The following is a 72,089-nucleotide window of genomic DNA, read 5'->3' as shown; positions in this document are numbered from 1 at the left end:
TGTTGTTCTTTGTGTCATTGTTGTTCAGTTATTTTTTAGTCATGTCTGACTCTTTGTGACCACTTTTAGAATTTTCTTGGCAAAGTTACTGAAGTGGTTAGCCATGTCTTTCATCAGATCATTTATGGATGAGAAAACTGAGGCAAATCGAGTACATGACTAATATGAGTTCAGATTTGAATAGAGGAAGTTGAAGATGTCTCTAGGCCCAGAATATTTTGTACTCTGCCACCTAGCTGCCCATTCTTTGTATTGTTTAATTATAAGTAAGTAATATTTGTGTAGTATACTGGCACAAATCTGAGTAAATGATAATAATTTAATTTATTTAATGCATGAAAGTTTATCAAGTATTTTACAATCATCTCATTTGATCAGTATCAGTGATACAGTTATAATTATGCCCATTTTACAGATAAAATAACTATAGCCAAATCGGTTTTTGGGATTTGAACAAGTTTACACAATCAATATATTGCTGAGATGAAATTCTAACCCACATCTGGACAACAATTAAAACTCTACCCAATATACCATATTGCATCTAAATAAAATACATGGTACATTTAATAACCTGATATGATTAAATATGGAGCTATTATAAGTAATAGTGTTTATATCAAGCAGAAAAAGCACATTGGAAGAAAATATAATAGTTCTTAAGGTATATAATCATTCTTATTTCATGGAGCCTTAGGACTACAAGAGATCTTAAAGATTATCTTTTCAATCTGTATTTTGAGTCAGGGATCTGTGTTGAAATATATTTAATATCATTTGTTTTACTTTCATAAAATCACTTCAACTTTTTCAACATCAGTTTATCAATTTGTTGATTGGATTAGTACTATCTGATATATAAGTTCTCTTAAAGCTATAAATTTAAAATACTATGACTGCATCATCACTTCATCTTATGGATGAGAGAACTGAGGTTAAGAGAGGTGAAAAATTGTCTTAGTTGGGTGAATGATCACACAAGTAATTAGCAGTTGAGTTGATTTAAGGATGCAACCAGATTACTTTACTCCTCAGTCTTGTATTCTTTCCCCTACAACAGGCTGTTTTTCATTGTTTTCATTCCAGTGCTGAACATTTTTATGCAGTTGGTCTTATTTTTAATGCTGGTGTTGAGAGGCAGAACTAATAAATTCATAAGTCTACAGTAGTTTTTAGTGCATGAGCAGTTGTCTTTGGGATGCACACAATTTTATTGTGGCCTGGTCCTTTTATATATCCCCCCTCTTACTCTTACCTCTTGAAGTACACAATGAAAGAAATAAAACCAATATCCCTTATCGCTGGCCAGCCCAAATCATCTGAGGCTCCAGTTATTAGTTTTAGCAACTCCCCACCACATGGTTATTTCGTGTTTTAAACTTTTTGGGTGAAACATGCATTCTTCCTTTCCTGTGGATAAATCATCCTCCTTTTAGAGATGACATTAATGGAGATAATACTTGGGATGCAGAAGCAATGCTTGGCCTGCTGGTTTTATGAATGCCTAGAATGTTCTCTGTCTCTCTGAGGGACCCCATGTGTGAGTCCTGGGAATCAAATGGAATATTTAGATATGCCTGTATAGGCACTGAATTATTATTATTATTTTTTATTGTTTAACATATAAAAGCAATTCCATTAAATTGAAATTAAATGCATTGTCATTTCATTTAAAGTATTGCTGTGAATCCTTTAGAGATCACTGAGCTACAACCACTAGCTTTTGTCAGGAAAGCCACCTCCACCTCCAGGAATGATGCTTGCTTAGCAACTAATTAAACTGAAAAGATAGATGAGAGGTTTTTAAATTTTTTATTAAAAAGTTTCCCAATGTAATCTTTGTTAGTGCTCTTAACAAAATATACCACAGACACATTTCTTTAAGTTTTTAAAAGGAAAATTTATTGGCAGACATACTTTTGAAAATAAAGTGGTCTGCTATGGACAGTGTGGAGGGAAATATACTATTTGTTTTATTGCACAAATGTAGGCCCGGTTGTTATAGTGATTAAATAATATTTTGGTGGAATTTTTATGTTTGATGAATTATTAATTTATTCATGTCAATCATTTTACCATAAATGAGTTAGCATTTTTAAAGAGGCTTAATTTATGATCCACTTGCCAGCCATAATTAACAGACTCCCCTTCTCTCTAAGTTAACATTTTAAGTTGGATAGAATTAAAATTGCAGAGATTCTAAATCTCAGTGAGTTATTTTCTGGTGTTCTGGTTTTCATCAGTGTAGCTCAGAATTTCACTCAGACCATTGTTTCTTTTCAAAAAGAACATAATCTAAAGGCAATAGCTTGTCTACTTCCTCATAATGTGACCTTGAACTAGTTCCTTGACCTTATGGGAATTGGGTTTCATCAACTCTAACATGGGGATAATAATTCTACACTGCCTATCAGGATTGCTAGGGGGTAATAACTAATTTATGATTCCACATTCAGGATGTCTTAGGCTCTATCTGTGCAACATCAAAACATCTGGATGAAAAGTGGAAAATCTTGTCAATCATTGGGGACTTTTGTTGATCTGAAGCCAAGAAATCCAACAATGTTGAAACACAGAGGTGATTGCCTGAAGTTTTTCTTGCTTATTAATGCAAGAAGAAGAAAATGGCAAAGAATAAAATGCTTAAGAAACCACTAAGTACTGGAATTCAATTACAAAGATGCTTCTATTAGGAAAATACACACACACACACACACACACACACACACTTAGAGGCAAATAGTAAATGCCCCAAACTGTCCATCTATTAAAGTGATACAAGTTTTATATCATAAAGTTTTATATTCTAAATTAATTTCTTAATACTCAGATTGTATTCCGCTGAAAAGTAAAATCTCTGGGGTTTCCCATAGTCACATATTGAAATCTTGTTAGATTGATCTAGAGTTGACGAGTTAACTTGCCCCAGATTCTGGGACAGCCTGAACTTCTCTGAGAGCGGAAAGCTTCATTTCCTCTCTATCTGCAGCACATGAACCATTTATATTGTGAGGAGAGAATTTCTTTCAAAGCTGAAAATGTACAACAGCAAGTTAAATATTAAATGATATTTAAATTAGAACATAAATACAGTTATGCATAATTCAGCACCAAGATGAAGGCTGATATTCAGATCAGACAGAAGGTCATTGCCCCTTGGTGATAGTCCTCTCAAGTCCTGGAACTATCAATTCTTTGGAAAGAAGACAGCTCTTGTGAAGAAGCAATTTGCATTCTGGAGAGGGAAAAGGGAGACAGCCCCGATTTTTGGCTTAAGCACACTGCCATGATTTGACTCCTTCCTACATACTAGGTGATGATTAACCTTCCTGGTTGGTTACATGCATATTCAGAGGCTGGTATTTACGGGAATTTCCCTCAGCAAAGAGTTGACAAAAGTCTATCCCAGTTGACTACAATAGCATGACCCTACCCCCTACCCATTCCCACTGCCATGCCAAATGGAAATAGATGAGGAAGTTTACTTGCTCTTACTTGACCTATCAGCATTTCATTATGCCCTCTTCTTCTGGGGAGTGGAGCCTTCATCCAGTGAATCACCAGCCCTGAAGTTGGGGATGTTGACTCTGGGGAGGAAGCCAACATATGCAGGCTTTATGGCTTGGTGCACAGTTTCTTATTGCTTTTCCAAGGTTTGATTTTGATGGGTTTATCCTTCTGAGTCCCATGTCTTTCTGGTTGACAATAGTGTTTGAAATGATTGAGAAGGGTGTTGCCACTCTTTGTTACTCTAAGATGCACTTTCACTACATATAAATTCTTTTGCAAGCAGAGTGCAACTTTTGATTATTGTTGTCTTGGTGTGTGATTTCATCACTATAGCTACCATGCCTAGATACCAGAAATTTCTGACAATACAGGTGGGCAACTTCTGGTCTAAAAGAATTACTTTGGACACTGGGAGTTTAAATGGCTTACTTGTCAGATGTTAGAGTACGAGTGTGACTGAGAAGCAAGAATCGATCCAGGTCTTTCTGACTCATTATGAGTTAACCTAGGTAAAGCAATTTGTGAACTTTAGAGCTCTATATACATTTTTGAGACAGGTAAGTGGCAAAGTAAATAAAATGTTAGGCTTGAAGTCATGAACATCTATGCTCTAATATATCTTCAGACACTTTCTAGCTGTGTTACCCAGGACAATTGACTTAAACTTTACCTACCTCAGTTTCCTCAATTGCAAAATGGGGATAATAATAGCATCTACCTTACAGGGTTGTTGTGAGGATGAAATGAGATAATATTTGTAAATCACTTAGCATAGTCCCTGACACATAATAAGCATTTAATAAATGTTTGGTTCTTTCCTCTTGCCTCTTCCATACTTCATTTGAAGTGTGCTGTTAAAAAAAGCCCAAACATATTAATGCATTACAATGTTAAATATTTCTTATTGTACTTTGATCTTTCTGACAGTGGTACGAATGTCAAGGAGATAAGAAATAATGACAATAATAAGCATGATTGTCAGTTATTTGATACTTTTAAGTCTGTGAAGGAGTTCTCTCTCTATATATACATACATATATATATATATATGTATACATATATAATCACTTAAATCTTGCAACTGCCATTTTATTTTATTTTATTATTCCCATTATTAATATTCCCATTTTATAGATGGGAAAACTGAAGCTTAAAGTGGGTTGATTTAACCATGTTCATACATTTAGTAAGTATCAGAAATATACTTTCAATCAGATTCTTTCTGATTTCATATTAAGACTATATTTGCTCTGTAATCCACAAACATCTGAATGACTAGTTGGAATACCAAAAATGCAGTAATGTTCCATAATTGCTCCTAAGAGAATTTTCTCCTATATCACCACCTCCACCACCACCACCACCACCACCATCAGCATAATTTTTTGTAAGAATATCAAACGTCTTAGAGAAATGTTAAGCTTGTAAAGCTTAAACTTTTGAGACACTGTATATAAAGCTTTAAATTTTGTCCTCATGACAGTTGATTGATCTAGCTAAACAATTATTTTTATTTTACTGAGAGAGGTTAAGCAACTTCCCCAAAATCACACAGCTAATAAGTATCTAAGGCAGGATTTAAATTCAAGTCTTCCTGTTTTAAGAGCCAGTGTTTAAACATTACCCCACCTAGCTCCTTCTCTTGGCTTGCCATCCATCTCTGTGTGTTTGGAGTTTATTTTTTCTCTCTCTCTTCACCACTGCTATAACCACTGTGAATCAGTTATTCCTGAATGGTAAAGATGGGAGGTGAGTCATTCCTTCCCCTCCTCCTTTTCCCTTAGAGATGTGAGATATTTGCTAACTGCCAACTACAAAGAGGCTAGAAATTTTGGAGATCCTTTCAAACTGACAGTATATTCTTAAGAGCAAATGTATGCTCACTGATTTGCTGTCACTCTCCCTAATTGGAGAATTGATTAAAGAGGCAGGGCCAATTAAATCACTTGCTTTCCACTATAGTTTATCCAGATTTTTCAACAATGAAGTACAGGCCAAATTCCATCACAGTGGATGCCATCACAATGAAAAAAAAGGTTATCTTTATAATGAAAAAAATATTTTAAGCCCCAACACATAGCCTGCTTATTTGACTAAATACTACCATAATTTCAGAGAGAGAGAGAGAGAGAGACAGAGACAGAGACAGAGACAGAGATAGAGAAGGGAGACAGAGACAGACAGACAGACAGACAGACATAGACAGAGACAGAGAAAGGGGGAGAGAGAGAGAGAGAGAGAGAGAGAGAGAGAATGAGAATAAGAGAATATTTGCTTAAATTTATATTTTCTGGAAGGCAATTTGACTTGTAAAGCTGACTCAGAAACCAAAGATAAAACCCCTATATTTCTGTAAGAGCAATTAAGCACTTTACCAGGAGGACAACCTGCCCTTTTATTTTGGGGAGAGAAAACAATGGTGGTATGGAGAAGTAACCCTAACCCTATTATTTCTGGGAATTCTGCCTAATGACCTGAAATTATGAAAACTATCTGACTTGTGCTTTTTGCTTTTTTATTTAGTTCAATACCACTTCTACATAACTATTAATTTTCATATAGGGTAATGTCATAATTGTCTTTCAGGTAAGTACTTAAGAAGAAAAGAATTGAAATATGGTCCATGGTGGGATGGCCTGTAGAGACAAATATGAATTTATAGAAAAGCCTTGTTATCCTCCATAATCAAGATATTAAAAATAATTAGGCATAGACATCTACTCCCCTTCCCCAATAAAAATCTACAGACATTGATATCAATTCTACATTCTAGATTTCTTTAGTATTTTATTATAGATTTCTTTAATACCTTATTATAGATTTAAGAACTCATATCTTTAAAGTTCAGTTCTAATCACTTTACACTTTTACTTAAGAAGTTTCTATTGCATCTAAAAGAAAATACAAACTTCTCTGTTTAGCATTTTTAAAGTCCTTCAAAATCTGGTTCCAAACTATGTATTTGGATCTTATTCCCCATCATTCCCTCTCATTCATACTTTCCCAGCCAAACTGTTCTAATTTTTTCTTCCTTTAAATTGTTTAGAAACATGTAATCAAAAAGTAGTGTTCAGCTTTTGATTAGATTTTTTTTAAAACAGTCTAAAGTCATTTGGAGACAAATATTTTGCAAGTCTTAGAGGAAGCTGATGATTTTACAAAGTGTAGATGAATATGGGGATGTGTATATAATATAGTCTGTGCAAAGGTAAAATTGACAGAAATGAGAGCTGAAATGTATATAGGAAGCAAAAAGGACATATCATAAAGAAAGTAAAATCTAAATTGTAATTTCACAGATGCTTTGTGCCATGACAGCTTCCTTCAAACACTTGTAGTCTCCCAAGGTCATGATTTTGGAGAGAACACGATTCATTTGCATGATTGTGCTATGATATGTTTGTTTAAGAAGATTGGTCTCATTGCTTTATAAATACACCTTATCTAACAACTTCTTAATAAAGTAAAAAAAATATAGTCAGTCAATCGTCTGTTTTGTCCAGATAATGCCAAATGACCAACTTAGTTGATTCTCTCCCTTTCCCTCCTCCCTACTTTATTACTGAATGGAAATTAATTTTGAAATGTCTTGGTAAAGCCTAATAAATATCTCATTGAAGCAGGATGATTGCTTAGAGAAAGTTCAATTTAAATGCTTAGTCCATTCTACACATGGAATGAAAGTTTTTTTTAAATGGTGTACAACCCTAATCTTGAGGCATATAATAATAATGTTCACATGTTCACATATGTCTCTATAGTTGACTATCATTGGGCTCACATTTTCCCTTTGACAAAAGGTTTTTAGCATGACTGATTCATCATTGTTGACATATCATTTTACTTCAGTGACAAAGATGTAGCAAATTCTGACTAAACCAAAACATTAACTCATGTCTTTATGTTGAGCATATCCTAGGAGACCTCCTCAGATGACACATTTGCTTCCACTGGCGATATGATATTGGCATATCTCCTGACCTCTATAAATGGAATCTTTGTCATCCTAGGGTCATTACCCACCAACAGTACAAACCAAGGTTAATCGGGCTACCCTGACATTTAATATTTACCATTGTGGGAAATTCTGACTCCATCTGACCTGTGGTCTTTGCTGAAAACTGCCTGGGAGAAACCCCAACATAACAAGTCTGTCTGGTGTTGAGCATAATGGTAGCAGTGTGTTCAGTATCTAGAGCAAAGAGAAAGGCACCTTTTTTCCTTCTGTTTTTTAAGAGATTGTAATGTTTGTGTTCTCTGGCATTGCATCCTCTGGGACTGAGGGTTACGTGGTTATCAACAAACTAGGTCTTACAGAGGCGAAAGCAGCCCACAGTTTTCCCCTATTTGACTGATGAAAGCAGCTTATCTCTTACATGAGCAGGCAGCCTCCAAGGTCTAAAAAGGTATCTGCATCTGTGTTATACATTATATTGACTTAGTTACTATGACTATGCCTGCCTGATGTCATGAACTCATTCTAATGTTTAGTATCAGAGACAATATGGCAAAGCTGATCAGATGATGGACTAGGAATAGGTAAAACTAAGACTTGATCCTGATACATTCTCCCTATATGATCATGAACAAGTTACCTCAATATACTGAGCCACATTTTCACATCATTTTATCATCAAATGGGAATAAACACAACAGCAATATTAATAATAATTATAATTCTTTGCATTATCTACCACAAAGCTGGTATGAGGTTATGCTAAGGTAAAAGAAAATAATGAAGAAATTTGCTAGATTTAAAATCAAAATGTTCTAATTCAATTGCCAGTTTGTTATTGACTGCCTGTGTGATCATTTCTCTATGATCTTCAATTTATTCTTTTGAAAATAAAATAAGGTTTGACTAGATAAATGAATGTTGAGATTCCTTTCAGTGTTAACAGAACTGTAATATATGCAAGGTGCTTTGAATACATTCAAATGCTCTTTACATAGTAACTATTATTGTTATTGTAATAACTAGTAATAACAGTTATTGCTTTGCAACCAAATGTTAGATTATATCTGAACAAAATTTATAGTTCTCAACGGTAATTTCAGTTAGAATTTCCATGTGACAGAAGTGGAGGTGGGGGGAGAGGGCTGTGGAAAGTGTGTCTATTTCCCTATTTGAGTGACTGGGACAGAGAGTACTTTTAGAAGTGGGAGGAGGTATGGAATGCAGATTATCAGGGGCCAATGCCAGATGAATTTCTAGTTGTCCTCAAAATATTTTGTGGTCCTCCTGAAGCCTAATCCAACAAAATTACTTTCCCTGGCTGTTTGTGGAAATGGCTGGCATCTCCCCCCTCCCCAATTTGGCAACAACTTCAATAAGTTTCCCTGAGCTAACTTTATCAACAACTCAATGCTGATTCATGCAAAGAGTATAAATAGGCTAAATGGACAACAGCTTTTTTCTTTGGCTTCCCGATGCAGGTATGAAGGTATTTATAAATAAATTACCTCTAAGCATATCCCTAAGATCAAGCTGCTCTCCTAAAAGCCAACTTCATGAGATATCTTTGTAATGCTCCATGTTGATCCAAGGCTTTGAATATACAGTTCAGTGCTGAAAACAGAGAAACATTTCATCACCTTGAGTTGCTGTTTCTTTTCCTCCCTGTTCTGGGATGCTTCAGGATTGAGGATCTTTTTATAAGTCATATTTGGACACTGTTAACCCTCAGGCCACAGAATATTGGCAAATAGTTGATTCTACTCTTTTCCCCATTGGCAGAGATACCATTCACAGAAGCATCTCACTCTTTTTCTTTTGTTTAAATTGGCTGGTGTCATTTTTGCTTAAGGGATTTACCAGAATGCAATCATACCTGGGACTGATCTAAAATCAGGATAAAGGACTAGAAACAGGAAGCCTAAAAACTGACCACTAAGTGGTTGACATCCTTCTTTTAATCTCTTATGGAAAACATATATAATTTTTGTGATAAAAGTATAATTGATATTTACAAATGGAAACATTCAACAGAAACTCATTTTCACAGTTATCTTTCATTGGCAAAATTCCATGCTCTCATCAATCTATTTAACATAGACACTGCATGGAGATTAGGAGAGCCTTCACTAGGACTGATAAAACGTAATTAATACACATCCAGACTTGAGATCAGTCAATCTCTTTACAAGGGATGTTGGCCCTTTGTGCAAAGACTTTAGATAAAGACATGACCTTAGAGATTATCCAATTCAATTTCTTCATTTTATAGAAAAAGAAACTGAGAACAGGAGAGATTAAGTGGCCAAGGTAGGTTTTCTCCAAAGACTTTTCATTCCAAATTCAATGTTCTTTTAACTGTTGCACAATTTTTTTTTTTTTTAATACGGCAAATTCATTCCATTGGAGTCCTTATTTTGAAGATATGAATTTGAAAGCAGTAAGGTGACCTATAATTGTTTTATACTTTTAATCAATCAACAGACAAACATTGATTAAGCATTCACATGGGCCCAGTACTATGTTGACCACTGGACATATAAATTAAAAATCATAAGTCTTTGCCTTTAAACTTAACTATTTATTTAGTTGTGCTAATTTAATTGTACTAATGAAATTTAATTGTACTAATACAATGATTAAATTAAAAATATCTTAAAATTCCATGAAAAAGTCGTTGGACTTCTGAGAATCTTCATTTTTATTACATTCCAGTCATAACAATCTGCATAACTCTTGGTTATCATACAACCTAAAGAAAAATCTTTCTAAGAATTTCAACAATATTACTATGGAAAGGATTGCCTAGGAGGTAGTGCAGTCTCTTGCTGAAAGCCTTTGAAAGTTTGTGTGATAATTTATCAAGTCAGAGTGAGGATTTTTATCTAATGACTAAAGTCTGTTGTGACTCTGATTGTCTGTAACTTTTTCAGTATATGAAGGTAGTTTCCTATTTACTATCAGAGACAGTGTTATTAACTTCCAATATAGACTGAAAACAATTATAATAAATCCTAGAATGTTTTGAAATGGAAAAGTGATATAATTGATATAATAAAAAAATAAAGAATATGAGGCTTAGAAGGGACATCTAATCAAACAAGTATCTTCTAACTTTTTTTGACGTGTTTATTTAAGCTTTGCTTGAATAAATATGATGATCAGGGAGCTCCATTCCTCACAAAGCAAGCTTTTCTACTTTTGGATAACATTTACTACTAGGATCTGTTTTCTCCTTATACCCAATTGTTAAAAAATTTTCACTTCTTTGCATCTTTCCCCAGTTCTGCTCCCTGGGACCAATCAAAAAGAAACAAAAAAAATTGAATCAATGGTTCAATCATATGATATTCAATTTCAGCCATGACTAAATCTATTAACCACTTTTCCTCCCTAGTAAAAACAGAAGAGTCAGACAAACAGATTAAACTGTGTTCATTAATTTCCCCCTCTGGCTTAGGAGCTAAAACTGAGAGATATGGTGATGCTAAGCCAAATGCCATCAGAGTAGGTCTTTGGAGTTGAAATTGATTGCTATGCAAATGAAATATTTATACTGGAAGAGGAAGTTATGGAGTGTGGTGGGAGCCAGATGCACTTGGAGTCAAGAACAATCTCTCTCTAGTTTCTTATACTTGTCAAACATAGGACTTTGGTCACATCACTTAATCTCTCTAAGCCTCAGTTTCCACCTCGGTAAATGGAGATAACAATATAATCTGCCTTACAGGTCTATTGTGAGAAAAAAAAAAGTTTTGTCAAACTTAAAGAAAAGTATAAATGTACAACATTTTCTAGGTTAAGGGTTCAGTCATACTAAAAGAAAAGTATTTTCTTTAATCTTTAGCTTTGTCATCATCATGTTCTCTTCCTTTTCTTTATTCTTCCTTTCTATTTCCCCCTCTCGTTCTCCTTCTTTGTAGATATTTTATATTTAGTGACCTGTGTACATATTGTATTCCTCACCTTCCATCCCCAGCCAAACTAACCTCCTTGATACAGAGAATATTACTTTATTTTTGTCCTTATTTTAGCATAGAATTTACTTAATAAATATTTGTTAAGCTGAATTTAATTCTTCCATGTAGATATGATTATCACATACTCAGAAGAAATACAGTTGCAAACCAACTTGTGGAGTTGTTTTTTTAAAAATTTCTATTTCCCACTAAAAATAAGTTTCCATTATTTTTAATAATAGCACTTTGATGGCCAGAGGAGAGACACTTTTAGAACACTAAATTTCCCCTAAAACCAGTCAATTGATTAAATCTCTTGAATATAGCATCTTTAATACACCCAGGTAGAAAAATCAAAGGAAAACATGGATTTTAAAAAAATCTTTGGTATATGTTATAGCATACAATTGGATGAAAATTTTAAGCTGAAGAAAGAAATACTTATTTATACAAAAACAAAATTAATTTTAAAAATCAGGGCTTTTTTGACATCTGTGATGGTGAATTATTTCCTTTTGTCATAGTCAATATAGGATTTTTTGTGGGCTAAATTTTAAATCATATCTATTTATGCATCATAACTTGTTAGCTTTTTTGATACACTAGCAAAATTAATGAAGGTCCCACATTCTAGTCTAATACATATCAGTTAGTTTTTCTGTTTTATATCAAAGGTATAGACAAGTACCCTTAACTCTGTTTTCATCTGGAAAATAAGTGGAGTTAGTTACAAGAAAGCCTGGGTGAGAAAATGAGTAGGGATCAGTGAAAATCCATTATGTCTACTGGGAAATCACTAAAAGCATTTACCAAAATGGTGATAGGTCAATAGCATTATCATTGCTTATAAAGAGCAGAATCATATTTATTTCACTTCTTAGGCCTGAAAGCACTTTGAAGATAGAAAAAAAAAAAAAAAAGCAAAGCAGGAGTTATATTTAAAACAAACAAACAAACAAAAAAACCCTTAACTAGATTGGATTTGAGTTCACTGAAATATTTGTTTTTCAAATTTAAACCCGGATATTGGCAGATCCCTTTATCTGTACCACATACTTGATGGCTTCATTCCAATAAAGGGAATATATGAAATGAAACAAAAGTGCTTTGAGAACCATGTGAAGTCCATGCAAATGGGACATTGGCAACAATCTCTCTAAAGGAGGATTTCTCAAGAAAGCTGCCCAGATTCCCCCTTGCTTCTTCCTTCCTTACTGGTTTAGCTAAATAAAATATTTATGATTTAGTAATAAAATTTCCCAAATACTGAGCCCTTTCATATGTCCACAAGGTGTGGGAAGCTTCAAAGTAACAGGGGAAACCATGACTTGGCAGTCCTTTGTGTGGGACTAAACTACTCTTTAGTCCCTCCTGACATTGTTCCCAGAGTCCAATAAACCAAAACAGTTGGTGGGTGGTTATTAGTACTATCAATAGTACATTCAGTCCTTTGTTCGATTTCCCTGCTGGTCTGGTGCTTGGGTTAAATCTATATGATGAGTTTTTAAAAATCTTCTGATAGAGTGTTTGAAGGCATTAATCACAAAAATTCATTGATAATCTTGCCAGCTTGGTTAACTGCACAGAAATTAGTCATTAAAATAATTTCTAATTGACTAAGATACAATGAAAGAGTTTTGTAAAGTTATGGTTATTAATATTATCTCAAAGGAAGCTAATCAAATCACCATGATAGCAAGGCTCTACAATTTATAGAATTGTTAGACTATTGTCATTTTTCCTCTGTTCCTCCTCAAACTACCCTCTACAAGAAAAGCATAAGAAAATCATGGTACAAATGACTAGTTACCTGGTAGAGTAATTTGACTCTGTCTTGACAGATAGACTGAGATTTCAAATTTGTTAAAATTCAACAATATGTTGTAGCAGATAAAAAATAAGTTAATACACTCAGGCTCTATTAATTAAAGTATGGAGTCCAAAATAAGAGTCTTTCTGTTTTCTATACTGGTCAGAGCACTTCTGCACATGGCATTTTAAAGGAGGTATTGATAGGCTGCAGTAAATTCAGAAATGGATCAATATTGTCAGAGGATAACTTTAATCTGTGTTTGGATGACTCATTGGCTTTATAACATTGATGGGAATGTTTAGATTTCTTTGAAATTTAAGCTGAAATAGCTATAGCTATTTATATTTATATTTCACTATTTATACTGATTTATATGAAATATTACTACCCTATTGTGGAACATTTTGTCAGGGTGGGGATTTTGTTCTATATTATTAAAGTAAGAAAGAGCCACAGAATAGGGAGCTAACTTTAACCTTTAATGCTTTAACCTCACTCCTATAATGATCATAGTAAAATTGCTCAAAATACATTATGAAATCCTCATGAGATAATTACTAGTTTGTGCATTTGCATAACAGTTCAGTTAAATGAAATGGTAGTGAGATTTCAGATCCCATTTGTGCAATTCTTTTGAATACAAATCTTAAAGATTTTATATTTCCCTTTTCTGGATATAATAATTGTCTTTTAGGAAATGGCAAACCTAAAATCTTAGATTCATTTGACCTTAAGGTCATCCCTATGTAACAATAAAAGAATATGAGATAGAGAAGAGATTAAATAGGATTACTCTGACAGGTTTTAATCCAACAATTATAAAGATGTGAAAAGGACATCAATGTTAATATACTTCATGACTTCATTCAATGTCAGAATCTCCTTTGCAAAATGAGCAAAGAAAACCCATTGTTTGATTTTGGTTTATAATTAAAATTATGCTAGATGACACAAGTGAGTATAACATTTCTGACCATATGATAAACACTTGTTAGAAAAAAATAAAATAAAATTGGGTTTCTTAGATTTAGCTTTGCCTTACTCTAAAGAGTCTTACCTTGAGTAAGGAGACCTAACTTCAAATCTTGGCTCTGAAATTTACTAGCCCTGTAATCATACAATTTAGTTTCTGAATCTTAATTTCTTTATCTGTAAATTGGGGATAATGAGACTTAAAAGCTATATCTCAGCTATTGTACAGAGTATAAAACCTTAAAAACTTTAAACTGTAAAGTTTAAAACTTAAGTAAACAAGAATTGTTATTTCCATTTAACTATTCAATGTCTCTAATTTATAGACGTCTATCTGATTTATGAAAAAAGCACTTTTATAACTTGGGTAAATTTTGGGGAATTTTTCAATTATATGGATCATTGTCTTGACCCAGAAAATATGGGACACATTTGACACCATCTACCTACTAGTTATGTGACTATGTACAAGTCATTTACCTTATTTATATTTAAACATCTATTTCTTCATCTATAAAATGGAGATAATAATATCCATGTCATCTTCTTTAAAGAATTTTCATGAAGGTCAAATGAGATTACTATGTAAATTACCTTGCAAAAGTTAGGGGTATACATAAATGCTGGCTCTTATAACTATTAAATTTGATTCTTCTTAGAAGTACTTTCTTTTCAGAATTCAAAGTACATTAATAACAATTCAAAGAACTCAATATGAAAGTCACTGTAGAGCTCATGAAAAAAAAATACTCTCTTTTGAGTAATTCTTTCCCCTAAAAGGATTACTTAAACTCCTGTCATAGGAAAAGCTCCCAGCAAGTCACTCTTGAAATTCCTTGATGGAAGTGTCTTCCTGTATCTGTGTGCAACTCCTAGCAATTGGTACTGGTTTCACTGTCTGCCACAGTTCCCATGTCATTCTGCAAAGTGAATTTATTGTATAATAACTAGTTCTCTTATTAGAGAAAACCTTTGTTCTTAGCAGGTCCCATTCCATTAAAGAAAGAGAAAATGCCAGAAATTTCTATTGGGCAACAGGGACAAGGTTCCCTGGATCAGAGCTCTAATGCAGGGCCAGATAATCAATCCCCATTCAGAAATTTCTCTATTGCACTATGGTTTCTATCTGCAGGGTGGTGCAGTAGGTAGAACAGTTGATCACAAATACCTGAATTTAAATGTAGTCTAGGATAGTTACTAGATATATGACTTTGGACAAATCCTTGACTTCTTTCTTCCTCATCTGTAAGATAGGGATGATAATAATACTTACATCTTAGGGTTATAAGGATCAAATAAGATACAATATTTGCAAAGTGCTCTGTAAATCCTAAAGACATGTATAAATGCTAATTATTTTAAATACCTATGGACTAAGAGAAATTTGGCTCGAAATGAAGAACACATCACTAGTTTACATCTAAGTGGTTCTTTTTCATCAAATTCAAACATGGGAATGACAATGATTGATGTCTCCTTTTCCTAAGGCATCCAGGCAATGCATTTTCCTTGCAGTAAGTTCTTCCCACCTGACTAGGAGCTTGATCATGCACCTCATTTTCACGCTAATTATTTCCCAAATTTCTTTGGGTATAGCCATTGAAATTCTGCCTTTTGTATTTGTCATCTCTAGGATAGATGAATTTGGAGGGAAGAAAGATAGAAGCAACGTCTTGCTATAGATCAGAAGATAATGGTAAAGTGCTTTGCACAGTGCATAACAAATAGTAGATGCTTACTAAATGCTTATTCCCTTCTCAATTCCTATGGTCACTTGATTTTTGCACAACATACCTTTGAGCTTATACCTTACTAACATTTTCTTTATGCCTTTATGTCTAGAAAATCACCAAAATAAGAAAGCATGTCCTGATATATAGCATTTGACAATTTCTGAGGTACAAAATTCACATAACAAAAATAGCTGGCTCTAATGCACCAAACCTACTAAGCATATAAAGAATATTTCTTGAATTAAGAAATGAATTCAAGCCATTATTATTAAAGCAATGTGTTTATTAAACATATTAAAAGTGTACAGATTACTAGAATACTATCATCCCCACCACTTCTCCTCCATATCTAGATTTTCGTTTTACTTCATCTTGATGCACTTCTTATCTTCATCTACTAAAAGAGGGCCTTGGGCAACTTCTTACAGTGGGAAAAGTGTTGATGTGAAATCTGTCAACTCTTGGCTCTTCTACTTATCACATGTGTGATTTTGAATGTTGCATAAACTTTCTGAGCCCCAGTTTCCTCATCCATGAAATGAAGAGGTTAGATAAGATGACCTCTAAGATTTATTCCAAATCTATATATAATTCTATGAAATAGTGGCTTCTATAGTTTCTTCCACTTGTTACATGTCTAATATAATACAGGTACTATAACCTGTAGCACATTTCCCCCCACACCTCAATTTTATTCAATTTAATTTATCAAGTATTTTCTGAAAGTCTGTTTGGAGCCGAGTACTATACTGGTTGCCACTTTGAATAAAAGACTTTCAGGCATGGCACGGACCTTTAAGACACTTATAGTGTTTTGACACATGACATGAAATCAGTGAATAAGATGTTGGGCTTAAAGACCTTACATTTTAAAGGTACCTATTATAAACTTCTTTGGTCAAAAAACTTACAGTAATATTTTCAGGTCTGGGAATTTTTTGTTGAAAAGACAGTGTGGTAAATAAATAGCTTGAATTGAATCAAAAAGTCAAGAGAGTTCAAATTCTATCTCAGACATGTTTAGAATTCTGAATAATTTCACTTTATTTCTCTGTTTTAGGTAATTTGGTGGAGTTTAAATTTCACACTGAAGATTTTTTTATCCAAAATAATTAAATTTGGATTCTTAATAGTTGGTCATACAAGACACTGTTTGACCAAGTATCACAATATGTAGTATGAACAATAAGCAATAAAGAGGTCAGACAAGGAGGAAATCAGTTTAGGGTTAATAGGTAAAAGATTCATGCCATTAGATTTTAAACTAGATTATTCAGTTTCTGCATATGAACTTTGGTAATTGGTGACCCAAGTTTCCACCAAATCATTCATAAAGCATCTTGGAGAGTGGAGTGGGAGATGGGGAGAGACGAGGTTTTTTTTTGTTTTGTTTTTGTTTTGTTTTGTTTTTTGATTAGCACTACTAAAATTTGAAGAGAACATAATTTTTCCATAAAGAGTTCCTTCCCCTGGAAGAGTATTTCATTTTTAATCCATAATTCTCCAGCTAATCCTATTTTTTTTTTTTTTTTTTGGTTTACTTCTCTCCTCTTCTCCCCTACACCTACCTCCATGTTGTTCTCTAGATTTTATTTGTTAGAGGATTGTTGACTTCAGAGTTTTGTTTAAATATTGGATTTGTATTTGGTATATACTTCCAGAAGGCCCTGGGCAATGGGTGTTTTAAATACATAAAATTAATTAGCTTAGTTTTTACATTTCCTAAAATTTGTGCATTTTTTTTAGCCTTAAGAAAAAGGATTTTTAACATAAAAGCAGAAGATATGCCAGATAGACTCATGATTTACCAAGACAATATTGTTCCTGATATGGCACAGTATATTCTCTGGGAAAGAAGAATTTTCTTTTAGAAATGAACTTTTAAAGACATATACTTGTAAATACACTATTTGCCAATTATGGGGCTATCACCTATTAATTTAACTAAGATTATTTTGAAACAATTTATGTTTTTAGTAAATGCCATATCAATGTTTAGTATTTAATACATTCACTACCCAATCTCAAAGCTTGGATGATTTGTTTTAAATTTGCTTCTTTCAAATTTCAAGGAATACACTCTTTATATGATAATTTAATGAACATTGCATGTTCATTTTTTTACATAGGTGTATATTCACCTTGTACATATTTTTTGATTAACATAGAAGCTTCAATAACATTTAGTCTTTATTTTTCAAACAGCAGAGAAAAATGGAATCTGTATTCTAGCGAACTTGATCTTAAATTCTTGGTAAAATGTATTATAAAAAGGATGATTAGTGAACATCTAGAAAAGGAAATAGCAATTAAAAACATCCAACAGGGATTCAAAATGAATAGATCATGCTAGAATGGGTTCTTTTTCCCTTATAAGATCTTTTATCTGAGATGCAATACCCTCAAGTATTTATCAAAGATTATATGTTGCCCACATCTGACCTAGTAGAAGGAATTTCTTCATACAATATCTGTCTATAGCAATGAAATCCCAAATCCAGTCCCTATCTATGTCAATATAAGCTGAAAGAATATAGAGTATGAGCAGAGTGGTCAATAGTCTTGAAATCATGCCATATAATACTGGCTTAAAAATAACCAACAAAAACAAAGTAGGAATGTCAATTGTGAAGAAAGGCAATAGGGAAAATATGATATCTATCTCTAAATATCTGAAGGGGTATAGAGAGCTCAATCTGGAATCTAAAAGATGTGGCTTCAAATTCTGCTTCAGCTATTTCCTTAACAGTATCTCTGAGCAAGTAACTCAACCTCTTTCAGTCTCAGTGTCTTCATAGGGACAATAATAGTACCTACCTCATAAGTGCTATAAGAATCAGATGAGATAATTTATGTAAATTGCTTCACAAATCTTAAAGTAGTTTAAAAATTATTTGTATTATTATTATTATTATTATTGCTGTTGAAGAGGAATTCAATTTAATGTATTTGACCCTAAAAGGGAGAACTAGTTGCAAAAAGACAGATTTGAACTTTGGGAAAGGGAAAAAATTCTAACACAAGCTCTGATAGTTCTTACAACAAACAAAAAAATTTAAAGTCTAAGCTTGGCAATTCTGTCGTCAGAGAATGAATTCAGAGAGACTCACTACCAAGATAAAGGCTAACCAAGGATGTATTTCGGCAGCCCTGATAACTCATGAAGACTATTACCTAGAGTAGAGAAGTTTCAATATGCTTTCGTAAAGATAGTACTACTTCATCTCAAATCACTAAAGAACCAAATAAATACAGGAATATCTCACACATATTGTGGGTTAATTTCCAGAATACCACAATAAAGTGAGTCACATCAATGTTTTGGTTTTCTAATGTGTAAAAAAGTTATGTTTACATCATACTATAATCTGTTAAGTGGGCAATAGAATAACTCTAAAATATAAAACTATACTTTATTATTCAAAAAAATTGAGAATCAACATCTGAGCCTTCAGTTACTTATAATCATTTTGCTGATGGTGATCTTGTCTCAATGTTGAGAACAGTTGACTGATCAGAGTGGTAGCTGCTAAAGACTGGGGTGACTAGCAATTTCTTAAAACAAGACAAGAATGAAATTTGCCATATTGATTGATTCTTCCTTTCACTTGAACAATTAGAAGCCATTGGAGGGTTATTATTACTTGTCTTAATTGCAATATTGATATCTCTTAGAGAATAAGGGGGCCTGGGGCAGCTAGGTGGCACAGTGGATAGCGCATCAGCCCTGAAGTAAGGAGGACCTGAGTTCAAATCTGACTTCAGACATTTAACACTTCCTAACTGTGTGACCCTGGGCAAGTCATTTAACCCTAATTGCTTCAGAAGGAGAGAGAGAGAGAGAGAGAGAGAGAGAGAGAGAGAGAGAGAGAGAGAGAATGAATGAGAGAATAAGGAGGGCTGAGGAGAGGAAAAGAGAAATACTGGTTGATAGAGAAGTGAGATAACACACAGCATTTACTGATTAAGTTCACCATCTATATGGGCACAAATTGTGGTATCCCAAAATAATTACAGTTGTAACATCAAAGATCACATATAACAGTAACAAATACAATGATAATGAGAAAGTTTGAAAACTCACAAGAATTACCAAAATGTAACACAGAAATATTATGCAAGCACATGCTAATGGAAAAATGACACTGATAGACTTGTTCAATACAGTATTGTCTCAAACCTTCAATTTGTAAAAAAAAATTGTAATATTTGCAAGGCATGAACAATGAGATATGCCTTTATGTACAAAAGATACAAAACAATTTAAGGAAGTGAAAATCTCACAGGAATTAAGCTTTTTTTCCCCTCCAAATCACTGTTTATTTTGGTAACTAATATGTTTTCCTTTTATTATAGATTTTGCCAAATAGTCAAGGTAGCACAGCAGCTAGAATGTTAGGTTTGGAGTCAGTAAGATTTTTGTCCAAATCCACTTGCTAGATATATGAACCTGGACAAGTAACTTAACTTCTCTCTGCCTTAGTTTCCCCAACTATAAAATGAGAATAACAATAGTACTTCTCTCCCAAGTTATTGTGAAGTCCTCCTTGGTCCAAATGAGATAATAATTATGAAGTGACTAGTAACACATGGTAAGTACTTTATAAACGTTATAAATATTAACTATTTATTATTATTAATTATTGTTATCAGATTTATTGATAGGGAATTATACTGACTGACTAATAATTTCCATAGTATCCACTGGAAAGCTTATTGTAGGGGAAAAAAACACTTTTGTTATGATATTTGGATTCTTCTCTTTGAGAATACATTGGACATTGGGAATATAGAAAATTAAGTGTGGCTGTTCACATACATTCTTTCTCATTAGAATATGAGTTCCTTAGGGGGACTATAATTTTGCATATCTTTTTATCCCCAGTATTTTGGACAATGAGTGGTTCCTATAAATTAATGTTGACTAATTGTTTTCTCTACTATAAAGTATGTAAATAATATGGAAATTTCAGTTTAGATGTATAATCTTTTGTTTGCATATCTGGAGCATACAGTAGTCATGAGCAAGGAATTAGATCCAGACAACAGCAAGAGAAGATAAGGCAAACTTCTTTCAAAATTCTCAAGCTTCTAGAAACAAAGATCCATCCTTTTAATATTAATATTCAACCTGAGTTTTATTATATCTATGACACATGGAGTAGAGTAGTCTCTGGAGAATTGGAAATGCATAGCTCATGGAAGGTAGTAGAAAGCTACATGGTGTGTGAACAGGATGCAACATATAACAATAATATTCTATTTCATTCACATACTATAAGTGAGCTTGACGATCATCCCATTAATCTTAAGTCCTCCCTCTCTTATTCTATCCCTTCCCTTCCTCTCCTTGTCTCTTGCTTTCCTTCCCCTCTCCCCTCTTTTTTTCTGACCCCCTTCCCTTCTCTTCACTTCTCTCACTTCTCTTTTCTTTCTCTTCCCTCTTATAGTTCCTTTTATACATCATCCTTCCATCCCTGCTTTGTTGCCCATCTCTCTTTCACTTAAATTCAATTTACTTGCATATCATGGCATCACGTCCCTAATGTTATGGTCCTCTTTCCAGAACAAAGGACAAAACAACAACTTGAGTGGAATATATTCCTAAACCAAACTGTGTGTGTGTTTGTGTGTATATATGTGTGTGTGTGTGCGCGCGCGCATGTCTGTGGTCAACTCTCTTTTTTGTGTTTCAAATTATTGAAGTTTAGATGATGAATTTTCTTCTCACCCCTTCATTTGTATGTACTTTTCTTCTCACTTATCCTAATTATGAGAAATAGCTGTTTCTATATCTTCTTTCTCTTCTCTACATTAATGTATTCTTTTTTATCTCTTTTCTTTCTTTCCTAAAAGCCTCAAAAAGAACCAATTTACCTTCATATCTTCTGTTTGTCTTATTAACTTTTTCAATTTACTTTAAAGACATTAATGTTTTAAAAGTCTATCTTTTACTTTCCCCCATCAGAAAATCAACATTATACATTAACTTTTGTTCAGGTGTCAATGACTTATCTTTTACTATAATGTATGCAGGTTAATAAGGGATTTCTGGGAAATATTCTCTTTTTTAAGTAGTTAATGAATGATTAATAAAAATTGTTGATTGAGTGATTGAGTCAAACCAATAGACTTCCATTTACCAACACAGGATTATGAAATAAATATATGTTGGAGCAATTTTCTCACCTGTAAAATGTGGATAAATGTGAACAGATAGTACCTACTACCTAGCAGGGTGTTGAAGAATCAAATGACTAAGCTATGTAAAGCATTTTACAACCCTGACTCTATTATATTTATTATAGAAAATCAATAATACTTGTTTGTTGTTCATAGAAGACAGTACTATGAACAACAAAATGGAAATTTCTAAAAGGAATATTTAGGTGTGATATAGGAAAAAAAGAAAAAAACAAACAAACAAACTTCCCAAAGTACAATGGTTGCCTTTGGAGGTAAGCAAGTTACCTCTTCTCTGGAAGTCTTTAAGTAACGACTGAATGACCACTGACAGGGTGTTTGGCAGAAATTCCTTTTCCAGGTATGAGATCTGTTAAGTAAAGGAAAAAGCTGGTGCTTTCTTTTTTGGTGACTAATAGATTTATTTCTGAAGTTATAGGTTTCCCCTGAGAGCAAGTTATTTTAATATTTGTCATGAAATTATTGTTATTGTTATCCATCTAAATGCTATGGAATTTAGTTTGAAGAGAAACTCCCACTGTTCTATATTTTAATTTCCCTTCTGTTCAGGAAAACCATGACTTCCAGGTTCAAAGGAGAAACCCTTTAAAAGGCTTGTAAAAGGGCTCATAGACTTCTTGGACATCAAATAGTTCAGCAAAACAACAGTATGATGATTTAAATGTAAATGAATTAGAAACATATGGATTACATTCCCTTGGAAATTCACATGGGTTTAAAAATTAAAGGGGAAACTGCCTGACAAAATGCACTTTGAATTTTGTTAAACACAAAATGTTTGAATAATGGTTTGAGATATTTGGCTAAATCCAAAAGACATCAGGTTTGTCTTAAGAACTTTTCAGTGAAACTCTGTGACTATTACAACTCCCTCACTGCCAGAACTGTGATAGTTGTCAGGCTAATTCCTACTGTAATCTCTTTCCCCCTCTCTCTGAGCCAAGAAAATGGGTGTATCATTGACAATGAGAGGGCTGGAACCTTGGAAGGGAGAAAAGAAAGTAATTATATCCCTCCACATCTTTTTTCTTTCCATCCTTTTCCACTTTCCCCCTCTTTCTTTCTATTCTCTATCTCTTTGTTCTGTTCTGCTCTCCTCTATTCTCTTTCCCTATCTTTGTAACTCTGTCCCTATTTCTGGTTTTGTTCCTATCTCTCTGTTTCTCTCATATTTAAGTCTTTCTTCCTGTGTCTTTCTCTCCTCCACATTTGCCTTTCTTTTTTCCTTTCTCTTTTCTCTTCTACTTTTCTTCCTCCACCTTCATTTCTTCCCCTCCTATGTAAGCAAAGCATATACTTTTTGGTATTTGTCCAGTGTTAACTTCCTTTCCAATGAAATCCTTAAAGACTCAGTTCAAATGTTTTTAGGTCATGAAATATTCTTTGCTTCCCAACTTTCTTACTCTCTACCCCAGGAAGTAATGAAATTTCCTTCTATGGACCTTCACTAGAGTTTTGTGACTTGTGTGACTTGTTTGTGCCTTCATAGCATTTTAGATTTAATCCTACATGAGAGATTAGAAATCAGTGAATCCAGTGACCTAATTTTTAAAAGACTGAAATAAAGGCCATGAGAGGTTAAGGGGCTCATAGCTAGCAACTGTCTGAGATGGGATTTGAAATCAGGAATCCCAACTTTGTATGTATTGATATAATCACTGTACCACACATCTGCCACACATTATTTTATGTCAGAACTAGATTTAAAGTTCCGTAAAAAGGCTAGGGACCACTTCTTATTTATCTCTATATTTTCCCCAATACCTATCATAATATGGAACAACAATAATAGTTGAAATTATATGAAGTTTAAAAAATACTTCCTATACATACACTATATGTATGTATACACATATATGCATTTATCTGTATATATATATATATATATATATATATATATGTTTATATACACACATATCTCTGTGTGTGTGTGTGTGTGTGTGTGTGTGTGTGTGTGTGTTTGCTGGGAAAACTGGGGTTAAATTAATTGCCCAGGGTCACACAGCTAGGAATTGTTAAGTGTCTGAGGCCAAATTTGAACTCAGGTCTTTCTGACTTCAGGGGTGGTTCTCTCTTCACTGCACATCAAGCTGCCCCATGTGTGTGTATTTCGATAAAGACATTATGGTTAAGAAGACAAGTGACTTGACTAAAGTCAGATAGCTAGTAAAGGTAGGATCCGAACTTAGTTCTTTGCTGACTACGTCTCCTCCTGATTTTATGATAACACTCAATATTTTTTTATTGTTTGCTTTTATTAGTGGAGTGGGAGGTAGGGGATTAAGAAACTGTTCAAAGTTTTCTTCCCAAAGGTCATTTAAACAGTACCTGCCCATCCATACTATTCCTGCACCATAGTGTGAGGAAGAATTCTTAGGAACTAATCAATCCTACAGAATGGTTTCAGAGCATCTAAAGGGAACATCGAACATCAGGTAATATTTTTAAAAAGGAAAAGAATTGATCATTCTCCAATTCACTTTAATATTTAATTTAAAAATCATTAAAGATGCTTTGATTTATGTCATGCTGTCACAGGGCTATGGCTTGGCTTTGGAGCTGGTCTACCTGATGGGTTAAGTGTCATGGTCACATATTAGCCTTTTTCCTTTCTCTGCATTAGGAAATGCACAGACTTTTGATAAGCAGCCAGAGCATTGATAGCACAATTTATCCACATGGATTTGCTTCCCATATGGAACGAATTGCCTCTGGAATAGTTAAAACCCAAAGATCTCTATAATTTCAAACGTTCCTCTTATCTTTCTTTTCGTATGGCTGTTGACAGGAATGAAACACATCTCTCCTCATTTATTATATTGGTCTCATCAAGTGAGGATGTGTTGATGGCAGACTGTTGCAGAACCAGATGGTCCGAGTTGGTCTTTCATGCTTTAAAGCCTCCCCCTCCTATGTTTCAAAAGTCCAAACAAAGGCTGTCCTGCTCTTGGGTTTAACCCCCCAGGGCCCCTTTCCTTAAAGAGACTAGCCCCCTTCCCTGACTATAGACCCCTCACTTTGATTATTTGCTCACCGAGTCCTTCTATCCTTTCCAGTAGGGTTCCACTTCCCTTACGAGTAGAATGGATGTCTTGTATTCAATTTAAGAGCTTTCTAAGTGACAACTTCTGAATCCCAAAGCCCTTTGTTCTCCCTCTTTTCTCTCTCATTATTCAGGAGAACCACTTTCTCCACTTTTCCAATCACTTTCCCAATCTTTCTTCATACTTATGCAGTAGTATATGTCAGGGTCCTATGAATTCTGTCCTGTGACTAATGGTGATGCTACTTCCTCTGTCTGACTGTGGTCTACAAGAATAGTGCATGACATGCCCTATCTTCTGTAATTCATAAAAAAAGAGTGAGGACCATTTTCCAGTCCTGGTAGAATTCTCCCCTTCCCCCTCCTGATCCAGATTAGCATATTCATGAATTAATTGCTTTTTTTCCCATTTGAATTCATACTTCAGTTATCTTTCACATAATAATTGGCATTTCTATTGTACTTCAGATTTACAAAGGATTATCTCATTTAATCCTTATAGTATCCCAGTGATGAGTGCTATAACAATCGTTTTCTCCATTTTACAGATTAAGAAACTGAGTTTCAAAAGGTTCAGTGATTTTTCTAGAATCCCAGCTAGTAGATGTCCAAAGTAGCATTCAGTACCAGGTCTGCATCCCTGGGACAAATTTGTTCTCTGCTATCTAATAATAGCAAATATTTAAAGAGGTTTTACTATGTTAAGCATTATGTTAAGCACTTCACAAATATTATTTCAATTTTCACAACCCTGAAAGGTACATTCTATTATTATCCCCATTTCACTAGTCCAGGAAACAGAGGCAGAATGACTTGTTCAGAGCCGTACAACTAGAAAGTGTCTGAGGCAAGATGTGAACTCAGATCTTTCTGATTTCAGTGATTATTGGGGAGACATTTCAGTCTTGTATGACACTTTGTGTCCATATTGGGGCTGTCTTGGTAAGATACTGAAACAGTTTGCTATTTTCTTCTCTAGCTCTCTTTACAGACGAGGAAATTGAGGCAGGCAGAGTTAAGTAACTTGTCCAGGGTCACATAGTTAATAAATGTCTGAGGTGGAATTTGAACTCCCAAATCCAATGCTCTATCCCCTGAATCACCTAGCTGCCTTTCTGATTCTAGGTTTGGCACTATCTATCATTGAGCTGTGTTTCTAAAGGGCTTAAACTGATCTGGTGGTAAAGGTGAGAGTATAAAAGAAAAAGTTGAAGGGAAATCTTATTGAGAATTCTCCTTTGGGTTACTTTATCAACTTCACTCTTCTTATTCCTGCTTTAAAGGTGTACCATTCTCATTCTAATGTCAGTCACTCTCTTCAAGAAGGCAAAGCTTTTAGATTAGCCAAAAAGACTGGATTGTTGTCCCCAGGTTTTCACAAGTGGCCTTCATTCTGCTCTGACTAGGAAAATTCCAGGGTTGCCAATCTGGGTTTCTGCTTCCCAGAAGAAATGAAGCCCCACAGGTACCTGTGGGCTTACCCTCCTGTTTCCTCACATACAAGAACGACTTTCATGTGGTGTTACACTTGTTTAACTGTAGCCAGTATTTTGTTCATAGATTAAAATGTGGCATAATGAGAGCATCAGATTATTTATTTGATATTGTGGTCATCCATTCATTTGGATGGAAAAGAACATAGTAGTCAAATGAAATTGATGTCTGGTAGCTAGGCACACTCACCCAAATAATCTGCCCCTGGATCAGATTCAATGGCCAATACTCCAACAGCTTGACTTGGAGCCATATCCTCCTCCTGGGTTTTGTTTTCCCTGGCCCGGCTGGGATACTTAAACCAACTTTCCGATTCTGCATTAGCCTCAGACTTGTACTCTTGGACAATAGTAATACTGTGTGACGATAACTGAGGACAGCCTAAGAGGGATGTCTATTTTAATAGCACTTTATGACTCCTCAAGATAGACTGGAAACATCACCACAAGGAGAGCCAGGTATTAGCCAAGTAGATGGGAGGACTCTGGAGTCAGAATCTGAGTTGGAATCAAAACCACAGACAGAAATAGGGCTGAGGTCCTACCGTGTAAATTCCAGGAACTGGGTAGGAAGTTTAAGGACATGACCATAAAGATTTTCAGAAGTATGCAAATTGTGCAATACTTATTCCTTTTTCAGAAAGAAAGTGATAAAATACAAAATTTTAAAAAGAAATGACTAAATGCTTAAAACAAATTTACACATGGGTCATCATAGATTATTAACATTTATTTGCTTATTAATTTCACTCTTGTCCCTTTTATTCTATCCACATTGTCCCTCTTGTTTCCTCAACCCTAAAAGTTACTCAATTCCATCACAGAGAAGGCAAATTGAAGTTCTTTTGCAAGCACCACTTCTGCTTTGGTGGATCTCTTTCAAGGAGCAGAATGTAAAAGCTAAATGCTATTCAACTTGATATTTTGCTACTAAATTCGGTTTCCAAACTGCATGATTTAGGAGCCCAAACTTGGTCTGAATATCATACAGTATCTGGTGGTATCTCTAAAGAAATCAGAACCATGGAACCTTGGAGTTCAAAGGGAACTAGACAAGAATCCCCTCTGTGTCATACCTGTCATTCTAAGGTTCATCCATTCATTCATTTTTCAGAAAATTAGCATTTATTGTGCAGTCTTGTGAGTGCAAGGCACTTTGCTCAGCTTTAGAGTGGACAATGGTGTTCATGGAAAAATCTTCCTTGCTGACTGTAACTTTGTATGGCTCCTAGATTCACTGTCAGAAAACCAAAGATGGCTCAATCACCAGTTTTTCATTGTTTGGAAATTATTGCTCAATCAGTGCCCTCCTCTGTTTTCTATTTTTCCTTCTTTTATTCATTTTGTTGTTCAATAATGTTTGTAGAACAGACCTATGTCAGCCACATGGTCAATATTATTTAGTGGCTTGGCTCAATCTCAATTAAACTCAACAAACATTTATTGTTAAAATCTGTTGGTACCTTGTGTTTTCATAGTACCTCCATTCCCAAATATATCCCTCCTTTATTTCCTACCCAGAGAGCCAACCCTTGCAGCAGAGTATAGAAAGAAGAGAAACCAAAGAAAGTAGTTCAGCAAAGTTAACCAACATAGTAGCTGAGATTATTCAGTTTTCCACATCCATGGTCCCCCATTCAAGCAAGGTTAATTTTTTTCATTCTTTTAAGTGAAACTCAATGATTATAATTACACATTGTTGTTCCCTTATATTTCACCATTATATATACTGATTTTATTCTTCCTTCTTTGCTTTGCATTAATTTCTTATGTTCTTATACTTCTCAGTATTCTTTTTATTCATTATTTCTTATAACTTAGGAATGCTGTATTATATCCATGTACCACAATTTGCTTAGCCATATCCCATTTCAAGGGTATTTATTCTTTTTTTCTCCTAAATTCTTTTCTACCACAAAAAGTATTGCTAAAAAATATTTGAGTTTATATAGACCATTTCTTTTTATCTTTGGTCTTACAAGATATGCCTAATAGTGAAATTACTGGGTCAAATGATATGGGCATTTTAGCTTCTTAATATAATTCCAAATTGTTTTCCAGAATGCTTGGACTAATTTATAACTCCACAGAGAGCGTACTAATGTACCTTTCTTTCAATTGTCCCTTCAACATTGACTATTTCCATCTTTTGTCATCTTTGCCAATTTGCCAGGTGTAAGATGAAATCTCATGTTTGTTTTGATTCATTCAGTAAACATGTGTTAAACATTTGCTACAAGTAGTGTGCTGTGCTAAGTCTTGATAAAAATATGTTAAGTCCATGCCCTCAAGATGATTATAATCTAATGGAGAATTTTATTTATTTTCAGAAGCTATGATAAAAGTTATATCATGAAAAGATCAACTTAAAATGGCTCAAAATATCTTTGTATTGCTTGGGAGCATTGATATCTATATCTATATCTATATCTATATCTATATATATCTTTTATTCTATTCAACTAAATAATTCAATAGATGTGCATTTATTATTATAGAGTGCTAGGTACTGGAAGAGAAACAAAAATAAATGGGATACTTTTCCTGTCCTTGTGGTACTTAAAACTGAGAGAAGAGAATAAGAAAAAGAAGTCTGAAAACAATATACAAATGAATATAATTTAATGCAAAAAAGAAAATTAAAAGTGAATAGGAAAAGCAGGAAGAAATACTGGGTTGTATTCCAGTCTTAAAGGAAAGGAAAAGGAATGAGCATTTATTAAGTATCTACTTTGTGCCTGGCACTGTGCTAAATGCTTTTTAATATTACTTGATTCTCACAACTCTGTCAGGTAAGGGATTTTAGTATCCTCATTTTATAGTTGAGGAAACTGAAGCAAGCAGAAATTAAGTGATTTGCCCAGGATGACAGTTTTTAAATGTCTCAGGCTGAGTTTGAATTCAGGTCTTCCTAACTGAGGTCTAGATGAAGGGGAAATTTAAAATTTCACAACTGAAAATTCACAATATACAACTCAAAACTTTACAATCTCATATGAAATGCATCCTCTTATAGAGCTTCTTAGTAGCTCAAGAATTCAAGGCTAATGTTCTGATTAAGCTTCTATTTTTCATTATAAAAGAAAAAATACATAAAAGAAACCATCATTAGGCAAAGAATGCATCCTAATGAATTTTTGAAATTAGATCACCCAGTAATAGACTTGGAGGAAAGTATGCCCCACACATGATATTAAAAAGCACTAAATGTGGCTCAGGAATTTTCTGTAAAAATGGTATCTGAATACCATTCAGATTACCATTAAATGGTATCTTTTAATTTCCTATATGGGACACTTTTCATGGTGATGCATGCCACACTGGGATTTTTTTTTTTTTTTTTTGTAAGCAAGGATGTAACTCAGCATCAGGCCTGGTACCTCAGCTCCCCACCTTGACCTAGGAAGGTATTTTATGGTCTTATAGGGAAGAGTGGGATTTCATGTGCTCTGTAACCATACTCTACCCTCTTGCCTAGCCATTAATGCCTAGTAGAGTCTCAAGAAATGTCTTCAGGTAGCCCTCCCAGAGCTGCCAGACAGCCAGGCTGTCTGCAGGCTGAGAAAGAGTAGGCTAAATGATGATACATGATTTTCATCCATCCTTCCATGTGGCTTTTTCTTTATGTGAGTGCATGTATGTGTGTGTGTGTGTGTGTGTGGTTGTGTGCATTTGTCTTTGTGCATATTGGCAATCTCCTGGTGAAGTAATTCTCCTGACTGGTATGTAAAATCTTTTTTTTTAAATTTTTATTTAATAGCCTTTTATTTACAGGTTATATGCATGGGTAACTTTACAGCATTAACAATTGCCAAACCTCTTGTTCCAATTTTTCACCTCTTACCACTCCACCCCCTCCCCTAGATGGCAGGATGACCAGTAGATGTTAAATACATTAAAATGATGTATAAAATCTTAAAGAAACTCATTGTTTTTACTATAAGCTTGAATCCCCAAAAGATGGATGGGTATGCTGTAGGGGAAAGGGATGCTGGAGCTTCATCGTCCATTCAAACTACTAAAGACTCTGAGAATTGATTTTTTCCAGATTTGAGGTAGCTAGTCAGAGACACTTCAACTACCCTTATTTGAAGTTCTTGAAATCTGGAAAAAAAATCACATCACTCTTTATCACTGGGGCTTTTTAACTAGAGACTATCAGCTTTTTTATTGTGGATATTTTGATAATTGCATTTCAATGAATTTATTTCCTTTGTGATTTCACATATTTTATTTTATTCATTTAAAAACATTATTCAGAAAGGGGGGCCCTAGGCTTTACCAGACTGCCTGAAGGAATTGATTTTATAAAAAAGAGTTTAAGATCCCCAGTTTTATCATTTTGCAAATACAAATTGTCCCAAATCATCCTTTTTGTAAGAAGGTATAATTCTATCTTTGAATATAGCATATATTTGTCTCATTAATTTTTATTAAAATCATCTTTCCAACGATATTACCATGGTGAATTTTTTGCTCTCCAAAGATTTTCTTAGCCCTCTTATAAAAATCCCCTAAGTATCTAAAAATGATGGATTTTTGGTTGTTTTGTCCATTGTTCTCTTTCAAAGTTTCAGTACTCAATACTTGAAGCAACATTGTGTTATTAGCCCCAATGTCACTTGGAACATTGTATTTCTCATAGTGATGTCTGAAGAACAGAAGCAAGAGCATGGAAATGATTCATGTTAACTATTAAAAGATGATTTAAATAGTGGGGAGGGTGCTGTACCTTTTAGAGAAGAGGAGTTATAGCACCTCCAGTGCTTAGATTCTGAACCCAAGTAGCATTTCCCATCTGCCAACAGAATCTCACCTCTAAGCATTTAGAAAAAATATCAGCATAGCTATATTCTTTTTCATTTCATCTATCTATGTTATAATGTTTCACATATTTTATTTTAATCCTAATGAAATCTTTGTGGGGGGAAGGTTTCACAATTCATATAAGATTTGCTGGAGAAGGCCGAAGCAATACATTAGGAGTGTCTTTATCTTTATTATTCATTTATATATTATCTATCAAATCAAACAGATAATTTAAAAATATTAAACTAAATTTGTGTTTAAGTAGTACAACTTGTAACAAAACAGAATGATAGGTTTTATGTGTAGTTTAGCTTTTGTTTTTGTTTTTTAAATTTTGGTTACAAATATGTAACTATGTAGCTTTGTTATCTGTAGAAAAAGCAAAAGCTATATTCCATAACTTAACCACTGTGATACAGTTCATAGGTATTATTCAGATGATTTTGAAAGTGTATATTTTGGGAGGAAAATAAAGGGATCAATGCAGTGACCAGAATACATCTTCAGATCTCCTGTTAAAACAAGAATATGCAATATACTTTCCCAGTGTTTCTGAAGGATTTTCACAAACCTCTGTTTTTATTTATTAAACATTTGTTCATAATACTATAATTAAAAGCATATATGCAGAAGTTAGTCTTTCAAGATACTTCCCTCTTCCCTACCCCACCCCCTAAACATAGGGAAAAATTTTCCATCACCTGCTTTCACTCTAAATGGGATAATCTTTTGGATTCGAGCTGCTTTTTGATCTATATTGATTATCTACCAAGAATGTTTTTAGTTTCTATCTTCCCTCAAAAAGTGAAGTTGAAAGAAGAATTTGTTAAATTTCCCTTTTCATGGAATTTTTAGCATCTTACATATACTCATTAACCTTTAAACAGCAATACAAATGCCAGCATATCTGCCCAAAAGACAATTTCATTTTTATTTTGCAGGCATATGTTCTTCCATAATTTGTCCAGATCATTCTAATTTAAATCATGACAATAAAAAATTTTAGAGGTTTGGGGCTGAGTCAAAATGTCCAACCTGCACTACCATTTTGAATGGACTGCTAAGAAGCAAAGCAATCACCATCTTTCTTTTGTATATTTACAATCAGATTTCCATTTCCATCCACAATCTTCAACATTTTTAATGCACCTTTTACTTTATGGTGGGGATTTGGCACAGATTGAAGTCAGTTCGTGTATGTGTATCCTTTGTAACTCTTATCTATACCTTTCTATAAATCCCCCACAAGGGACATATGCAGTGTGCTGAGAGCCTTGACATTGTGTGAGTATGAATATAGTAGACTGTCATACTGCTACAGCTCACCCTCATTTCATGACTAACTCATGTGCCTCTTAGGCCTACATCTTTTTGATGATAGTTTACACTGCTCCCTACATGCATGACTAAAATTGAACTTTTCATATTAATATCAAAGCAATTTACCCTCTTTTTACTGTTAGTTACAATATTCCCATATCCTAGGCTTCAATTTTTTCAGATGTCTTTCTATCTACTCCATCCCCCAATCAAATCAGTTATTTAGTTCTGTCCATATTTTCATCAAAATGTTTCTTCCATCTTCATATATCATAACTTATTCAGCCATTACCCAATTAATGGACATCTATTCATATTCCAATTTTTTGCCACCACAAAAAGAACTGCTATAAAAATTTTTGCACATTTGGGTCCTTCCTTCTCCTTTATGATCTCTTTGATACAGACGCAATATTGGTGTTGCTAGATCAAAGGATATACAGTTTTATAAAGCTTTAGGCATAGTTTCAAATTGCATTAGTGTCCCAGTTTTCCCACATTCCCTCCAACATTTATCATTATCTTTTTCTATCGTCTTAGTCAATTTGATAGGTATGAGGTGATATTCAGAGATGTTTCAATTTGCATTTCTTTAATCAATAGTGATTTAAAGCATTTTATATGACTATAGATGTTTTTAATTTCATGTGAAAATTGTTTATATTATTTGACTATTTAAAAGATTTACTTTTAAAGTGTTTTGTACATACAAAATTGTTACTAAAAATATCTCCACTCACATAAATTACAATCCTTACATACATACATAAATTCACCAAAAATTCTACCCTACATTAGTCTACATCCACTTAAAATCCAAGTCCCCATCAATTCATTTTAATTAGTCAATCATAGGACATAGGTTTAGAGAAAACACACTTAATGAAATAGTATATATATATATATATATATATATATGTGTGTGTGTGTGTGTGTGTGTGTGTGTGTGTGTAATAAAAGAACACCGTTATACTCCTTACACTAACACAATACCTAAACTATAACCCTAGCATATTCTCCATCATAAATATAGACAAAATCAGTGAAAAAATATAACACTTAAGTTGGTAAACATCAAGGCAGTACTTCAAATTCTTTCTTCTAAATTTCTGCCTTTTATAATCACATTAGGTTAAAAACTAATTTCCCAAGTTTTGAGCCATCCTACACAGGTAAAACTGAGGCTTTTCCTGTTCCAAGATTTGGATAACTATTCTTGATTCTCAGTGATGATAATAGAAAATTAGAATGTCAGCTAAAAGTTCGTATTCTATGGTGACACAGCTCATCCAATAAATGTTAGGCCATAGAACTCTACAATAAGTTCTGTCATGATCTCTTATCTATATACTGCTCTTCACTCCTCCAAAGAAGTGGAAGCATCTTGAAAGAGCTACCCTTTTTAGATTTCTTGCCTTCCAAATCCCAAACAAATAGTCATGAATAAAGACAGTATCTCCTAACTTCTCTCTAGAAAACCCGCAAATAGCCTTTTATTTCTTTAATCTTTGAGGTGTTTATTAGTCCATATAAAAAGTGCTTTTACTTTCTAAAACCTCCAGTGGAGAAAAAAAACAAAAAACAAATAAACTTATAATCATCCCAATTGTCCAAAAAAGTAGTCCAACAGTTGTTGGAGCCATCTGCTTTTATTTCCATTCTTGGGCATTTTACTTACCTTTCTAATTCTTCCTCCTATTACCCTTTTACTACTCTTTTAAGCACCTGATATGTTTTGTTGCTTGGTGCTGCTGCTTTTGATTGTATTTGCTCCTTTCATTGTAAACATTCTACTGATACCTTTAATGTATGACAATGAGTTTCAGCTTCTTAGAAGAAAAAACACAAGTATAATTAAGTCCAAATTAGTCTAAGTTTCTGTCATAATTTTTAAGCAAAACTTTGATAAATGTGGGTGGAAAATTCATTTCAATTTAAAGTAATCTAGTAGAGCCAGAGATTCTAGCTAATCTGAAGTATGGAAATCCTATCCTTAATTGCATTTCTATCCCTCTTCTCCATCCCTATTTTCTCTTATAAAAATGGTGCGTGTAACACATTGATAGGGAGATAGGGATTAGAACTAGATCTACAATTTCAATGATATAGAGAATGCTAGGATAAAGAAACCTTCACTAATGTAGGTCTGTACTTCTGCAAATTATAGTTATGGAATATGGCCTGTAATACTGGTGATTTCCTGTGTCTGCCAGCGGTAAGCTTGAATCCGGGTCTTTCTGGCTGCACAGCAATTCTACCATCCACTATACTATGGCTGCCCATCATTCATGGAATATGTTGCTTTAAAAAAAAAGAGCAGACCAAAATTAACTATCTGGGACAAAATTGGGGTTGAAGATGCTCAGGTTTGAAAAATAAAAGCCAGCAAGTAAGGGAAATATCTCAATAAGGACTGGAGGGCCCAGAAATAGGCATCATCTATTGTGATTGTTTTTCAAATGAAACATGGAATAAACTAAGTTGATTTCCAAAAATATATCATAAGGCAAGATGCACTCTTTAAGGCTTAAGTGTATTGCTCTCTTAAGGGAAATATTATTTGGGCCTCCCCTTAGATGGTAACTATTTTCTTGAGCCTGTTAGATGCTTGAAGTGCTTGATTTAGAATTAACATGTTATAGGAAATTAGAGAGGAGAAAAAAAACCCAAACAAGCCATACTGCCTGCCATCAGTACCTCTAAAGGATGTTTCTGCTTCTTCCATATTTGGAAATGACTCACTCTGCACCTCAGATGGTTGTCAGATTGTCAATGACCGTGATAAGACTTTCAGTTATCCCAGCTGGGAAGGCTTAGAAGAATTGCAGTGGGGAAGCAGCAATTCATATTTCTGTGATGAGCAGGCCCACAGGAAGATTTTTTTATTCATTTTCTGTGCCTTGCATTATTTAGCCAACCACCTGATGTTTCTGTCATGCAGTAAATCCAGAAAATTGCTATTTGCTGAGACTTTTCACTGTTTCAATTTATGCAGAGGCATAAGACAGTTTCCCAAGTCTGGAGTGTTTCTGATTATATGAGAGGGAATCTGGCTTTGTTTGTGATCCTATGCCTTCTATTTAATTTTGAGATACATTAGTATTTTTCAGTTAGCAAATGCACTTTCATTCTTATATTTTTACAATTCAGGTAAAAGAAATACATTAGTTATAATCCATTTCTCAGGCAGAAAAATTGAGGCAAAGAGATTTGGCTTACTATGTATGGAGGTTGTGGAGAAGTGTCATGACTTCAAAAGTCCGCTTCAAAAGTCAAAAGTCTGGATTCCCAGATTTTATTTTAACTCTTGATGCTAACTACATTTGGTGTCAGTATTAGTTGTTAAATTTGTACAATGTACATGGGAATAGTAAGGATAAGATGGTGACAACTTCGGTGTGGGAGAAAGAAAACTAGAATTAGAGACAGTGGAGTAGAATTCAATCACCAGCTCTACCATTTATTATTCATCTGACCATGTGAAAATCACTTAATCTCTCATTTTCTCCACTTGTAAAATTGGAACAATAATTCTTATACTCCCTTTCTGACAGCACTGTTGTAAGGGATATGCTTTATAAATGAAATGCTTCCCTTCTACTTCATCCCCTTGTCATCTTATTTAGTAGCTATTATGAACTAGACTCTAGACCAAGTACCGATGTGGTCATGGTCACTTGTTGCACCAGAGCAGTCTGCAAACTCACATCCCTTCAGTAATTTAGTAGATGGTCTAAGAGACAGGTTGGGACCAAAAATCACTTCACTACCCTGAGTTCCTTCCAACTTAGCCATGCCAGATTCAAGTCCCATCTTTGATCCATGCTAACTATGGACAAAAACCTTGGAGAAATCTGTTAGCTTCTTAGAGTTCTGGAAACTTTCTAATACTAATAATAACAAATGAGTTGTGATGTGATCAACAGAAGGTTCTACTGGATATGTCACATCATTAAAGCATATTTCCAGAAGTCATATATATCACACATACACAGATGATGTAAAAATATTGCGTGTGTATATGTATTTATTCAATTCAACAAATATTTATTGTGTCTATTATTTACCAGGACTTTGTGTTGTTATCTCTTTTAATCCTCACACAAATCCTGGGATTATCTTCATTTTACAGAGAAGGAAACTGAGGCAAATAAAAAGTTAAGTGACTTGGCCAGACAGTAAGTGTTTGAGACTGGATTTGATATGTCTTTCTGATTCCAGGTCTTTTATTCTATCCATGGTGCCACCTTGTTGCCATATCTATATTTATATCTATACCCTTACACACACACACACACACACTTTTATCTATAGATATAGGTAGATACATATGCATAGACCTTGTTTATACACACATATGTATGTGAATTTAAAGACACATACATGTGCATATTAATTAACTGATTGATTCAGTTTTGCCAGACTGATCTTCTAATGACATAATTCATACCCAGTTAATCTTGAAAATATTTCCAACTATGAAGGACTTGTCACAGTTTATGTTTGATTAGAATGGCTTTTGAGAACTAGAAGGTAGCAAAGGATCTACATTCTGCAATAAATAAGGCATCCCAGGCTTTAGTTACATAAATGGATAATCATAATTGACCTTCCATAGCACTTTATTTCATATTGTCTCATTTGATCTTCATTTCCACCCTGTAGGCCTGAGTGGTACTTAATATGACTCCCATTTTGCATATTGAGAAACTAAAGCTTCAAGAGGTTGTGACTTGTACAGGATTGTACAGATATTGGGTCAGTGGGGGTGGGAGAAGCTATTCTACAGAGCTCCCTCAACTAGTCTCCTGATCTAGTCTGACTATTGAGGAAGGAGAGAGATTCTATTGCAACTTTTCCTTCCACTTGATTCTTTCAATTGAGTTATATAACACTTTGAGAAACTCCACCTAGACACCAATCCTCTAGGCTTATGGATAACCTACATGACTTATTTATCACTGATTATTAAATTCCCATTATCATGATCCTTCCTAGCGTAATTATTCAGAACCTCATTGTGATTATTTAAATCTTGTTTTTTCTCATTCCCTACTTTCTTATATTCACCCCTCTCAATTCAACCCATCAATATTCCATTCCAAAGATACTTGTTCTTTTTCACTGTGCCTTTTGGAATGCCTATTCCACAAGTAATAAACATTTTCAATTTAAACTTTTCTTTTTTATATTCTTTCCATTTTTTGTCTTTCACTGAGATCTAGGTCTCTTCAGATGAGTCAGCCTCCCTAGCAACCTTTTGTAGCATTGGTAGCATTTTCATTCATTTCTCCTAATATTAATGGAGACAGGCAGTTTATAAAATATTTCTTGCTCCCCAATTCTACTTCCAAACTCTCTTATCATCATTCAATAACTCTCCTGCTTTAAGTTTCTTTCACTCATATATATTACCCAATGAAGATTGTGATAATTATTCTGGACCAGCCTCCAGGATTTCCCTTCTTTCCTCAATGAGTATTATTTCCTGGATCATAGTAGTTCTTTCTCAACTGGACTTCTATGTAAACATTTATATTCCCTTTAGCATCTAATCACCCAATTCCTTCCACATTACTTCACCTACACACAGATTATCATACTCTAGATTTTGCCATTACTCACAAATGAACCATATTCTTGAATATGGAAATCCATATTTAAGAACCCTGAAAATTCCTTTATCTAATCAAAATCTGTTGATATTTTTCTCTCCCACTTTTGTAACTCCAAGCTCTGTTTTCTGCCCTCCCAATGACATCCAGTAACTAAAACTATCAGTTCTTTTCCAGGCTATACCCTCTGCCCTGGCTTTACTTTCCCCCTTTCCCTTATTGATCCCTTAAGGAGCCAGTTTAACTCTAAACTCCCTTCTCTTGAATCTCATCCTCTCTACCTATCACTTCTTGCTCTAATAAGATTCATTCATTAAATTTCTTCTACCATTTACTTCATTCACTCCTATTCAAGTGATACTGAACAAAACTGGAGGATATAAAGAAATTGTGCTAACTGGTTTCATTACAAATTTATGTTATTTAATATCCATTCAATTCTCATTTTGACAAGGATTTTACACATCCCCAAATGCTTACTATCCCATTTACTACAGTGGCTTCTCTTCCCTTATGCAACTGCCTACTGATTCATTACTTTCTACTCTCTCAAACTTTGCCTCATATTTCACTGAAATAGTTTATATTTCCTGAGGCTATTTCTTTTCTCCCTTTTTATTTCACATACCTATCACTGAGATGTTTTCTGCTTCTATCTCTTCTTTCATCCCTCTTTCAAATGAAGATATGAAGTATCCTCTTGCCAAAGTGAACCCTCTATCTGCACAAGTGATTCTATTCTACCCCATTTTCTCCATTAGATTATCCTTTCTATGATTCTCAGTCCCTCATTCATCTAAAATCTCTTGCTGTCTACTGGTTAGTTCCCTATTGCTTACAAACATGACCATTCTTAGAATATCTTTATTTGATCCATCTAACCTCTCTACATATCATTCCACATGTCTTCTCTCTTTTGTGACAACTCCTTGAGAAAGCTTTCTACCATCAGTACTTCCACTTTCTATCATTTTCTTTTTAACTCTAAAGTCTTTCTATGCTATCATTAGACTGAAACTATTCTCTCCGGAGTTATCATTGAGTTTTTAATTGTCAAATCTAATGACCCTTCTGAATCTTCATCCTTTTTTTGTAATTAATTATTTTTAATACACATTGTTTTATGAATCATGTTGGGAGATAAAAATGAGAGCAAAAGGGAAAAACTATGGGAGAGGAAAAGAATAGAAAAAAGAAGTGAACACAACATGTGTTGATTTATATTAATTCCCCAGGATTCTTTTTCTGGATATGGCATTTTCTATCCAAAGTATATTGGGATTGCCTTGATTCACTGGACCACTGAGAAGAATCAAGTCTTTCATAGTTGATCATCACATATTCTTGCTGTTATTGTATACAATGTATTCCCGGTTTTGCTTGTTTCACTCAGCATCAGTTTGTGTAAATATTTCCAGGCCTTTTTAAAATCAGTTTGTTCATCAATTTTTTTTTTATGGAACAATAACATTCCATTACCTTCAGATATCACGACTTCTTCAGCCATTTCCCAATTGATAGGTTCATTTTCCAATTCTTTGCTATAAAAAGAGTTGCTACAAACATTTTTGTATATATAGGTCCTTTTTTGATTTCCTTGGTATATAGACTCAGTAGAGGCACTCTATAGCCCTTTGTGCACAGTTACAAATTATTCCTCAGAATAGTTGAATCATTTCACAACTCCACCATCAAAGACAACAATGTGTCTCCATCTTCTCACATCCCCTCCAACATTTATCACTATCTGTTCCTGTCATCTTAGGCAGTCTGAGATGTATGAGGTGGTACCTCACCGTTGTTTTAATTTGCATTTCTCTAATCAATAGTGATATAGAGAATTTTTTCCTGACTTTTGATGGCTTTAATTTCATCAACTGAAAATTGTCTTTTCATATCCTTTGAATCTTTATCATTCTTTACTTGTCTGCAGTTTTTGATTTCTCTTTCATATTTTTTTCCTATCTTATTTCTGGTGACATTACTTCTTCTTTGGTTCTTTTCCCTTCTGTTTGAACCCTCCCTTTCAGTCCCATTTACTGGTTAGTCATCCACTAATAATGGTTGTCATGGACCATCTTCTATTCTTTTTCTATACTATTTTACTTGCTGATCTATTCCCATAGTTTCATTATTTTTATAATGATGATTCTCAGATCCACTTATTTAAATCTAAACTCAATCCTAACTTCCACATTTATATCTTCAATTGCCTATTGTACATCCCAAAGTACATGAAATGTAGACATTTTATACTCAATATGTGCATGAATAATGAATTCATTATTTTCACCCTATACTTTCCTCCTTCTGAATTTCTCTGTCACCATTAACTCAGTCTACCAGTTTTCAAAATCTAGGTTATTATTTTCAACTATTCATCCCCTCTCACTCCCTATATCAATAACAACATATCAAATATGTTGTTGTCCTTTCAATTTTACATTCAAAATATCTCTCATATATACTTTTTCTGCTTTGACATTGCTACCAGCTCGGTGGAAACCTTTATCACTTCTGGTCTCTAGATTTTTAGTTGGTTTCCCTGTTCATCAATTCTTCAGACTACCCTCCACTCAGCTATCATATTAATCTTGGTAAAGGTCAGGTCTGAACATATTACTCACTTATTTAATCAACTCCAGTGTTGATTAAACTTTCATTCTTAGAATCAAATCCTATATTTGGTATTCAATGACCTTCATAACTTAATTCTCTCCTACTTTTCCAATTTTCTTGCTTATTCTCCAAACCTATGTTTAAGTCCGTGATACTTGTTCTCTCAACAAAACACTTCATTCCCCAACTCTGTGCATTTTCATTGGCTGCCTCTTTCTCTCCTCATATCTAGCATTCTCTTTTTCTTTTTCTTTCTCTCCTGGTTCCTCCAAGTCCCAGCTAAAATCCTTCCTTTCACAAAATGCTTTTTATAATTGCCTTAATGCTTGTGCCTTCCCTCTCCAATTTTGTTTGTTTATATTGTATTTGTATACAGCTGTTTTTTGTTGTTATTGTTGTTGTCCCTCTTATTAAACAGCAAACTCCTTGAGAACAAAGTTTATTTTTTTATTTTCTTTGTATTATTAATACCTATCACTTACTAATGTAATGGTAGACATCTAATAGATGCAAAACTTACTTTAGATTTAAAGGTAAGGACTGATCAGTATAATAGATTTTCAGATTTAGAAGAGATCTTGATCATGATCAAAACCAATCCATAGCTCCTGATGCATCCCTATACAGTATGTACTATAATTGAAATGACTAGGCTTTGCTTAAAGACAATCAATGAAAAGTAATGTTCCATCTAATGAAGAAGAATCTATCAGACACTTCTAGTCATTATGAACTTTTCCCTGATTTCAAACCTCAACTTTCTCTTTTGCAAGACTCTCCTCTCATGAGTTTCCAAAGCATAGTTAAACCTTCTTATACATGATACTATGCTATCTACCTAGCTCTTCTCGTGGTAATTATTTCTATTTCTTTTATACAAGTCTCATATTGAGCCAAGTCATTTTGATGACTTTTCTCCATTCTGATTATTGTCCTCATATAGAATAGTCTACATCTTACCAATGTCCTTAATAAGCTGTAGCTCCTAGAACTAAATATGATAAACCAGATGAAGTCTGGCCAGGACATGACATCTATGGGTCCATCACTCCTTATTAATGAAATCACTGCTTATCTTAATAGATCACAATACATTAGCTATAAAAATAGACAATTTGTTTCCTAACTGTGCTTTCCTAATTTGTCCTTAGAGGGTAAATTTTTCTGAGTTTATGTGTAAGACCACAGAATCCATTTATCAAGAAAGAAAGAGAAAGAAAGGAAAAAAAGGAAAGAAGGAAGGAAGGATGGAAGGGAAGGAAATAAAGAAAAGAGGAAAGAAAGAAGTTTGCTATGATCTAATTTGGCACAATGCATTCTTTCTGCAGCCATGTGAGTATTTTGTGATCTCTCATTCCTCTCTTCATTGCACTCAGTAGTTTTTCTACTATATCTTACCTCTTCATTCTGAAGATTCATTTCAACTCTGGTATCTACCCAGTGGAAGTAACCTCTTACTCTGTGTTCTCTCCCTCTGATTGGATGGCTCCTCTCAGAATGTCAATTTAATTGGGATGACTAGTCCAGCCATCTCTCAATCTTCTTCCAGCTGCATTCTGAATTTACTGTCTACCATGAACCAAGACAGGGTGCCTTTATTTTTTTTCTTTTAGCCTTTACACTTGTCAGCTACTTTTTAAAAAATGTATAGCAAGAGCAGGGATTGGTTTTCTTTGTACTTGAATTTATAATCCCAGTGCTTAGCATAAAGCCTGGCACATAATAAGCACTTATTAATGTTAAATATAATTAATCTCTCCTCCTGTCTCACAGAGCAGTCTATATGTTTCTTATAATATTTATTCTGTTCAATGCTAAATTGTAATTACAGTAAATTTGAAGCAAAAAAGAGACAAGAAAAGATACCATCTCCCATACTTTTGAAAATATTTGTTGGTGGAGTTCCTCATATTTGAAAAAATGCATGAAGTGTCAGACTTTTTAAATGTATTGATAATTTACTAATTTGTTGACATCATCTCCCATTTTCTCTTTTAATATTTTTTTTTAAAGAAATGACTCCCAAGGGTAGGAAGGGGTCAGGAAGACTACAAAGAGAAATTGGAGAAATGTTAAAACAAATGATATAAAATAAAATTTCATTTTAAAAAACTACAACTATGTAGGCCACTCTCTCCATTAGATTGCAGTAATAGAATATTAAAAATTCATAGTAAAATAATTATACAAAATGAAAACCAGGTAATTTTTTGGAGGGAAAGGCACATTAAAGTATTTGCCCTTGAAGGTCAGACCACATCACACATCTTTTTTCATCTTTGCATTGTACATGGAACCCAAAATGTAGTAGCCTAGTGCAAAGCAGATGCTGAAAAAATAACTACTGAATGAACTTGTACTTCTAATCCATCATCTCAGAAATGGTGATTGGACTTAATTGTATTTTTGAGCTTTTATTTCACTTAATAATATACTCTTTCACAGCCTCTAAGGCAATTAATTAATGGAAAGTTATTTGTCAAAGAGCTTATTTCACTACCAGATCAAATTTTGTTAGAATGATTATTAACACCAATTTTCAAAAAAGTTGTCAAAATAAGCCTTGTCTCCATATCTACAGATTCTCCACTTTCCCCCTTTAAAAAAAAAAAAAAAAACATAAACAAAGGATACATGCATTTGTCAATTGTATACCCTTATCTCTTTCTTAGGACCATATTTATAAGTATGGTCTGGAAAATTAGCATCAGTGATAGTTGTGTTCTAAATGTACAGCCACAAATGTTTATTGTGTTACTGACATTGGTGGGTATGGAAAAGAGTAACTCTGGAATACTTACTACAGCCTAGGGAAATTATTTGCATACGGTTAAAGGAGAAGAATACTTGTATGACTGGAAGCTCCTTGTTCCTGATGAACTAGCTCCGCCCCATCCCCTAATCCTGATCCCTGTCTGGTTAGTGTCAGAATGAGATGTGTTGAAAAGCTGAGCAGTTGCAGGTGTATTTTGTCAACTGTGAATCAGGCCCAGGATTCCCTCCTACCAACACATTACATAGATTATGTACAAATTGCCTGTTTTCAGCTGCATTTGAGAAAGCTAAACTGCTGGCAAATAGCTAATGTCCAATGGGGAGCAGTCCATTCAAAGATTTTGCCTTGACCTGCTAATCTAATAACTTATTTATTCAACAAATAAACACCAGAAGCTTGCTAAAAAGTCAAAGGAATGATCCTGTTTTTATTTACTTTTTTGTTCTTGGGCTAATGAAAAAAATATATTATTTTATTGTACCAACATCTATAAATAAGAACTAATAGTACCTGATGCTTATTTGATCAATAAATAAACCATTAATTTCCCAAAAATGACATCTTCATATAGGAATCAGTCTTCAAAATTTAGTAACTAATACATCTTTTTGGAAAGCAGCAAAGTCTTGTATATTGAGCAGTAGATTTGAAGTCACAAGACTTGGTTTAAATTTCAGCTTGTGGGATCTTGAATAAGGCATTTTTCTTCTCTAAGACCCAGTTTCCTCATCTATCTATAAAATAAGTTGACTGAATTGTTGTGAACTAGAAAGGAAACTAACTTTAGAAACAGAAGATCTAGACATCTTTCTTGTGTGAACACCTTGAAAAAGTAATTTAACCTCTGACCCTCATTTCCCCTTTTTTAATATGAAGGAGTAAAAAGAAATGACCTTGACCTCTTTTAGCTGTGTTTTTATGCTAAGATCCATTCAAATTATAAATCTTATAATTATATGAAATCATCCCATTTGTCACTTCTATTTTATATTTAAAGGACTACATCTAACAGATTGGTTTAAAGGAATTTACATAAAGAAGCAGCATAATGTAGTGGGTAGAGAAATATTTAAGAAGACCTGATTTCAGGTTCCACCACTGGATAATTTATTGGCTATGTAAACCTGAGCAAGCCCCTTAATTTATAAATATCTTAAACTATAAGTTACAGAAAGATATTGAAATCCAAAGACCTTTGAAATACAAATTCCAAATTCTACTTTTAAATTTGATGCAGGGAATATAGGATTTTTTGGTCCAATTGTCTGGAAGAATAGGTTGAGAATACTTGTCCCAAAGCAATGAAAATTTGGCTTAATCTTAGATTTCTTGGCTGAAAGCAGACTTTTTTTTCTTTCTTTCTTTCTCTCCCTCCCTTCTTCCCCCTAGCATTTCTACTATACTACATAGCTGCTGGTTTCCATCTAGGCATGAGGAACATGGAATGTTGAGTTGTGCCTGTGTGTTTCCTCACAGAATGCTGAAAAGCCCTCTCGGGATGCTCTGTATAGGTAATCATATGCATGGAGAGAACCAGCCATTTGCAGTGAGGTGCTACTGTCAATCTGTTTAAATATGTCATTGTAATTATTCAAATAAAATGAAATTTCAAATAAAGAAATCAGTTAACATTTTGGTATTATTCCTTGGCTTTTATTAAACTATAGGCTTTAGAACTAGAGTTCTATACTATCCTTTCATAGTTGAAAGAAAAAACAAACTCACAGTGTGAAAGTGGCTTAAGGTAATGCATAGGTACAAAAAAAAATCCCATCCCAAAAGACTTAAAGCCATTAGAAAAAAACCTTGTGAAATATTTAGCCTCTGAAAACCTTATTTTAAGAAGTAAAAAAATTTTAAAAAGCACCTAATAAACACCTCCTGTTCCTGGAGATATTCTGTTGAGCACTGGGGATATAACAAACTAACAGAATGAAATTGAGGGGGGAGTAAAACAAGTATGTGAGTAAATATAAAAAATCTGAGATGAGAGAGTATTGATAACTATATAAATCCAAAATATAGCTTCTGGAAGATGTTGAATAAATTTTGTTCTCACTGTGACCAAGGGTTTGGTTTTCCAAGACATTTTTTAAAAATTATTTTTGTTAAAATTTCTGGGTTTGGATTCAAGATGGAGGAGTCAAGAAGCTGCTTAGGCTCTTCCAGTTTCCATAGAAAATCATCATGCCTGTGAACAGAATTGAAAGAATGAAATTATTCTCCAGTTCAAGATAGACTGAAAAACTTCAAGAAAGGTCTGTCTGTTGAAGACAGAAGAAGAAATTGAAACTATTTCTAGCCATATGAAAAGAAGCTCCAATTCATTATTAATCAGAGAAATGCAAATTAAGACAACTCTGAGATACCACTACACACCTGTCAGATTGGCTAGAATTACAGGGAAAGATAATGCAGAATGTTGGAGGGGATGTAGGAAAACAGGTATACATTGTTGATGGAATAGTGAATACATCCAGCCATTCTGGAGAGCAATTTGGAACTATGCTCAGAAAGTTATCAAACTGTGCATACCCTTTAATCCAGCAGTGTTACTACTGGGCTTATATCCCAAAGAGATTTTAAGAAGAGAAAGAGACCTGTATGTGCAAGAATGTTTGTGGCAGCCCTCTTTGTAGTGGCCAGAAACTGGAAACTGAGTGGATGCCCATCAATTGGAGAATGGCTGAATAAATTGTGGCACATGAATATTATGGAATATTATTGTTCAGAAAGAAATGACCAGCAAGATGATTTGAGAAAGGCCTGGAGACACACGAACTGATGCTGAGTGAAATGAGCAGGACTAGGAGATCATTATATACTTCAATAACAGTACTATATGATGATCAATTCTGATGGACATGGCCATCTTCAACAATGAGATGAACCAAATCAGTTCCAATAGAGCAATAATGAATTGAACCAGCTATGCCCAGCAAAAGAACTCTGGGAGATGACTATGAACCACTACATAGAATTCCAACTCCCTCTATTTTTGTCCATCTGCATTTTTTATTTCCTTCACAAGCTAATTGTATACTATTTCAAAGTCCAATTCTTTTTGTACAGCAAAGTAACTGTTGGGACATGTACTAATATTGTATTTAATTTATACTTTAACATATTTAACATGTATTGGTCAACCTGCCATCTGGGGGAGGGGGTGGGAAAAGGAGGGGAAAAATTGGAACAAAAGGTTTGGCAATTGTTAATGCTGTAAAATCACCCATGCATATCACTTGTAAATAAAAAGCAATAAAAAAAAAAAAAAAAAAAAAAAAAAAAAAAAAAAAAAAAAAAAAAAAGAAAACTACTGTGATGACAGTGAAGACCAAAACACAAACTCAGACAAGGACAGAATGTCCACAGAAGAAATGTCAAAAAGATACATAAATTGTTCTCAAGCCCAAAGAAGGTTCTTGGAAATGCTTATAAAAGACTTCAAAAGCCAAATGAGAGAGATAGAAAGAAAAATGAGAAAGGGAATGGAAAGGTATACATGAGAGAGTCAATATTTTGGAAAAGGAAGGAAAAATGTCTGAAGAAAGCAAATTCTTATATAGTAGAATAAATCAAAGAGAAAAAGAGATACAAAAGATAATTGAAGAAAATGACACTTTAAAAATGAAAATAGGACAAATGGAAACTAATGCCTTTGCAAGAAAGCAAGAATCAGTCAAAGAAACTAAAAAGAATTTTTGGAAAAAATATGAAATAATTCATTGGCAAAAAAGTCAACCTGAAAAATAGATCCAGAAGAGGCAATTTAAAAATTGTTGGCCTACCTGAAGACCATGACCAAAAAAAAAGAGCCTGGATAGCATTCTACAAGAGATTATTAAGAAAAAGTGCCCCAATAATCTAGAAACAGGAGGGGGAATACTCATTGAAAGAGTGCATCAATCAACTCTGGAAGGAAATCTCACAAGGAAAATGACCAAGGAACATTGTTGCAAAACTCCAAAACTATAATCTCAAGGAAAAACTACTGCAAGTTGCCAGAAGAAAAAATCAAGGAGTAACAGTCAGGATATGGCAACTTCTACAATAAAGGATCAGAGGACTTGGAATACCATATTCCAAAAGGCAAAGGACCTAGGGTTACAACCAATCATTAACTACTCATGGAGACTCAGCATTATCTTTCAGGGGAGGCCATGGAAGGCCACTTTCAATAAAGTAAGAGACTTTCAGTCATCTAGTACTAAACAGAAAATTTAGTCTACAATCACAGGATTCAAGAGAAGCATAGAAAGGCAAATGAGAAAAATGTATATTTAAAGGTTAAATTGTTTACATTCCTAGATGGGAAAACTATATTTGTCTCTCTTGAGAACTGTATCTATCACTGGGACAGAGAGAGGGAGCATCACATGGACAGAGGGTATGATTGTGAATGGACTTTGATATGATGACATCAAAGAAAAAATATTAAGGGGTAGAAAAAGAAAAAAAAAGAGAAAAGGGGAGGTATAATGTGAAAATTTATTCATATACAAAGGTGCAAAAGAATTATTACAATTCCAAAGAAGGGAGGGGGATGAGCCCTGTCTGAAACTTGATCTCATCGGTTTTGGCTCTAAGAGGAAATAATTTAATTATTCACTTGGATATAGAAATTTACCTAATATATACACAAGCAGGGGGAGAAAGAGAAAAAGAAAAGGGAGAGACAAGATGGAAGGGAGAGCAGAAATAGTAGGGAAGAAGGTAAAAGGGGGAAGGAGTGATAGGAGATAAAGTGGAGTGAGTAAAAACAAAACAAGATTGAGGACAAGTTGGAAAGAGAGAACAAAAGTATATACAGGAGAGAAAATAGAATGGAGGGAAATGCAGAGCTGTAATCATAATTGTGAATGTGAATGGGATGAATTTTCCCATAAAATGAAAGCAAATAGCAAAGTAGATTAAAAAACAATCCTACAATATGTTGTTTACAAGAAACACATTGGACACAAAGAGACACAGAGAGGAAAGGTAAAAGGCTGGAATAGAATTCAATATGCTTCAGCTGAAGTTAAAAAAAAAAAAAAGGGGTAGCAATTCTGATCTCAGATAAAATAAAAGATAGATCTCATTAAAAGTGATAAGGACAGAAAGTACATCTGGATAAAGGGTAACATAAATAATGAAGTAGTAACAATATTAAATGTCTATGCACCAAGTTGTAGAGCAAACATATTTCTAGAGAAGATTTCAAGCCAGTTACAGGAAGAAATCACAAAAGTATTCTAGCCGGGGACTTCTACTTTCCCCTCTCAGAATCAGACCAATCTAACCACAATATAAACAAGAAAGAAACCAGAGATGTTAACAGGATCCTAGAAAACCTGGATATAATAGACCTCTGGAGAAAATGAATAAAGGCAGAAAAGAAAAATATAATATTCAACTTTTTCTTGACAGTATATGGAACCCACACAAAAATTGACTGTGTATTAGAACATAAAAACCTCACAATCAAAAAAATCCTTTTCAGGCTACAATGCAATAAAATTATATTCAATAAAGGGCCAATGAAAGCTAGACTAAAAAAAATTGGAAATGAAATAATCTAATTTTAAAGAATGAGTGTGTCAAACAACAAATCACAGAGACAATTCATAATTTTATCCAAGAAAATGATAATAATGAGACAACATACCAAAACCTATAGGATGCAGCCAAAGCAATTCTGGGGGAAAGTTCATATTTCTAAATAGCTACATAAATAAAATAGAGAAAGAGAAGATTAATGAATTAGGTATGCAATTACACAAAAGTTAGAAAAAGAAAAAAATAAAACTAATTAAATACTATAATAGAAATTTTGAAACTTAAAGGAGAAATTATAAAAATAGAAACTAAGAAAATTATTGAACTGATAAATAAAACTAAGAGTTGGTTTTATGAAAAAAAAAACTACCAAAACAGCTAAACCTTTAGTTAATTTGATCAGAAAAATGAAAGAAAAAACCATTTTACAAGCATCAAAAATGAAAGGGGTGAACTTACCACCAGTAAAAAAGAGTTCTTTTTCCAGAAGTTGAAGTTTGGGGGTTTATCAAATACAGGACTTCTGTAGCCTTGATTATTGTGTCGTGTGTATCTAATTTATTCTACTGATCCACCATTCTATTTCTTAGTCAGTATCAAATAATTCTGATAACTGCTGCTTTGTAATAGGTTTGGTACTGCTAAGCCACCATCCTTTGCATTTTTTTTTTCATCAATTTCCTTGATATTCTTGAACTTTTGAGTATTTAGAGTTTTTTCATGGTAAAGAATGCATAAAGATTTAGATCAGAGAATTGTAACTATGTGAATTGAAACCCAACTAAAAGCAAATTAAAAGTCCATTTGGTATGCTGGAGAGGAAGGTATAGGATGATTCTTTGAGCAATCACACTATGACGAAATGAGAAGAATGAATAAATGGATGGATAGATGAATTGATTAAGAAAAAAGCACATATTTACACTGGATGGGATCTCATCAAGTTTAACTCTTCCACTTTAGAGGTAAGAAAGTTGAAGCCCCAGAGGGATTAAGTGATTTGCCCAGAATCCCACAGTTAGTAAATATGTGAAACAAGATTTAAATCCAAGTCTTCCTTATTCCAAATCTACTAAGTTATCCACTATGCCACATTTTCTTGTCTAGATCCTCAATTTCACAAATGAAGAAGCCAAGTTCTAGATAAAAGGAATTAAATTAACTGGAGAAGCAGGACACTTTTAAGACTTGGGCCCAAATTTTCTCACTCTAAATCCTGTGCTTCTCAACTGAGATAATATTTGCAAAGTACTTAACACAGTAGAAGACACACAATAGGTGCTTTAAATGTATATTCTTTCTCCTATCTCTCCTCTTCTGGTATTATTTTGAGCTTGCTTAGATTTATAAAAATGACATTGATAATTCTTTTTCCCCCTTTGTAAATAAGAACAGCTTGACTTTATTTTGTAAATGCAGCTTACAAAATAAGGCCAAAAGCTTATTTTTCCTTTCCCTCTCTATGTATTTGCATTCCCTTTGCTCAAAATGTAGTCCTACCTCATCTCTATCTACTACAATATTCTTCCTTTTGTGTAAATTTTAAGTTCCAAATTTTTCATTCATCTTTAGTTGAGATAAGCTGTTTGAAAGATGAGAATTCTTTTTTTTTAATTTTTTTTTTATTATAGTAACTTTTTATTGACAGAATCCATGCCAGGGTTAATTTTTTTTTACAACATTATCCCTTGCACTCACTTCTGTTCCGATTTTTCCCTCCCACCCTCCACCTCCTCCCCTAGATGGCAAGCAGTCCTATATATGTTGAATATGTCCTAGTATATCCTAAATACAATGTATGTGTGCAGATCCAAACAGTTTTCTTGTTGCACAGGGAGAATTGGATTCAGAAGATAAAAATAACCTGGGAAGAAAAACAAAAATGCAAACAGTTTACATTCATTTCCCAGTGTTTTTTCTTTGGGTGTAGCTGCTTCTGTCCATCCTTGATCAACTGAAACTGAATTAGGTCTCTTTGTCAAAGAAATCCACTTCCATCAGATTACATCTTCATACCGTATCGTTGTTGACATATATAATGATCTCTTGGTTTTGCTCATTTCACTTAGCATCAGTTCATGTAATTTTCTCCAAGCCTCTCTGTATTCATCCTGCTGGTCATTTCTTACAGAACAATAATATTCCATGACATTCATATACCACAATTTACCCAACCATTCTCCAATTGATGGGCATCCACTCAGTTTCCAGCTTCTAGCCACTACAAACAGGGCTGCCACAAACATTTTGGCACATACTGGTCCCTTTCCCTTCTTTAGTATCTCCTTGGGGTATAAGCCCAGTAGAAACACTGCTGGATCAAAGGGTATGCACAGTTTGATAACTTTTTGGGCATAATTCCAGATTGCTCTCCAGAATGGTTGGATTTGTTCACAACTCCACCAACAATGTATCAGTGTCCCAGTTTTCCCGCATCCCCTCCAACAATCATCATTATTTTTTCCTGTCATCTTAACCAATCTGACAGGTGTGTAGTGGTATCTCAGAGTTGTCTTAATTTGCATTTTTCTGATTAATAATGATTTGGAACACTCTTTCATATGAGTGGTAATAATTTCAATTTCATCATCTGAAAATTGTCTGTTCATATCCTTTGACCATTTATCAATTGGAGAATGGCTTGGTTTCTTATAAATTAGAGTCAGTTCTCTATATATTTTGGAAATGAGGCCTTTATCAGAACCTTTAACTGTGAAGATGTTTTCCCAGTTTGTTGCTTCCCTTCTAATCTTGTTTACATTAGTTTTGTTTGTACAGAGGCTTTTTAATTTGATGTAATCAAAATTTTCTATTTTGTGATCAATAATGGTCTCTAGTTCGTCTTTAGTCACAAATTTCTTCCTCCTCCACAAGTCTAAGAGATAAACTATCCTATGTTCCTCCAATTTGTTTATAATCTCGTTCTTTATGTCTAAATCATGGACCCATTTTGATCTTATCTTGGTATACGGTGTTAAGTGTGGGTCCATGCCTAATTTCTGCCATACTAATTTCTAGTTATCCCAGCAGTTTTTGTCAAATAATGAATTCTTATCCCCAAAGTTAGGATCTTTGGGTTTGTCAAACACTAAATTGCTATAGTTGACTATTCTTTCTTGTGAACCTAATCTGTTCCACTGATCAACTAATCTATTTCTTAGCCAATACCAAATGGTTTTGGTGACTGCTGCTTTATAATATAGTTTTAGATCAGGTACAGCTAGGCCACGAAAGATGAGAATTCTTTTGCTATTGTTTTTTGTATCCCCAGATTTACTTTAGGGCATAACACACTGTAGGGACTTAGTAACTACTTGCTGATTGATTAAACCTTTGATAATTCTCCAGCTAAAAAATGTTCTCTTCCTCCAGTTTTCCTAACATCAAATTTCTTTTGTCTTTAACACATGTGACCTTTCATATAGTATTTTTACTTACATGAAACTGTAAACACATGTTTGTGGAATTAGTGATGCTTTTCATTTTAGTATTTCTAGCACTTTACATGTAACAAACACAATGGATGTTTGCTATTGTGAATAGAAACAAGAAAGGGAGACTATGGAAGAAAGCTTTCTCCCCTCTGTGACTCTCTATGAAGTATTATTGTAGCATCAGAAAACAAAAATGGATAATAGAACAATGATCTAATTTCTGGAAGCAAACATGTATGTGTATATGTGTTTGTGTATGCATGCGGCATACACATTAATACATTAAACATTTCCAAATATGTTAAAGTTTTTAAAGCATTCATTTAAAAAAAAGTTTCATATTTTTCTTCCTTCTTTCTTTTCCTCAACCCTTGAGAAAGCAAGTGATATGATATTGGCTATCCATAAGAAATCAAGCAAAATATATTTCCATATTAGCCATATTTCAAAATAACACACACACAAACAAGAAAAATAGAGAAAGTTAAAAAAAAAACATGCTTAAATCTGCAGAGTTTGCCATTTCTCTTTCTGCAAATAGATATCATTTTTCATTATAGATCCTTTGGCTTTTTCATAGTTTATCATTATTACAATATTGCTATTAGTATATACATTGTTCTGTTCTGCTTAGTTCACTTTGCATCAGTTATATCTATCCAAATTTTTCTGAAATTATCCTGCTCATCACTTCTTATAGTCCAATAGTATTCCATCACATTCTTATATCATACCTAATTCAACCATTCCTCAAATGATACCTAATCTTGGTATATAGCATGACATGCTGATCTATACCTAATTTCCTCCAAACTGCTTTCCAGTTTTCCTAGCAATCTTTGTCAGATAATGAGATCTTTTATCAAAAGCTTGGATCTTTGTATTTATCAAACATTAAATTACATAGTACTGTAGTTATTTACTACTATGCATTGTGTATCTAATCTATTTCACTGATTCACTACTCTATTTCTTAGCCAGATGGTTTTCAGGATTACCACTTTGAGATACAGTTGAGATCTTTTACTGCTAAACTAGCTTCCTTCATATTTTTTTCATTGATTCTTTTGATACTCTTGACCTTTTATTCTTCCTAATGAAATTTGTTATAAATTTTTTCTAGTTTGATAACACATTCTTGTTGATAAGATATGTATTATGTTCAGTAAGTAAATTACTTAAATAATTTTTAAAATTATTTTGTTTTTTTAATTATTTTTATTGGTTCAGTATATTTATGAGCAATTAATATTTCTCCAATTGTTTTATTGTCTTTATTTGTGTGAAAAGTATTTTGTAATTATATTCATATAGTTCCTTAGTTTGTCTCAGGTAGACCTTCAACTATTTTTATGTTGTCTATAGTTATTCTAAATGGGATTTCCTTTTTCTGATGAGTTATGTTATTAATATGCGGAAATGCTGAAGATTTCTGTGATTTATTTTTATATTCTGCAACTTTATTGAGTTGTTAATTGAACCAATTTTCTAGTTCAATCTCTAAAATTTTCTAAATATAATATCATCTCGAAAGTATGATAGTTTTGTTTTCTCATTGCTTATTCTAATTCTTTTCATTTCTTTTTCTTTCTCATTGATATTTCTAGCATTTCTTTAAAAAAAAATTGGATAACAGAGGTCACAATGGGCATCCTTTCTTCACTACTATTTATATTGGGAAGCCTTCTATTTTATCTCCATTACAGATAAAGGTTGCTGATGGTATTAGATAGATGTTACTTATCATTTTATGAAATGCTTCATTTATTGCGATGCTTTCTAGTGTTTTAAATGGATTTAAGTATTGCATTTTGTCAAAAGTATTTCCTTTCATGAAAATATTTGTTGTCACCATGATGTGATCATAGATGGACTCATTTTTAGTATTAAATTTGTTTCCAGTTAATTTCTAGCTTACTAAATTAAATTAATTTAACTTGACTTAATTATGTTTCTATAGCCACTTATTAAATTCAGCTTATTACATTATGATCTTAAAATGATGCATTTAATATTTCTGCTTTTCTGCATTTATTTTGAATATTTTATGATAATTTTTTTTTGTGAAAGTGCCATGTGGTTGAGAAAAAATATATTCACTTCTATTCCCATTCATCTTTCTCCAGAAGTCTATAAGTTTTCTAATAGTCTTTTCTTCCCTTTACTTTCCTCCTTATCTATTTGTTACATTTATCTAGTTCTGAGAGGGGAAAGTTGAGGTTCCCATTAGTATAATTTTATTGTCTATTTTCTCCTGTAACTCATTTAACTTTTGCTGTAAGAATTTGAATGCTATGGCTTTTGGTGCATGTATATGTAGTACTTATATTACTTCATTGATGTAGTCTCCCCCTTGTTTTTTTATTTAGGTATATATATATATATATATATATATACATATGCTTTGTCTAAGATTATTATTTCCCCTGCCTTTTTTAACTCAGCTGAAGCATAACAGATTCTTCTCTAGCCCCTTATTTTTACTTTGTGAATAGTTCTGTTAAGTGTGTTTCTTGTAAACAATATGAATCATTATTAGATTCTGTTTTCTAATTCATTTTTATTTTTTTAATTTTTAATAGTTTTTTTTATTTACAAGTTATATGCATGGGTAATTTTACAGCATTGACAATTGCCAACCTTTTGTTCCAATTTTTCCCCTCCTTCCCCTCACCCCCTCCTCTAGATGGCAGGATGACCAATACATGTTAAATATATTAAAGTATAAATTAAATACAAAATAAGCATACATATCCAAACCGTTATTTTGCTGTACAAAAAGAATTGGGCTCTGAAATATTGTACAATTAGCTTGTGAAGGAAATCAAAAAAATGCAGGCAGGCAAAAATATAGGGATTGGGAACTCAATGTAATGGTTCATAATCATCTCCCAGAGTTCTTTCGCTGAGTGTAGCTGATTAAGTTCATTATTACTCCATTAGAATTGATTTGGTTTATCTCATTGCTGAAGATGGCCAGCTCCATCAGAATTGATCATCATATAATATTGTTGTTGAAATATATAATGATCTCCTAGTCCTGCTCATTTCACTCAGCATCAGTTCGTGTGTCTCCAGGCCTTTCTGAAATGATCCTGTTGGTCATTTCTTACCAAACAATAATATTCCATAATATTCATATACCACAATTTATTCAGCCATTCTCCAATTGATGGGCATCTACTCAGTTTCCAGTTTCTGGCCACTACAAAGAGGGCTGCCACAAACATTCTTGCACATACAGGTCCCCTTCCCTTCTTTAAGATCTCTTTGGGATATAAGCCCAATAGTAACACTGCTGGATTAAAGAGTATGCACAGTTTGATAACTTTTTGAGCATAGTTCCAAATTGCTCTCCAGAATGGTTGGAGGTATTCATAATTCCACCAACAATGTATTAATGTCCCTTTTTTCCCACATCCCCTCCATCATTTCACATTATCTTTCCCTGTCATTCTAGCCAATCTGACAAGTGTGTAGTGGTATCTCAGAGTTGTCTTAATTTGCATTTCTCTGATTAATGACTTGGAGTATCTTTTCATATGACTAGAAATAGTTTCAATTTCTTCATCTGAGAATTGTCTGTTCATATCCTTTCACCATTTATCAATTGGAGAATGGCTTGATTTCTTATAAATTAGAATCAATTCTCTATATATTTTGGAAATGAAGTCTTTATCAAACCTTTGATTGTAAAAATGTTTTCCTAGTTTATTGCTTCCCTTCTAATCTTGTTGCATTGGTTTTGTTTGTACAAAAACTTTTCAATTTGTCTAATTCATTTTTCTATTGACTTCCACTTTTTGGGTAAGTTCAGCCTATTCACATTCAGTTATAATTGCTAAATGTACATTTTCTTATTTTCTATTTTCCTGTTTATCCTTCTCTCTCTTCTCTGTTCCTCCTCACAAATCTGTTTTGATTCCTACCACTACCTCCTTTAATCTGTTCTCACTTCTATCAGCCTTCCCCTAATCTCTAATCTCTAATACCACTTTATTTCTCTATCAGCTGAGACTTATGTGTGCATTATTCCCTCTTTGAGCCAATTCCAATGAAAGTAAAGTTCAAGAATTTCTTGCTGCCCCTTCTTTTCTCCTATGTCGTAAAAGTTTTTCCTTGTGTTCCTCTTTCATGTGAGCTAATTTCCCCCATTCTTTCTCTCCCTTACCTTTCTAGTACATTCCTATTCCTGACCCCCTTTTTAAAAAACCTTCTATCACAGTAAATTCACACTCATGCATGCATTCTGTTTTATGTGTATACTCCTATCTGCCATAGTAATGATAACATTCTTACAAGTTACAAGTATCATTACTTTCTCATATAGGAATGTAAACAGTTTTAACCTTATTGAATTTGTCTTTCATGTTTACCTTTTTATGTTTCTCTTGATTCTTCTGCTTGAATATTAAATTTTCAACTAATCTTTGATATTTTGATCAGAAATGTTTGCATAGCTTCTATTTCATTACATATCCATTTGTTCCTCTGAAAGATTACAATCAGTTTTTTTTTTTAATATAGATGATTCTTAATAGTAATCCTAGCTTCTTTGTCTTCTGAGATATCACATTCCCAGTATTCTAATCCTTTGATGTGGATTTATGTGATTCTGATTATGACTTCATAATAATTCAATTCTTTCTTTCCAACTGCTCATATTTTCCCTTAACCTAGAAGCACTGGATTTTGCTTATAATACTCCTAGGAGTTTTCATTTTTGGATGTCTTTCAGGATTCAATTGGTGAATTCTTTCAATGTCTATTATAGCCTTTGTTCTAGGATATCAGGGCATTTTTCCTTAATAATTTCTTGAAATATGATGTCAAGTTATTTTTAGCATGGTTTTCAGGTAGTCCAGAAATTCTCAAATTATCTTTTCTCTATCTTTACTATTTCCAAGTAAATTTTTAATGAGATATTTCATTTTTCTCCCCAAATTTTCATTGTTTCTTAAACTCTCATGGAATCACTGGCTTACACTTGCCAAATTCTAATTTTTAAGAATTCCTTATTCTTCAGTGAGTCTTTCTACCTCTTATCCTACATGGTGAATTCTTTTTTCAATTTTTATTTTGTGCTTTTTTTTTTTTTTTTTACCAAACTGTTGATTCTAGTTTCATAATTTTCTTGTATCACTATCACTTATTTTACTTTATTTTTCTTTTTTACCTCTTAAAATCCTATGTACTTTTTCAAAAATTTCTGTTGGGCTTATGTCAAAGGCACATTTTTTTCCTTGAAACTTTGCTTTTAGTTATTTTGATATAATTTTCTTACTTTGAGTTTATGCCTTAATATTCCCTATCACCTTAGCAAGTTTTTATGTTCAGAATTTTTGTTTTTGTTTATTTTTCAAACTTAAACTTGACTTTTAACTTTATGTTAAAGTTGGATTCCAGCATGTAAAGAACACTATCCCAAACTTCAGGTTTTTCAGCTGCTGTTTTCAGAGTTAGTTTTGAAAATTTGTACATTTTTAGTAATTGAAAGGTGATATTATCATAGACTAGTTGTGGGCACTGTTGTCCTTGCCTGTGCTCTATTCTTTACTGAAGAAGAGACATTTTCCCGTGTAGCTGCTAGTGCTGTTGTTCCTTTTGGTCCTGGCACTGTAACTTGGATCCCTGCCCTCTTAAAGTCATAAGCACTAGTTGTGCCTTTTCTTTTTGTCTTAGAACTTAGACCAGGGTTACTACTCATTTATGAATGACCACAAACACTCTTCACTGCTCTAAGACTGTGATCCAGGCCCTTCTCTGTGGCCACAAGAGCTAGTGCTCCACTTAGCTCTACAGTTCTACAGGCAGTTCTACAACTGCCACCTAGAATTGCAACAGGATTCAGAGCAGGTATCTGACCCCTTACCATTTGTGGGTTGAGAACTTTTGAAGATGCTGCTGCCCTCATCACAAGGCATGATACTAGTGTTGCCCTGCTGGTAATGTCATAGCTTGTGCAGTGTTGAGATTTCCTGTGCACCCTGAGATTTCCTAAGTTGTCTTGACCTGGAAAACTGTCACCTCCTCAACTTTTATTGGTTCTGCCCCTCCAGAACTTGATTTGAGGCATTATTTTAAAGTTGTTTGGAAGAGAATGTTGAAATAGTTCAGTTGAAGTGCAGCTTATATTCTGCTACCCTGATTCTACTTCTTTTCCATTTTCTTTAATCTCTTTGGAATATAGACTTAGTAGTGCTATTTATGGGTGAAAGAGTGAATATACTTTGTAGCCTATGGTTTATGAACACATATGTTCTCCCATTTTCTACATATTACCTAATCATAGAAATGACTTAGAAACCTATCATATGTTCACTTAGAATTAGAAGTGATATAGGAAACTGTGGTCCAGAGAGTAACATTTCAAGGAGAACATAGGTACTAAGTAGCAAAACTTGGATTCTTTTGACATTATACCAAGTTTCTTCTTTAGTCATCAAAAGCAAGTCATACAAAATGTTTTCCCAAGCAAAATAATTTTAAAGCAATACCATTAATAGCCACATTCTACCATGACATTATAAAACCCTGCAGTAGCAGTCTTTGAATGACCAGCTGCCTGAGATGGAAATCAAATAGTGACAATATGAATCTCAATGTGAATTAATTTATTTGTTTTCACATTGAAAATATTTCTTTTAACTTAAAAAATTTCTTTTAAAAGAAAAAATTTCTTTTAAAATATAGATGTAGAACTGGAAAGGACTGAACACTTTAAAGATGATGAAATCCAGGAAAAGAAAAAGAATTATTCAAAATTAAACATGTCATAGATCAGAGAACTTGAATTTGAAATCAACTTATAGGGACATGACTTTAGACCTGAAATGACTACTATCTAGATAATACTATCTAATTCAAATCTCTCATTTTAAAGAAGAGGAAATTGAAGCCAAGGCAGGTTAAATGGTCACAAAGTAAACATTGGAAGTAAATAAATTCAAGCATTTTTACTCTAGTGACCATTTCCCCCTCCTATATTAGTCATTGCTCCACCTAAATTTAGTTCACTTTTTGTGACACTTTTATTTCCCTCTAAATATTGTTTTGCTTAATATTAAATTTTCACAGAATCACTTAAAATATTAGAGTGGATAAACTGCAGTTACTAAGCACATGCTATATGTCCAACATCAGTCTAGTATCTAGTAAAGACACAGAAATATATAGCAAAATCCTATCCATTCAAGAAACCTACTATTAATCACAAATATATAAAAATGAACTTTAAATAATTGGAAAATTGGTAAATTATATGTTTTTGCCTCTTAGTGCAATAAAAGTTCAAGAAAAGGAGAAATCATGGAATAGCCAGAAAAAATTGAATGGAAATAAAATTATTATGGATATACTACATGACAGAAATGGTATTAAGTGTTAGAGGTATAAATACAAATATATAGAACATTTAAACTCTATGAAGGCAGGAGATGTTTTTGCCTCTTTATACTTATAACCCCAGAACTTAATAAGGTGTTTGGATCTTAGAAAATGCTTGATAAATTTTTATTTATTTTTGAAAGGGTAGAGAAATTTATCAAGAAATATAGAACCATTAAACACTATTTATAAAAGTGACAAAAGAAATACTTGAGGAAAATAAATTCCTCAGAAGGATGAAAAATTAGTTTGAATTTGGACAACATTGGATTGAGTGGAAAAATTCCAGCTTTTATATTAATCAAAAAACCCAAAAGGGTTTAAAAATAGACCATTGTTTAAATCATGTTTTTTGTTTGTATCTCTATAGTTATAAAGTAAAGGAGGTTTTCTGCATATTAATACAAATACATATATATACATATATACATATACATACATATATACACATATGCATATACATATATACACATACATATCTATCTATACATTGTTTATAAAAATGCCTAGTTTTGCCACTGACCAAGAGTGAAGATTACTTTTATGGGGTCAATGAACATCAAATTAGGAAAGTACTTGGGAAGAAAGAGAGTCTGGAAACAGACTTTAACTAGGACCCCTCCAGATGTGGTTTTTTCCATGCCTTGATCCCAGATTTGGGTCCATATTTTTGTACTTTAATTGAATATTCAATGGGTAATTTCCAGGTGAACTTAGTGATGTACTAGCCTCCAAGGAATTGAAAGACGTCTTCTTTGAGAAATTAACAATCTATTTAGTTTGGGGAAAGGAGAGGCATAAAGCAAATTGAAAGCCATCTGAAGACCCAAGGATGATTGCTTCATGCTAATGGAATTAAAAGGAACAGATCTCTGTGAAACATCTAGTCAAGGCTTTATGAAGACAATGATTCATGATCGGGCTTAAATAGCATAGAACAATTCACTAAGTTGCATTTCAGTAGGGTTTCAGATTCTGAGAGGCCACAGACTACTCCCAAAAGCTATGATGAAAGCTGTGTCAGCAGCACTTGAATAAGTAGAACCACCTCACAATCACCCAGGTTTCCAAAGTTCAAAGGAAAACAGAAGATTCAGTGTAGGCGGTAGGAAGGAGGGAAAGGAGTGGTGAACATGGCCATTACCCCCATATAACAGACTTTCCACATGTCTCTCTAGACACCACATGTACACTTTAGATTCCAGACTCTCTAGATAAATACTAGATGGGTGGTAGCTATAATGTAACCCAATTTCCCTTCATTTCTCCATCTATAAAACAAACTATGATAATAATGACAACTCATTTCATGGTGGGTATTAATTGGTTTAACTATGAAATTATATGGCCTCCTAATTATAGTGCTACAGTTTAGTAAAAAATCTTTTCAACAGGTAAAGATTACAAAGGAAATGGAAAACTATGGATGTAGGAAGGGGACTAACCAGGCAAATGGACTATAACATAAAGATTTCATTAGCAAGAACCTCTTAACATGGTTTTATGTTCGATAAAGATAGAATGCTATCCTCAAAACCTAGAATTAAAGCAAAACAAAACTAGAACACTTCAAAGAGGGGGAGGTCAAAGATAACTTTGGGTAGAATGGAACAAATGGATTTGAATGTCTTTAAGGAAAAAAAAAAGATTGATATGAAACACATTACTAGGACAGAAATGCAAAAGTATGATGGCTGGTAACCATGGCTTAGCTTTTTCAATAGTTGTTAGAAGCCTATGCACATTTTAGCTATCATATTTAAACTCTAAGTTCAGGAGCTCCAATATTGTATTTACAAAGGGATTAAAAGGGCAGCTAGAATGGCAAAACATTCTCAGGTTGCTAATCACAGTCACTGTTAGGATGCCAGGTGATCTGGCATTGAGATTCTAATTGTTTAAGGCCCCAAGATAGTACAGCAAAGACCAGTAAATACAGTTTTAATTTGTTTCACACTCAGAGTCAGGAAATTGTGCCTCATCCATTTGGAAATATCACCTTGGAAACATGAATTAAGGGCAGAAATCATGTACTTGCAGGGGAAAAAAGATTGGGGAAGAGGTGTCTATTTTTGGCCAGCATTTACATAAAGGTGAGAGCTGCCCTAAGTGCACATACTCAAAAGAAGAGGACTGTGGATCTGAAAAAGAAAGAGTCTGAAAATCTGAAGACTTATATAATGACTCAGTTTCTAGCCCATAGCATAATTGGGTATGATTCCCTTTTTGCATAAATTAATCACAGCACTAGAATAATTTCCTGAGGGGGTTCCAATTTTAGAACCCAGGCCAGCCTTCAAGTCTGCTCTACAGATCTCTAAAATGTAAGTCAAATATTTGAAGGAGCTGACAGCACTAACCTCAATGCAGCATCTTTGATCTGCCTCTGTTCTCTCATCTTCTAAAATTGTGCTGGTCTCCAGTTTTCACTGCTAACTTCTTTATGGTAGCTCTCTCCAAAGACGTATAGTTTGGGTAACTTTGGCAAACTGTTTTTTTAAAAATGCTTTCTCTCTTGTATAATAACCCCAAATAGCTCTGGATCTAGTTTAAAGAGTACATGTTACAAAAAAAGGGTGGTGGGCATTACTTTGGTTCTTGAAATGTATCATATATGTCAATTGGCATCCAACAAGGTAAATTTGAATTTTTGCAGTAGTTTTTTTTAATGAAAACTGCCCTACTTAAAAGGGCACTGCTTTTTTGAAACTCCTCCTCTTCATTTTGAACAAGAGTTTGTACAGAATGCTACATCAATTGCATGCCACTTAACTGTGTGCAGTTAGGCTTGAAAAAAATTTCACATGAAGAATTTTATTTGAGCTTAACAACAACCCTACAGAGTAGATATTTTGTTATCCCCATTCTAAAGGTGAAGAAATTTAGTTTCAGAGAGTTTAAGAGCATTGGCAGGACAACATAGTTAATAAGTATCTGAGAAAGAGTTTGAATGTAGGTCCTCCTTATCCACCACTTTATACTTTCATTCTAGTATGCATTACATTCAATGGCATACTTGCAAATGTTTAACAATTGCCTCTCCATGGCAGGGAATATGTATCCATGAAAAACTTTTTAAGTTTTCTTAAGTTAACATAGTAAATCAAGTCATGATTATAGTTCTTGCCAATTTCCTATGTATGAATATTCTTATGGAAAATTTAACAATTCACTCTTCTGTGCCTTTTTGAGCTGGATCCAACACAGACCTGTATAGTATTCAAATATGCTTTTCAAATCAATATTTACAGATATTGTATTGGTGAGATACACCGAGATATATTGATATTATAAGATTTAGTTCTAGATTATACTTGCATAAACTGAAAATAGCAATTTCTAAACTTAACTTTGAAAGATATTGCATTGAAGAACAAAATAAAATAGAAACCAATTTTTACATATATAATATACATCACACACATACATACACACACACACACACACACACACATCCAGAATCTTCTTCATTTGTAAAATCACAGGATTCCAAAATTTAAAAATGGCCTCAGAAGTCACCCTTCCAATTTACATCTGAATTGAAATCCCTTGTACAATATGCTCCCCTAAGCCCCAAAGTAGTCATCCAATATCCTTCTAAGGTAGCACACTACATTTTGGGATATATTTACTTATGAGGAATTATGTTGAGCTGAGTTTTTTTTTTTCCTTTTCTTTTTTCTGCACATTTCTCCTTGTTTTATCATTTGGGATTAAATAGCATAAGCCAAATCTGTATTTAAATACTATAGTAATAATACCAATCAGCATTTGCACAGTTTTATAAATTTTGTAAAATACTTTATATACATTCAATTTGATTGTTTAAATAACCATATTAAGTAAATACTACTGATATTTTTAATCCTCATTTTACAGATGAGTAAAGTTGAGTCACAAAAAAGCTAAATGAAGTGGCTGGAGTCCCAAAGCACTCAGTATTGGAGCTAAGATTTGATACCCTTTCTCTATTGACTCCAAGTCCAGTGCTTTCTAATGAGCCAAATTTCCCTTAAGTTTTCTTCAGGCTAGATTTCACTAGTGTTTTTAATTAATCCAAATATATCATGATATAAAGTCTTCTCATTATCCTAGTCAAAGTCTTATAACTTTAGTATAGATCATTGTTACTCTTTCTAAAAAATAGCATTCCAAACATAATACTTCTGAAGTCATCTGACTAGGGATAAGCACATTAGGACTATCACCTTCTCTTTTTGGGGAATCATTGTTTCTAAATTACTAAATTTGTGCTGATAAGCACATTAGGACTATCAACTTCTCTTTTTGGGGAATCATTGTTTCTAAATTACTAAATTTGTGCTGGCTAAAATGATACTACTTTTTGGCTAAAATAGCACACTATTAACTCAAATTAAAATTTCTTTAAGCAAATATCATTAGACATTTTTCATGAACTTATGCCTACCCATTTCTACAATACTTTCTTTGTACAACTGATTGTTGAATCCAATACTAGGATTTTACATTATTGATTTTTATTTTCATTTGTCTATCATTTTAGTTCATGAAGAAATTGTGTATCCCAGTTATGATTTCCAGCATATTAGCTATCCTTAGATTTTGTGTAATCCATAAATTTTATAAGAAAATCATTGATAATTCCATCCAAGTACTTTGAGGGAATGGTCAAATAGGTAGATCAGATCCTTAAGTTATTGCCATAGAGATATCTTTTAGGATAACATAGATCCATTCATCAACAATCTTTATGATGTTGACCACTTCATCAGGTCTTAATATATCCAATTGCACTGTCTAACCATCAAGTTGTCTTCTTTTTCACAAGATAACATGAGGCATTTACCAAATGCTGTGTTGAAATTCAGCAACAGGATATCTATAACATCATCATAGCCTTCCCTTCCATCAACCCTGTAAATAAGGGAAATGAGATTAGTTTGTGAGCTTTTGTTGATAAAGCTATGTTTATACTTACTGTTCACTGCTTCCTTTTCTAAGTACTTACAAACCATCTTTTCCACAAATATCTTGAATTTTATAAGAAATGGAAATCAAGTTCTTTGAGGTATTTTTGAAGAAAAAAATCCTTTCCTCTTTTCAGAAAAATGGGGATGGTATTTTTCTATCTCTAGTCTCAAAATGTTTCTTATCTCTCTTTTTTGAGCTACCAGTGTCTGGTTGTTCTAGTATGTCTGGTTGTTCTAGTACTTTAAGATACATTTTGTCCACTTCTAGTGAATAAGAAAATAGCTTTTAATTACCTCTTAGAATCTTAAGTTTTAATTTATTTTTAATTACTTTTGCATTATACTTCCAAGTTTTTAGATTTATTTGAATTGGTTGAGGAAAATAAGAATCAAATTGAGAATGAAGGAATCTTTGCCTTTTCTCTATCATGGTATCTTTGTCCCATGGAGTGGTAATAGCAATTATCTGCCTTCTTTAATCTTCCTCTAGCCCCTAACAAAGGAAAAAACAAAAACAAAAACCTTTTCATTTATCTTAATATTCAGTGTCTCGTGTTTCTTCAGGCTTTAAAGTTCTTAATGTTATCATAAGGAGAAATTAGTCTTTTTAAAATTTATATTCCGTTACCTATTCTTTATCTTCTGATATAAAATTTCTGGAGGACAGAAATTTATTGTTATTTTTTGTTTGTATCTCACAATGTCAGGCATATAGTACATGTTTAATAAATAGTTCAAAATAATTCCAATATAATAGAATGAATATAACATAATAATGAATTAAAAATAATGTCGAGATATTCAAATAAAAACCGAGTTTCCCAAATATCCTTAGCTACATTTTAATCTGCTTACCCTTTTCTTCTTCATCAAAATAATTTGTGCTTGATTAATCAGGATTTTGCTATACAGTATTTCATCCAAACCTATCATAGCCACATAAAAATATTCTAAATTACTATTGATTAGAGAAAAACAAATTAAAAACAAACTCTGAGACACCATCTTCTACCAATCAGTAATAAAAAATGCTGGGTGGGATGAGAGAAAATATGTACATTAATGAATTGTTAGTTGAGTAGTGAATAAGTCTAGCTATTCTGGAGAATAATCTGGAACTGTGCCCAAAGGGCTATAAAACTATACATACCCTTTAGTCCAATAATTTCATGACCAGTTCTGTACCCCAAAGAGATCAAAGAAAAGGGAAAGGTACCTGTTTGTAGCTTATAGACACAGACACACATACACAGATTTTTTTATGATGTCAAAAACTTGGAAATTAAGGGGATGCTTATCATTTGGAAACTGGCTGAACAATTTGTGACCTTTGATTGTGATATTTTGCTATAAGAAATAATGAGATAAAGTGATTTCAGGAAAAAAAATGGCAAAATCTATGAACTGATACAAAGTGAATTGAGAAGAATAAGGATTACAGCAATGTTGTGATGATGATCAACTGTGAAATACTTGATTACTTTGATCAATGCAATGATCCAAGAAAATTCTGAAGGACTCATGATGAAAAAAAATGTTAGTTACCTCCCGAAAGAGAACTATTGAACTCTGAGTGAAAACTGGAGTATAATTTTCTCTCTTTCTTTCCTTTCCTTTTCTTTTTTTAAATTTTGCTTTTTTGGTGATATGGTTAATATAGAAATATATTTTGCATGATTTCACATGTATAATTGATATCATATTGCTGGCTTTCTCAGTGGGTGGTAGAATGGTGGGAGGGAGGAAGAGAATCTGGAACTTGATTTTTTAAAAAGAAACGAATGTTAAACATAAATAATAAATATTTTAAAAAGTATCCTTATTTACAAAAAAAGAGTATTTCACCCTTCTCCAATCAATTTTACTGTATTATTTTAGGCTATAGAGAAAGGACAAATTAGAATATTCCCCATTTTCATTTCTTTGTTGGGTAACAATTTAGAACTGCACATTAAGCAGTCAAATTCCCTAATACTATTGATGTAGAAAGTGAGGTCATAATAGTTAAGCATTTTACTAAATGTCACAGCTGTAAGAAGGGGCAGAAGCAGGGTTCTAACCCACCTTTTAATTGAAAATCCATAACTGTATAAAACTTAAAGCTTGCATGCTTATTTTCTTTTAAAGTTGCTGCATTTCTTTTTCAAAAATAAGAAGTTGCCTAGAAATTTGTGGAGATTAAAGTTTCTCAAAAGGCATTAGATATAATAGGTCTCTGATGCCTTTCAAAATTATATGTCTTGGGAACCTAGAATAAAAGCACAAAGAGATCTCTAATGCAATCCTATCATTTTATAAACAGAGAAACTGAGGGCTATAAAAGTTTAATGACTTGTCCAAAATTACCCAAGTAATAAGTATCAAAAGTAGCACTTGAATTTAGTTCCTCTGGCTTAAAAGTGAATATCCTTTCCATTGTACAAAGCTGCGACTTTAAATAATGGAGCTATTTCTAATTCTGAATGACTCTAGTTCCTGCTTATCCCTAAATCTCATACAAGAAGTGTCCCAGATTTCTGGATATTTTTGTCTAGCTCTTTTGGCATTGCTTAGTTATCAGAGAAACATTCAGATTGACCAGGACTTTGCCCTTGCCTTTGCTATATTATATCATCAGTCAACTAGTAAGGAGAGAAAATGAAGGTGGAAAAATGGACCAGGAGGTAATGATAGTGATTTCTTCATATGTTTAATTTTTATAGATAACATGGTCCAAGTTTTAGTCAAGTTTAGGGAAAAGGGGGGTAGAGTTTAAGAAAGTTCTTTTTAGGTAATATAATTAGGAAAAAATATGTAAGAATTACTCACAGTGTAAAGTACAGTCAGGCACAATGATTGGCCATGATTGTGGCACTACCTGTATATTGGGTTAATTTTGCTTGTGGAAAAGTGGATACTGGGCTACTTGCACAGTTATAGGATAGAAATATGTAAGAAAAAAAATAAATTGAACAGACACACCAGATTGCTTTGCAGAAATAAAAATGTGCATATGGAAAGGGACAGAGCAAATAACATGAAAAGGAAAAGGGCAAATAACAAAATGTTGGATTGGAAGAGAATGAGAAGTATAAGATAAGATCATTATGTCTGAGCAGTGACTCTGCTTGAAATATACCAAAAAGATGATGCATCTGATTTTCCACAAAGCAACTTGTTGGCCATACTGTATCCACCACTTGATCTTACTGGGTGACCGAAACAATTGTGTTCAGCCAAATTGAAACTTTTAGAAAGTTTCTTCCTACATCTGTTTCATCTGTTTTGTTCCTCTGGTCATGTTCTTTTTGGTTCTTGTAGAAGATTTAGTCCTGGCTGATTAAATTTTTATATCTGAACCCGGAGTACTTGTGTGGTTTGTAGTAGTTTAGTGCATAGACTTTTGTTCTTAAAGACAGGAAGATGTGGATTCAAGTTCTGCCTTTGATAGATACTATCTTTGTGTCCCCTAGTGATTACTTAATCTCTCACTATTTTAAGGAATTTTGTAAAAGAGGGGTTTCCCCCCTAATTTGTAATTGGTTAGATTTCAGAAAGTTGATGAATGTGTTAAAAGATAAACATCTTTATTTCAAAATAATTGGTTTCCTCTGGATTGTTATATATTTTATTTTATTCATAGAAGAGAATTTTTAGGCTTCATCAGACTGTGAATGAAGTCTGTGACACAAGTGCTAGTAAGGATTTCTACTCTAAGATTTGAAGTTGCGGAGAAGGTGCTACCTTATACTGGTAAAGAACAAAATTTCCTCTTTCAAGGGTTCTTTAATCAAAGAAATCTCACGACCAGTTCTTATTTCTATCTAAATACAGTAGCTAACTATATCTATCCCTAGTCCCCAATTCTGACTGCTTGCCTTTGATTTCTTTCTTTCTTTCTTTTTGATTCTTGGCTACAAGTCTCTGAATTTTCGTTCTAGGAGATCTCATAGCAGTCATGATAGTGGTGAGATTACTTTGGATGACCATTAAAATAAATCTTACATATTTGAATCTGAAAAATACAGATCACTTTATAAACAACTTTATTGAGTAGATAATCCAAGAAAAATGAGAGATCCAATAAGTAGTGTCAGTTAGATCAAGTAAAAGTGGGACATCTGTGAAAAAAATACTAGAAAATAAGGTCTTGAGAGCATGGACTGCTTTATCTTTGTCATTGAAATTAGCCCTTGTGAAATCATTTGTTCATAATAGATAATTAATAAATAAGGGAATCTAGATGATAGTAAATAGAGTGCTGAGCTTGGAATAAAAAAAGACCTGATTGTAAATCTGTCTTTATATATTTGTAAACTCTGCAAGTCATTTAACTTCATCCTGCCTCAGTTTGGGAATAATAGTAATAATAATGGGAAATAATAGAAGCAATAGGAAAAATGGGAATAATAATAGCTTTACCCCCTACTATTGTTAAGGATCAAATGAGATAACATTTGTGAAGCACTCACCACAGGGACTGGTACTTAATCCTATTCTCTTCCCCCTTCCCCAAATGACTATAAAATTGTATTGGGCCATTGATTATTACTTTAAAACTCCCTTTCACCTAACTCTGCATAGCACAAAATAAAGCAGATAGTAAATGTGTTCCCAGTGTATGTAGGTGGAATAAAAGAATAAGAAAGGTGGGAAGGTATTGGACAAAAATCCATTACTTTAATAATACCAAACTTAACAGTGAAAGTTCAATATCTAGACTTAGTCTTTGCTTAGTTTTATGTCTCTTTATTCAGTGCTAGGCATTATGTACCATTTACTGAATTAAGGATGTGTGATGTTTTGGGTACACTTGGCATCTACATAATGGAAATTTTGGTCTGTCCACAGACAGCATCTATTAAAGGGATATACCAACTAACTTGGCCAAATATTACATCAGTGCAAAAGGACTAATAATACCCCACTCTGTCCCAGGGGTTCCTGAGGTTTAACTAATTAAAGATGAGTTTCAAATACTTCTAGGCACAGCTCCATAGTATCTTAATATAGAATGGCACATATATACAATGTGCAATATTGTAGTCTACTCTCAAGCAAGCATAGCTTTAAGTATATAGCAAAAGGTAATTCTTACAGGACTAACAGTAGTCTCTATAGGCTATATTAAGATAGGAAAAGATCAGTGTGAGGGACAGTAATATCACTGAGATATGACAGAAGTGATGATTTAATTTTTCTTATGACTAGAATCCTTTGTGTACTAATGCCACTCCATTAAAACCAAACAAAATTTTGTAAATTCAGATTATTTTTGGTGATTTCATGTCACCTAAGTATGTAGGTAATGCACTGGATGGAACATAGAGTCTGTAGTCATGAAGACCTGGGTTCAAATGTAGGCTTATGTGGCAGTCAAGTTAAGCTATCTATCTTGATGTCTAGAGACAGAAAAGGGTTTGGACTGTGAGGGGAAACCTTTGTTGTTGAATAAACTGGTCTGTGAATAAAATGCCTCTAATTAATGGTCAGTTTATTTATTTATTTTGCAGTATCCTCTATAGATCTGATCTAACAAGATTAGAGTGAAAGGAATGGTAAACATTACTGATATCAGTATTACAGATACATGTTCACATACAAGCAAGGCAAAATAGCATCATGGACCTGAAGATAATTTTGTAACTGAGTATTCTGAGTTCAAATCCTGTCTGTGACATCTATTGGGTGTTTGACCCTGCAGAAGCCACTTAATTTCTTACGGCCTCTAGTGAACTCTATATGGCTTTAAACTGTAGAAAAGGTAACTGATTGATATTGGTGGAAAGTTTCTTACTAGGAGTTCTCTAACATAATGATATCACAAGTCTAGTACAAAACAATAAAAATTCAATTGTAATAATACCTTTAGAATATAGAACCCAGATATGATTTTAATTCCTATATTCAGAGGATGTCAGTGCAGCAAGGATTTGTGATCAATTGCATAAAAATTCCTTCCAACAGACATAGCTCTTGCTTCATTTATAATTTCTAGTCTTGGATAGTTGTTTGAGTTTTAAGTGATTTAGCTATTTGTCTTTGGTCACAGAACTTGTTAAATTTAACTGCAGCACTGAACCTATATTTTCTTTATACCAAGTCTGGTATGATGTTTATTACACCGTTCTGCCCCTTTGTGTAAGGATAACATCAAACTATGAGATATTATAAATAAGCTATGAGGAAAACTTGGAATTAAATCCTATAAAGAAATTTGATATGGCTTTGTATCAGAAAGGAATCAGTCAAGAAGCTTTGGTAATGATAGATCAAGCATTTCTTTAAAGATCAGTAGCTTTTTATTGAGCTATGAAATCTTTACAATTAGGTTTTGTTGTTTCCTTATTTTTACTTTTGACCTAAAAAAAGGATAAGACTGAATCTGGATTGGCAGAATCTTTAGGAAAGTCATTTGAAAATCATTTTAAAAGAGTTGATAATTTGCATTATTTCTTCCTTACTCTTTAAGGATTTAGGCATGTGTTTCTGCATATATTGAAAGAGAAAAGTAGATAGGTAGATGAATGGATAGACAGATACAATTTAAATATCACATTAAGGGTTTTATATGTATTATATCATTTGATATTGGCAACAACTCCATGAGAAAGATAATAATCTCATTTTACAATCTCACTTTACATTCCTCCTGGATTTAGAGGAATTGAGTGACTTGACTAAGATCACACAGATAACAAGGATCAGAAGTAGGATCTTCATCCAGATCTTCTGATCCCAGAGTCAGTGGTCCTTCTTTATGATACTCTCTTCTATGTAAATAGATCTCAATAAATAGTGACCCACTCTTGAAAACACAAAGATCCAGGTTTATTTCTCATCTGACATATATTAGCTGTGTGACACTGGATAAGTCACTTAACTTTTCAGTGATCTAGAAAGCATTCTAAGAGTGCAAATGGTAGAGAAAGTGATGATCCACATTGGTAGAGAATTTCCTCACCTGGGAATTCCTTAT

The sequence above is a fragment of the Sarcophilus harrisii genome, chromosome 1 (assembly GCF_902635505.1).
Source record: "Sarcophilus harrisii chromosome 1, mSarHar1.11, whole genome shotgun sequence".
NCBI lineage: Eukaryota > Metazoa > Chordata > Mammalia > Dasyuromorphia > Dasyuridae > Sarcophilus > Sarcophilus harrisii.
Note: the sequence above shows the minus strand (reverse complement) of the source record.